At 33.8% G+C, this 72,089-nt stretch overlaps 2 protein-coding genes and 1 long non-coding RNA gene across 8 annotated transcripts; 1 reads left to right on the top strand and 2 right to left on the bottom strand.

Annotated features, from left to right (window-relative positions):
* Window positions 1-38,259: 38,259 nt before the first annotated feature.
* Window positions 38,260-44,661, bottom strand: LOC120069001 (mediator of RNA polymerase II transcription subunit 10b-like). 4 transcript variants are annotated; one of them, XM_039020652.1, is made up of 10 exons: window positions 44,505-44,661; window positions 43,615-43,881; window positions 43,440-43,520; window positions 43,220-43,322; window positions 43,021-43,110; window positions 41,175-41,272; window positions 40,340-40,599; window positions 40,205-40,253; window positions 39,932-40,122; window positions 38,260-39,148 (listed from the first exon to the last, which is right to left on the bottom strand). In XM_039020652.1, the coding sequence occupies exons 2-6, from the start codon at window positions 43,836-43,838 to the stop codon at window positions 41,201-41,203; spliced, it is 570 nt and encodes a 189-aa protein (XP_038876580.1). In that variant the 5' UTR covers window positions 43,839-43,881; window positions 44,505-44,661; the 3' UTR covers window positions 38,260-39,148; window positions 39,932-40,122; window positions 40,205-40,253; window positions 40,340-40,599; window positions 41,175-41,200. The 4 variants fall into 4 exon arrangements, with proteins under 4 accessions (XP_038876580.1, XP_038876579.1, XP_038876578.1 ...); XM_039020651.1 differs by having other exon boundaries at window positions 39,932-40,253; XM_039020650.1 differs by having other exon boundaries at window positions 39,932-40,672.
* Window positions 44,662-56,724: 12,063 nt separating this feature from the next.
* LOC120069006 (methionine gamma-lyase-like) lies at window positions 56,725-61,653 on the bottom strand. Its single transcript, XM_039020660.1, has 2 exons — window positions 60,803-61,653; window positions 56,725-57,511 (listed from the first exon to the last, which is right to left on the bottom strand). The coding sequence occupies exons 1-2, from the start codon at window positions 61,572-61,574 to the stop codon at window positions 56,931-56,933; spliced, it is 1,353 nt and encodes a 450-aa protein (XP_038876588.1). The 5' UTR covers window positions 61,575-61,653; the 3' UTR covers window positions 56,725-56,930.
* A 3,225-nt stretch (window positions 61,654-64,878) lies between these two features.
* On the top strand, window positions 64,879-71,711 carry LOC120069016. 3 transcript variants are annotated; one of them, XR_005479421.1, is made up of 4 exons: window positions 64,879-65,369; window positions 66,904-67,179; window positions 67,846-68,213; window positions 71,102-71,711. It is a non-coding gene; the product is annotated as an uncharacterized LOC120069016 (long non-coding RNA). The 3 variants fall into 3 exon arrangements; XR_005479420.1 differs by lacking the exon at window positions 71,102-71,711 and adding an exon at window positions 68,627-69,421 and having other exon boundaries at window positions 67,082-67,179; XR_005479419.1 differs by lacking the exon at window positions 71,102-71,711 and adding an exon at window positions 68,627-69,421.
* Window positions 71,712-72,089: the final 378 nt, after the last annotated feature.

Here is a 72,089-nt window from a genome sequence, read left to right as displayed (position 1 = left end):
AATAATATATAATATACATAAATAATAAGATAATATAAAATAAATAACTTACTTAAAATTAAAGAAAATAAAGAAATTTATGAAATTATGAAATTTTCTCTAATTTCTTTCCAAAAAGTTGGGATTTTTCACCAATCTTCACCACCTTTCAAAATCCACAAAATGGCCACTATTTATAGGAGAATTCACAAGTAGGAGGTGGAATTAGTGGACACTAAGGGGCCGTTTGGCAAGCAAGTTTGGAATCTTAAACCTGAGAATGTTAAGCCTGGGAATTTAGGTAGCCTGAGTTTAATAAAACTGTGTTTGGAATGCAATTTTTGGAAGTCTGAGTTTAAGAAGTTTGTGTTTGGAGTCCAGGCTTAAAGAAGCCTGGGAATGAAGTGCAGATTTATAAATATTTAGTTTGTGAAATATTTTTTTTTATATTTAATCACTTGTTAAATTTTAGATTAGTTTAAATTTTGTCATCTTAATTATTTTAATATATTTAAGTTTAAAATAAACTAAAAATTTTAGAAAAATAATTTTTTTAAAAAAAAATTGAAATAGAGTTTTTGACTAAAATTATAATTTTATTTAATCTATTATTTTAATAATTTGATATTTTAATCTTACTAGATTTTGAAATAAAATTTCATAGACTTTTGTCACTTTATCTAATTTGAAAATTATCAACTTTTTTTTACCATAATACGTTGACTTAAAATTGAAATAAAATAGTATTTTAATATTAAATTCAATGATTGAAAAACTATATTTTTTTTTTCTTGTCAAATTACATTTGAGGAATAAAAGATTATAAATTTCGAGTTTTAGTTTTTTTATTTGGTCTCTAAGTTGTTTTAAACCTTTTAAATCTTTATTTTTAGAAAATGATTGTCTTCGAGTTAGTTAAATTGACCAACAAAAAAAATTAAAATGTTATTAAATTAAATTAGAACTTCCAAACATATATAGTTCTACACATATAATCTAAATAAATATAACTATACAATTGCAGTTTATTGGCGCGTTTGGAATGACTTGGAAAAAAAAATATATTTTAACAATTCATTTTTAATTAAACACTTTTGATAAAAACTCATTAAAATGTGTATTGCAATTCTTTCTTAAAAATATTTTTATAGACAAATTTGTCTAGTTTGTTATATACTAAGAGTATTTTTATTGATGTTTTTCAAGATTAGTTGGTGGCAGTCTCCAGAGATGGCAATCAGAGGGTGGCTAACAAAGTTGTTGGCCAGAATTTTACCAGTGTGGAGGGAAGGGGGGTTGCCAGAGGTTGGTCGATGGTGGTCAGAGTTGGCTAGTGGTGGCTGGAGGTTGGCCGACGTATTTCCTAAATTAAATTAGAAAAAAAAAAAAAAAAGTAACTCATGGGTTTGAATAGTGGGAAAAGGATGTAGGAAGCCAAGGCTTCCGAAATCCATGCCTCAAACAAAGGTTGGGTTTAGGATGCCTAACCCATCCAATCTCAACCCTTGAATCAAACACCCCCCAAGGATGTGTACTCATAAGACATATGGACCATATGTTTAAAGACACAACGGGTAGTAGGAGAATGTCATTTGGTCTTTTAGGAAACCAAGTTTTGACACTAATAGACATCTATTATTATTATAGTATTTATAATACTCCACCTTAAATATCCATTATATATAAAATCTCACTAAAACCTTACTAGAAAAAAACTCAATGGAAAAAAATCCTAGTGAAGGAAAAAGAGTACACATTTCATATAATTTACTCTTTTAAAAGAATATATTTGCTCTCCCACATGAAAACATCACTTAAGATCTCTGAATCGCCGTATTCCAATGTTGTGCACCAATTTTTCAAAGGTTACGGTAGGTAATACTTTTGTAAATAAGCCTGTCAGGTTATCTTTTGAACAAATTTGTTGTAATGAAGGAATTCTATTTGACAAAGAACTTTCGAGCGGAAGCGGATCGTCCAAATCCCATTGTGATTGAACGCATACATTTACAGTCATACAAGAACAGATTATTCATAAATCTTAAATTACAGCATGCTTTGAAATAAAAATAAAGTTAAGAGATTATACCTTTTGAAAAACCGTTCTTCAAGTTAATCCTTCAATCATACCCATTCACGAATGCGTCGAACAAGCCACGAACTCTCATCGAACAGTAGCAAACAGCAACGAGTAAACTCGAACCAAAACAGCACACTACCACTTGGTGACCTTGGTATTCTCGGTGTGAGAATCCAAGAGTGGTGGATTCTGGCTAATTTTGGTTAGAAGGAAAGTTTGGAGTTTGGAGGAGGAAGACGTTTGAGGAATGGAACAAGGCTATCGTGTAGACGACCAAGTTTATCGCATAGACAAGTCTCTCGATCATGTAGGCCATGAGGCTATCGTATAGTTTCTCAAAGTCTACCGTCTAGTAAAACTCTACCGAGTAACCCTTTTTTGGAATAATGAAATCATATTTCATATATCCAATTTTTCCATAAAAACTAAATAACTTCTTACTAAGGGGCGGTTTGAGAGAAAAATGGTTAATTATCAAATAATTAATAATTAAAAATAAATGTGATAACTAATTTATCATATTATATTTATAACTTATAGTTTTAATATTGCATCATAAACAATATATAAACCATAGTTCTTTTTTTCTATTTCATGACATTTAATATAAAACATATTTATATTAAATTTAACAACTATGAATCTTATTCATAGAAAATATATTTGAATCATATTCAAATATTAGTTCCTCCAATCAAACAATAATGTATCAAATACATTATATCAATTATATCAATTATATCATATATAATTTAATTAATTTAATTATATCATATATAATCAAATTCCTTCTTATTAATTTGAACATTTCAAATTAACCCAAAAACTGATTCTCAACTTAAATCCATTGTGCTACCAAGGGGACCTTATGGACTTGTAGCTTGAAGCTCAAACGGTACGTGAATAACTGATTAAACTCTTTAATCACATTATCCACCATCCGTTAACTGCCGGACACTCCATTAAAGACCGACATCTGCATTCTTCGTATTACAGATATATTTATGTGTCCATTGGATATAACCAATCAACAGTAAGATGACCCTTAACAAATTGCTCATAAGAACTACTAGGCCAATTTACTGTTTTACCCCTATAGTTACATATAACTCCTTAAGTACCACTAATCCCTCTAAAGAACAATATATCATAGTCCCACTATGACTAAATCCCTCTCGGGCCAAGAGAGGGTGTGGCGTCACATTGTTCAAAACCCCAAATCAGCCCTTAAGGGAGCAATTTATCTACTTACCCTGCTGTGGGGAAGAAGTGAATTCCATCTTGTGTAGCTGAGTTCCCAACTCTCCAATCAGACGAATCCCCAAAATGGTAGGCTTGTTGAGTCGACGATCTAGTCACTCTCACCCATACAAATCAAAGGACCACCCTCATAGACAGGAGTTTACAACTCACTTAGGATTAAGGTCACGTTACCTATGGTCATCCTAGTAAAATATGAACAGCATTATATACCAAGACTAAACATTTCGTGGTCCAATCTTATATAAACTCCTTTGTATAGAATATCCCTATTCTCATGTCTAATACATGAATGATCAAGATCAGATCATTTGTAGTACTTTACAACATTTATAACACCTACAAAGCAGATCATACTCATAGTGTCACTAGGATAAGGTACCCAGCCTTATCCATATACTACAAACAATTTAGGTTATCACTTAAACATGATCCACTTGTATGTCTTCACATACATGTTTAAGTTACAATGATAACTATGGATCTTAGTTTATTGGTTTGTGGTTAATGCAACTAAAATATCATATATTTCATAGACAGAAGTGAATAAAATACCATATATTATTAATCACAAAAATGTTTGTTCATACAGGTGTTTACAAACTACAGAACTTTACAAGATTTAGGGTATCAACCCTAATAATCTCCCACTTGTCTTAAAGCTAGTGGGGTGTACAAGATAATCAAATTACAAGTACACAAAACAATAAACTAGGACATAATATGCCCAGTACAAGATCTCCCACTTGCCCTAGTCCAGTCGTAGTCTGTCCCATAGACCCATACTCAGCAGGTGACCCTTGAATAATCATTAGTAAAAGTGATTAAATATTCATAGCCTCCTTTGGCTCGCACATTCATCGAACCACAAAGGTCTGAATGCACTAGTTCTAGAAGCTATTTGGCTCTATAATCTTTTCCAATAAAAAGCCTTTTAGTCATTTTGCCTTCAAGGCATGACTCGTACACAGATAAAGAATTTTCTTCTAACTCGTTTAGAAGTCCACTCTTCATCAATCTCTCAATCCTATTGAGATTAATGTGCCCTAAATGTAGGTGCCAAAGTTGAGCGTTTTCTTTTGGTGATATTTTAAGTCGTTTATGTTAAGTTACGACAGTTTTAAACATCTCTATGTTATAGAGGGCATTTGTAGCTAACGACTTTAACACATACAAATTATTTTCCAGTTGAGCTAAACATCTATCAACACCATTTTTTGAAATAAACCCTTTATTGACTGAAAAATTGAGTTGATAATTACATTCAAGCAAAGACTTTACAGAAATTACGTTTCTCTTTAACTCTAGAACTACATATACATCATTCAGAATGATAAACCTATTCTGTAAAGTTAACCAGAGACCTCCCACTACTATAGTTGAGACGATGTGCTCAATTCCAACTTACATCGTCATCTCACTAGCACTAAGCTGCCACAAGGAACTACCCTTGAAATGAAGAACAAACATGGTTAGTGGCCCAGAGTCAATAATCAGGCAGAATCATCATTCTTCACTAAATAAGTTTCCAAAACTAGTAAATCGTATTTACCTTGTTTGGCCTTCTTCTTCTCAGCCAAATATCTTGGGTAGTTCCACTTCCAGTGCCCGTCCTAGTTGTAATGAAAACTAGTTGCCTACCCCTTGGAGCAGCAAGTTGTGGGTTAGCAGGCGCCTTCCCTTTACCACCCTTCTTCTTCTTTCACTTTCTGGTGCTAGAAGTAGAAGGTGCAAACTTAATTCTAGAGGTCGAACCTTTATGGAACCTTTTGGAAGATGAGGCAACATTTCTGGCAATCTTGAGGAGACCATTTATATGGTGAAACCCGAAGGATTCATAGCCCAAGGTCAAGAGCAAATGGTTTGCAAACTAAATCGGTCCATTTATGGACTAAAACAGGCATTTCGATCTTGGAACATACGGTTTGATACTGCGATCAAGTCATATGGCTTCGACCAAAACGTTGATGAACCTTGTGTCTACAAGAAGATCATCAACGCTTCAGTAGTCTTCTTAGTGTTGTATGTAGAAGATATCCTACTCATTGGGAATGATGTAGGTCTACTGAGTGCAGTTAAGAATTGGCTAGTGACCCAATTCCAAATGAAATATTTGGGAGAGGCTTAGTTTGTTTTAGGTATATAGATCTTTCGGGATCATTAGAACAAAGTGCTAGCACTGTCTCAGGCATAGTACATTGACAAGATGTTGCTCAAGTACTCGATACAGGACTCCAAGAGGAATCTACTGTCGTTCAGGCATGAAGTCACTTTGTCTAAGGAAATGTGTCCTAAGACACCTAAAGAGGTTGAGGATATGCGACGGGTCCCATATGCGTATGTCGTTAGCAGTTTGATGTACGCGATGCCCTATACTCGTCCAGACATCTGCTACACTATGGGCATAGTCAGTAGGTATCAGTCTAACCCAGGTCAGGGTCACTGGATCGCAGTGAAGAACATCCTCAAGTATCTTCGGAGAACGAGGGATTACATACTCGTGTATGGTTCGAGGGATTTGATCCTTACAGGATACATGGATTCTGACTTTTAGACTGATAAGGACTCTTGCAAGTCCACATCAGGGTCAGTCTCTACTCTTAACGGAGGAGTTGTTGTGTGGTGAAGCACTAAGCAGGGGTGCATCGTCGACTCCACTATGGAGGCGGAGTACGTAACGACTTACGAAGCTGCTAAGGAGGCCATCTGGCTCAGGAAGTTCTTGACAGACCTAGAAGTTGTTCCAGATATGTTTAGACCCATTACCCTCTATTGTGATAATAGTGGAGCAGTGGCAAACTCAAGGGAGCCAAGGAGTCACCGGCGCGGCAAACACATAGAGCGGAAGTATCGTCTGATCCACGAAATAGTGCATCGAGGGGACGTAATCGTCACACAAATCGCTTTGGAGCACAATGTTGCTGACCCGTTTAGAAGGCCCTCACGGCTATAATGTTTGAGGGTCACCTACGAAGCATGGGTCTACAGCCCGCGGCTGGACTAGGGTAAGTGGGAGATTTCTTGTACTGGGTTTTTATGCCCTAGTTTATTGTTTTGTACTAAGTTTTTGTACATTCCACTTTGTTTTAGGACAAGTAGAAGATTGTTGGGGTTGATGCCCTAAAGTCTTGTGTCCTGTAGTTTGTAAACAGTATGTACGAACACTTGTGTTGTTAATATATGATATTTACTTCACATCTTGTATTTTGCTCGATTAATTTTTTTATTTGCTTTACCACAAACCAATAAACATAAAATCCCTGGTTATCTGTATGTGACTCAAGCATGTATATGATGACATACAAATGGATCATGTCTTGAGTGATAATCAAAATGGTCTGTAGTAAATGGAAATAGGAGGGAAACCTTATCATGGTAACGCTACGGACGTGGCCCGCTTTGTGGAATAGTCACAAATGTTGTGACTTGTCACAGATGCTCTGATCCTAATCATTCGTGTTGCGGACATGCGAGCAGGGGCGTCCTATACAACGAGTTTGTATAAGACCTGACCACAAAGTGTTAACATCTCGTTATATAACACCGTTCATGATAGAGACTTCACTTCACTACGATGACCATAGGTAACAGGACCTCAATCCTGAGTGAGTTGGGAACTCCTACCATTGAGGGTGGTACTTTGATTTGTATGGGTGCAAGTATTCAGGTCGCCGATTCAAACCTACCATTTTGGGGATTCGTCCAATTTGGGAGCTGGGAACTCAGCTACACAAAATGGAATTCACTCCTTCCCCGTTATAGGGGTAAGTAGATAGATGGTTCCCTTAAGGGTTGATTCCGAGGCTTGAACGATGTGGTGCCACATACCTTCTCTTGGCCTGAGAGGTGTTCACACATAGTTGGACTATATTGTATTGTTCATTAGAAGAATCAGTGGTACTTAAGGAGTGAGATGTAACTATAGGGGTAAAATGGTAAATTGGCCTAGCTGAACTTATGAGTATCTGTGAAGGATCAACGTACTCATGATTGGTTATATTCAATAGACACAGAAATATATATGTGGTAAGAAGAGTTCAGCTGTTAGTCTTTAGTGGAATCACTGACAGTTAACGAATGGTGGATCTCGTGGCTAAAGAGTTTAGTCAGCTATTCACGTACCATTGGAGTTTTGAGCCACAAGTTCATTAGGTCCCCTGGGTAGCTTGGATAAAGTCGAGAACCAGTGTTTGGGTTAATTTGAAATGTTTAAATTGATAAGAGGAAGTTCAATTATATATGATATAATTGGCTAAATGTATAAGATACATTATTTTGGAGGAAATTAGATATAATATGATTTATATCAAGTAGAGGAGAAAATACTATAGTAGATATGTGATATCAAACTATAGGAAATATAATTTGATTATATTTATTAATTAATTAATTGATTAATTATATGATAATTAACCAATTCTTCCACGTTCGGACGTGGGTAGTGGGCAGCGTTGGTTATGGTAACCGGCAGGATAAAAAATGAAAAGAGTTTTCATTTTTCGGAGGGTGAATTCATTATTTTCGACCACCCAAAAAGAAGTCGTGAAACGATCGCCCAAAAGTCTATACGATAGTAGCTCTTCCGTCTAAACGACCGTTTACCTCACGACTTCTCTAAATGATCGTATACGTTTTTACTAAACGATCGTTCAGTCTTTCCTACACGATCGTGTAACTCTTCTATACGATAAGCACTTTTGTTATACGATAGCGTTGTATTATCTCCCACTTGCTTATCGTATACACGACTCGTTGTCCTCCGTCCTCTACCAAACTCACCAAAGCCCACTCTTTGGGTTTTCACTCCGAGGACACCCGGGGTTCATTAGTGGTGGTATCTCCCTGTCGCAGTGTTCGTGTTCGTATTGATCGTGTTGTTGCAGCCGACATACCCGCCGGGTGATAGTAGATCTGTTGAAGGGATCTACTACTTTGGGTTCAGAATTTCAAAGAGAGTCTTCAACTAGTATGAACCCTTTCTCTGTTATTTATTGTGTTCTGAGCATGCCGATAATTAGATTTATGTGCATAACTATTAGTGTTGAATGTATATCTTTTGTGTTTCGGTCATTGTGAAATCGGAGCGATCTGAACACGCGCATGGAACTCTCGGTATGAGATCCTTCAACTTTCTGGTAACGACTCAAGAATAATGTTAGCCTGACTGACTTCATCGATGCTCGACTTGTTTATCTCAGTCGCGTTAAAGTGGACCATCATATTGAGAACATGTTCCCAAACAGATATTCCCTCCTTCATGCATGAATTAAAGATGTACTTTAGAGCGTCGTGTCTGAACTGCGCAGATGGTTGTCCAAAAATTCCTCTCAGCTACTCCATGATCTCGCGTGCAATGATTATGGGCTCATGCTTCTTGGCCAAAACGCCGTTAAGGTTGGCCAAGATATACACTCGGGCTTTTTCGTTTGCCCGTGTTCAACGCTCATACACATATCAAACGTTTCAAGCGGCGGTAGGAGGTGGAATAAGCGGACACTCCTTCGTAGGGACGAACCTCAGGTTATCGATGATTAGTATCATGTTAATTGTGTTTTTCCAACTAGCATAATTCTCGCCAGTCAGTTTATCGGCGACAAGTAAAGATAGAGTAGCAATAGCCATATTAAAATTACTGAAAAATGAACAAAATTAATAAGTCTACTTGCATTAAACTACTTTTAAAACCAATCAAGTTTTAGCAAAATAGTTCTAGTGTACCCTAAATGACGTCTATTTTGTAATGATGCTCCAGTGAGTTAGGACAAAAGTCACTATAGGGTGATCAAGTACCCTTTCACTGGAATGAGACAATCTCAACCATTAGACAGAAACAACTCTTTATAACTGAATCTAATAGTCACCATTGTTCGGTCCAGAATTTGTTAACATCCTTAACAATTTTGTGTAAGTGTAACCTCTCATTTTAGGCCCTAGAGTCTGCCCTAATGAGCCAACCTTAGGGAAAACCTGATTAGGACAAGAGAGTAAAGCAACTCTATCCATTTTTGGAGATCAGATAAAGAGTTGTGCAAAATTGCCATCCTTTAGGTGGACACTCCCAGGGTGCCACGAGACGATGCATGAAAACTTTATCCAACCTAATGAGAGAGATCGAGGGATATGTTATCACACGTCCCACTCCCACATACTATGAACATTATCTCTATTCACCTTGTTATTGACCTACCTAAATGTCACCCGTAGGAGGACACTCTAGATGTGCCTCGAGGTCGAGGATAGATCTCACGGTGTGAACTTTTAGGGATAAACGTGTAGAAGTCAAGTGAAGTATCATATACCCCAATTACCACCCACTAAATGTTCTACCTAGGGTTCATTGACTTAGAAAATTCAGCTACTGATTTTAACTAAGTGGTTTGTTTAATTTGCTCAAAAATAACACTTGCTTTTGATGATTAAACAAGTTTGATTCTTTCTTATTAAACACTTTAACAGACTTTCATCAAATTTGCATGCATGTAATAAATCTATCTAATTCACTTTTCTAAGTAGGTTTCCAAGTAGAGGTGCGACATTTTCATCGACTTAAGTACCCCAACCTAGCCAGAACAGCCTTAGCAGGTCCCTTATAGATACATTTGTTACATATTTAATATTTTATTAGTCAATTTAATCCTATTAAATCGAATTCATGGATTAAACTTAGATTTCTAATCTCATTAGAAATGTGATAGGTCTATCTCAATCAAATTTTAAAACATTTTTTTAAAAGATGATTAAAGCCTAAGGTGTGCATGCAACTCTTTATTATTGATTTTAATTCTAATTTCATTAATTATAACTCTTATAAAAAAATGAAACAATTAAAACCATTCCACATTGCTAGCTAGACATGCATAAGGTATTTATAACTTTTATAAATAAATTTAAGGTGTCTTGCTTCATGCAATGTTCATTCATCACTAATATATAACTTTTATATAATAAAGTAATGAACTAAACATACATTCCATGCCAGCATACAACCTTATATTATAACATTTATAATATAAATGATACATGGATATGCTTTAATGCATGTATATATTATATGATGCATGAGCATACTTTAATTAATTTAATCATGCATACTAATATATTATCTCTTATAATATAAAATGATGCACGAAAAAATGCAAACCTTATGGTGGGTTTTAAAACTATATGACATACATTATGGCTTCTAATATAGACATACATCGCATGCACATTTAATAAAAGTTGATGGACTGAGATAGCTTATCTCAAAACCGAAAAAGAAATTCTAAACTATTAAAAAAGTTCGAGTCAACCGGTTCGAACAGATGAATCGGGTCTTGAACCTCCCACCTTGAAGTCTTATCATTTGATCGTGTAGCAAATCCTTTGATCGTCGAGCAACGAGTGTCGAGTGTAAACGATCGGGTAGCTTAGTTAAATATCTAATCCTTCGATCGTACTCGTTCACGAATGCATTGAACAAGCCACGAACACTCCTCGAACAGCAACGAGTAAACTCGAACCAAAATAGGACACTACCACTTGGCGACCTTCGTATTCTCGATGTGAGAATAAAAAAGTGATGGACTCTGGCTAATTTTGGTTAGAGGGGAAGTTTGGAGTTTGGAGGAGGAAGACGATCAAGGAAGGGAACAAGGTTGTCGTGTAAACGACCAAGTCTATCGCATAGACAAGTCTCTTGGTCATGTAGGCGATGAAGCTATCGTATAGTCTCTCAAAGTCTATCGTCTATTAAAACTCTATCGAGTAACCCTTTTTTTTTTTTTGGAATAATGAAATCATATTTCATATATCCAAGTTTTCCATAAAAACTAAAAAAACTTCCCACTAAGGGATGGTTTGAGAAAAGAATGGTTAATTATCAAATTAATAATTATAAATAAATATGATAACTAACTTATCATATTATATTTATAACCTACAGTTTTAATATTGCATCATATATAATATATAAATCATAGTTCTTTTTCTCTATTTTATGACATTTAATATAAATCATATTTATATTAAATTTAACAACTATGAATCTTATTCATAGAAAATATATTTGAATCATATTCAAATATTAGTTCCTCTAATCAAACAATAATGTATCAAATATATTATATCAATTATATCATATAAATAAGGTACCCAGCCTTATTTGTATACTACAAATCATTTTGGCTATTTACTGAACTTGATCCACTCTTATGTCTCCATATAAAGTTCATATATTCAAATAATATGCATGGATCTTTAGTTTATTGGATTTAGTCTTTATAAGTGCAATTCACATATTCAATAACAGTTTTATTGAATAAACGTCAATAATATCTTTATTGATAATAAAATATGTTTAACATTACAAACTGCGAGTTTTAAGACATACAACCCAACAAATTTCACCTTCACCCATCCATCAAATAACTCCCACTCTACAGTGATGCATTTGAATTCCTCATTCCAGCTGAATCCACTACAAGTTGGTCTTCTTATTTCTGCAATCACTTGGTTAAGTTTTTTCAGAGATTTGACTCGACAATCTATAGTCGGTGATCCTTGGATATTACAGTCGAGCAAATTCTCAGCCATCAAACATTGTAGTTGTACCAAGTATCAAAGTCAAAATGTCTCATTGTCTGATCTCCATCCATCAGATGCGACCAACGTCACCAAGCACTCGACCAGTTTCGCTTCTTCCTCTTTAGTCCATGTATGCTTCGGGGCCTTTGAGGAACTTGACATTCTAGTGTATACACGTACACATTTTAATACAATTAGACAATAAACAAAAATATGAAACGTAATTAATGGATAAAGTGACGTACAAAATATAGTAAACATAATGTGAGAGTTCCGAATGAAGTTATTTCACAACACGAAAAATAAAATAAGTATTCTAATAAATTAAAAAAGCATAAAGGCACTACACGCTATGCAACTCCGATTCAGTAAACATCTGTTGCGCCAATTCATCCCTCTATTGGGTCCATTAATTTGAACTCTCAATATAAACTGATATCACCCCCCCTCCCCCCAGTTATAGCAAATCTTAAATCCAACTCATTCAAATCTTCGACCAGTTCACTATTAGTCATCTCCCTATTGATAAGATTGTGCAGAAGGCAACACGCCATGATGATTCGACATTGGATTTGCACTGGATAGTATAATTTTCCTCATAAGATTGCCCATCTATCCTTCAACTGAAGGAACCATTAAAGGTCCTTGAGCAGAACACAGGAACAGACCCAAACCCAAAATTTACAGAATCATATTTTTACAGTAATCATACAGAATTATGAATCTAATTAAAAACAACATGCTTGGAAGAAAATGGGAAAAAACCTTTGGAAACCCATACCTTTGAAGATAATTCTTCAATGGAATCCCTCGAACCGACGAATACCACCACGATGGAAACTCAGTATTCTCTAGGTGAGAATCTAGGAGGAGTGTGTGCTCTGTCTATTTTGGAAGAGAGAGAATTTTAGAAGCAAGAGAGGAGGAGGAAGATTCAGATCTTTTCTCTGTCTCTGTATTTTTTATTAAAGAGAGAAGAAACTTCCAAAAAAAAGTTCCCACTAACACGTAGTAGTTGAGAGAGAATAGGGGAGGAAAGTTATTTCCCTCCCATCAAATTTTTTAAAAATTAAAATTAATTAATTTTAATTTATATAAACCATATATATATATCTATAATATATATATATAACCATATGTTATATCATATATAACATACAACTTATAGTTTAGTATTGCATCATATACAATATAACCTATAGTTTTAATTCTCTCATCAATGCATTTAATATAAATCTCATTTATATTAAATTATATGAATTAAATTCACATAATTAATATTCCAATTATATTCAAATATTCATTTCCTCTCGAGTAAATTTTATATTATGATGTATCATATACATTATAGTAATTATATCATATATAATTAAAACTAAATTAATTACATCATATATATTTAATTCCCTTAATTAATTTGAACAATTCAAATTAATCCAAAAACTTATTCTTTTTAATTTTCGTTGAGCTACCGAGGGACCTCATGAACTTGTAGCTTGAAGCTCCAACAGTATGTGAACAATTAATTAAACTTCTTTAATTAATTACTCACCATCCGTTAACTGTCAGGCACACCACTGAATACCACCAGCTGCACTTTTCATACTACAGATATATTTTTGTGTCCATTGGATATAACCAGTTAACAGTACGATGACCCTTCACAAAATGTTCGTAAGTACAGCTAGGCAAAACTTATTGTTTTTTTCCCTGTAGTTATATCTAACTCCTTAAGTACCACCGATCCCTCTAATGAACAACAAATCATAGTCCAACTATGACCAAACCCCTCTCGGGCCAGGAAAAGGTGTGACGCCATATTGTTCAAACCCCGAAATCAGCTCTAAGGGAGCAATTTATCTACTTACCCCGACGTTGAGGAACGAGTGAATTCCTTCTTATGTAGTTGTGTTCTCAACTCTTCAATTAGACAAATTCCCAAAATGGTAACTTATTAAGTCTCTATCTGGCCATTCTCACCCATACAAATAAAAGGACTGCCTTCATAGGTAGAAATTCACAACTCACTCAGAATTCAGATCATGTTACCAATGGTCATCTTGGTGAAATGTAAGTCTCTATTATGAACGATATTATATAATCAGACTAAATATTTCGTGGCCCAGTCTTATAAAAACTCTTTTGTAGAATATTCTCGCTCACAGGTCTCCACATGAGTGATCAAGATCAAATCATTTGTAGTACTTTACAATGATTGTAACATCTAAGAAGTGGGTCATAATCGTAGTGTCACTAGGATAAGGTATCGAGCCTTATCCATTTACTACAGACCATTTAAGTTATCACTTAAACATGATTCACCCATACATGTTTAAGCTACAAAATAATCTTAGATCTTAGTTTATTAGTTTATGGTTAATGCAACTAAAATTGAAATAAAACATCGTATATTTTATTAAATAAATAAGAAGTTTGTACACTATAATTACAAACTATAGAACCCTACGAGATTTAAAGCATCGACCCCAACAATCTCCCACTTAACCTAAAGTCAGTGAGGTGTACGATATAAAAGTAAAAACTAATATATAGAGTACACAAACAATAAACTAGGACATAATACGCTTAGTACAGATCTCCCACTTACTCTAGTCTAAACGTGGTCTATCCCATAAACCCATACTCTGCAGGTGACCCTCAAATATTTTAGTAGTGAGGACCTTTGTAAATGGATCAACAATGTTGTGCTCTAAAGCTATCTGCGTGACGATCACGTCCCCTCAATGCATAATCTCTCATATGAAATGATACTTTTACTCTATGCGCTTCCCGCACTTGTGAATTATTGGCTCTCGGGATTAGCCATAGCACTACTATTACCACAATAAAGTGTGATGCGCTTTCACATGTCTGGAACGATTTTCAGTTCAGTCAAGAATTTCCTAAGCCAAACAGCTTCCTTCACAGCTTCACAAGCCGCTACATACTCAACTTCCATGGTGGAGTCAACAATATACCNCTACATACTCAACTTCCATGGTGGAGTCAACAATATACCTTTGCTTGGTGCTCCTCCAGACTACTGCCCCTCCGTTAAGAGTGAACACTGATCCTGATTTGGATTTCCTAGAATTCTTATTAGTCTGGAAATCAGAGTCCGTGTATCCTATAAGGATCAGATCCTTAGAACAATACACGAACAAGTAGTCCTTCATTCTCCATAGATACTTGAGGATATTCTTAATGGTGGTTTAGTGATCAAATTCAGGATTAGACTGATATCTACTGACTATCCCCACCATATAGCAGATGTCAAGTCTAGTAATAAACATCGTATACATTAGGCTGCCAACAGTCGATGCATAGGAGATTTGTCTCATTTCTTCAACCTCTCGAGGTGTCATGGGACACTGTTCCTTAGACAATATAACTCCATGCCTGAAAGGTAGTAAGCCTCTCTTGGAATTCTGCATCGAATACTTGACAAGCATTTTGTCAATGTACGATGTTTGTGATGGAGCTAGCGTTTTGTTCTTTCGATCTCTAAAGATTTGAATTCTTAGAAAAAACTGAGTCTCTCCCAAATCTTTCATTTGGAATTGGGTCACTAGCTAGTTCTTAACTTCAGTCAATAGACCTACATCATTCCCAATGAGTAGGATATCGTCTACATACAACACTAGGAAAGCTAATGAACTATGGATGATTTTCTTGTATACGGAAGGCCATTCTGATCAAAGCCATAAGATTTGATCGCAATGTCAAACCTTATGTTCCAAGATCGAGAAGCATGTTTTAGTCCATAAATGGACCGATTAAGCCTGCAAAGTTTTTGCTCTTGACCTAGGATTATGAATCCATTGGGCTGCTCCGTATAAATAGTCTTCTCAAGATTTTCATTCAAAAAGGCAGTCTTAACGTCCATTTTCCAAATCTTATAGTCATCATATAAGGAAATGGACAAGAGGATCTGGATAGACTTTAGCATATCAACAGGTGAGAAAGTCTCCTCATAGTCGACTCCCTTAACTTGGGTATAACCCTTTGCACTACTCTAGCCTTGAAAGTTTGCACCTTTCCATCAGCACCTAATTTTCTCTTGTAGATCCATTTGCAACCTATAGGTTTAACCCCATCAGGTTGATCTATAAGATCCCAAACCGAATTAAAGTACATCGACTCCATTTCGAGATCCATAACTTTGATCCACTCATGTTTGTCAACATCCTTCATTGCCTTCTTGTAAGACAATGGATCCTCAACATCTTCATTAGCTACCATAGCTAAGATTTCCACTACACTAATATAACGAACAGACGAGTTTGCGAACCCTCCCATTGCATCGACGCTCCTTTAACCCTTGAGGTGAATTTACCAACTAGATGATCCAACTTCAACAACTCTTGTTGAGGTATCAAGTTCTTCAACAACTCTTGCTGAAGGTTCAGTAGATTCCTTGCGAAGTTCATTCAACACAATCTTACTACGGAACTTGTGCTCCTTTATGTATTTTCCCTTATGTAGACTTGTCCACATAAACACTTTATTTTTCTTAGGATTGAAGAAGTAACCACCTCTTGTTCCTTTGTTGTAGTCTACAAATAGGCAAAGTTTTGAATGAGGTTCTAGTTTATTGGGATATACCTCAATTACATGTGCTGGGAAACCCCAGATTCTGAAATGATGTAAATTAGCTTTACGACTATTCCATAACTTCAAAGGTTTTTTTGTAACATTCTTGGATGGAACACAGTTCAAAATATATACTGCAGTCTGTACTACAAAATCTCACAACGAATCAGGTAAGGAATCGTAACTCATCATATACCGAACCACATCCAATAGGGTTTGATTTCTCCTTTCTGATACACCATTTTGCTAAGGTGTACTAGGTGCTAAGAGTTGGAATACAATTCCATGCTCTATCAAATAGTTCTGGAATGTAAGATCCAAAAACTCTCCACCTCGATCAGATCGAAATGTCTTAATTATCTATTTAATTCATTTCAATTTCGGCCTTCAATTCTTTGAACTTTTCAGATCGAAATGTCTTAATTATCTATTTAATTCATTTCAATTTCGGCCTTCAATTCTTTGAACTTTTCAAAGTATTCGGATTTATGTTGTATCAAATAAACATACTCATAACTTGAATAATCATCAGTAAAGATGGTGAAATATTCAAACTCTCATCTTGCTTTTACATTCACCGAATCACAGAGGTTTGAATGTACAAGCTCTAAGGGTTCTTTTGTCGTGTGACCTTTTCCAGTAAAAGATCTTTTAGTCATTTTGTCTTCAAGGCATGACTCACACACCAGTAAAGAATTTTCTTCTAACTCGCTTAGAAGTCCATTCTTCACCAACCTCTCAATCCTATTGAGATTGATGTGTCCTAATCTCAAGTGTCAAAGTTGGGTATTTTCTTTAGGAGAAATTCTAAGTCTTTTATTTTGGTTACCGTAGTTTTAAACATTTCAGTGTTATAAAGGGCTTCAGTTACTAATGGTCTTAGCACATAAAGATTGTTCTCCAACTTAGCAGAACATATACCCACACCATTCTTTGAAATAAATACTTTATTTACATAGAAGCTAACATAATAAGAATGTTCTAATAAACACTTTACAGAAATTAAGTTCATCTTTAAACCAAGAACAACAAATACATTTTCAAGTAAAATATATTTATTCTATAAAGTCAGTTGGAGTCCTCCCACTGCCACAGTTGAGACGACGTGTCCATTTCCAACCCATATTGTCATCTCTCCAGCTACAAGTTACCACAAGGAACTAATTCCCTGAAATGAAGAACAAATGTGCTTGGTGGCGTCCAAATCAATTATCCAGGTCGAATCAGCATTCTCCAGTAAACAGTTTTCTAAAACAAGCAAATCACATTTACCTTGTTTGACCTTCTTCTTTTCCATCAAGTATTTGGAACAGTTCCTCTTCCAATGTCCCTTCCGGTTGCAATGGAAATCACTTTGCAACGTTGGCTTTCTTGCTCTTTTGGGCAGCAGCTGGTGGGTTAGCTTTCCCCTTTCCACCTTTCTTCTTCTTCCACTTTTTGGTGCTAGAAGAAAAAGACACAAACTTTGTCCCAGAGGTCAAACCTCTATGAAACTTCTTAGAGCATGAAGCAACATTTGCTTCACCTTTCTATTCCTTGGTTTTCATCAAGGACTGAAAAGTCTGTAGCTCATTGAGCAAGGTGGTCAAGTTGTAATCAATCCTATTCATAACAGCATTGCTACATAACTATAGAAACTTTTCGGTAAGATTCCAGAATGAAGCTAACCTAGCTGGCTTTATCTATGATGAACAATTCATCTCCGCCACGTTGAAGAAGACCATCATGTTGAACATGATCTCGAACAGATGCCCTTCTTGCATATGGGCATTGAAGATGTGTTTGAGAGCGTCATGCCTAAGCTGTACGGATAGTTTTCAGAACATTCCCCTCAGATACTCCATGATCTCATGGGTCGTGAGTATGGGCTCATGCTTCTTGGCCAAGATTTTGGAAAAACTTGCTAGGATATACAATCGGGCTTTTTCATTTCTCGTATCCATTGCTCATATGTTTCTCAAACATTAAGTAGCATTTGGAGTTGGAATGGGAGGACAGTCCTCCATTAAGACAAAATGGAGGTCATCGATGATTAGGATTATGTTGATAGTATTTTTCGAAGACATGTAATTTTCGCCCATTAATTTATTAGTGGTGAGTAAATTAAGAGTTGCGAAAGTCATTATGAATAAGTTTGTTGAAACCATACAAATTATTTATATTAGTCTATTTGCATTAAATTACTTAGAAAGAACCAATCATTTTAGCAAATTAATCTAATGTACCCTAAGTGACATCTATTTTGCAATGATGTTTCAGTGACGTAAGACAAAAGCCACCGTAGGGCGATCAGGTGCCCTTTCATTAGAATGAGACAATCAGGCTCCATAAGTTTTAGGACAAGTGGGATATTATTATGATTGGTGTCCTAAATCTCTTTGTAATCTCGTAGTTTGTAAATTTTGTATAAACATATTGTTGTTAATAAAATAAGTGTTATTTTATAAGCATATATTCAATCCAATGAACTAAGATCCTAGGTTATTTTATGTAATTTAAACAAGTATGTAGAGACATACAAGTGGATTTTGTTTAAATAATAACCTAAACGGTCTGTAGTAGATGGATGAGGGTGGGTACCTTATCCTTGTGACATTATAGATATGGCTTGCTTTATAAGTATTACAAGTGTTGTAAAGTGCTACAAATGATCTAATCTTGATCATTCATGTAGAGATATGTGAGCGGAGGTATCCTATACAAAGAGTTTGTATAAGACTGGACCATGAAATGATTAGTCTCTTTATATAACGTCGTTCATAATAGAGACTTACATTTCACTAGGATGACCTGAATCCTGAGTGAGTTGTGAACTCCTGCTCATGAAGGCGGTCCTTTGATTTGTATGGGTGAGAGTGGCCAGATTACTAACTTAATAAGCCTATCATTTTGAGGATTCGTCTGACTGGGGAGTTGGGAACACAGCTATATGAGACGAAATTCATTCCATCCTTGATGCAGGGGCAAGTAGATAAATTGCTCCCTTAAGGGCTGATTCTGGGGCTTGAACATAATGACCACACCCTCTCCTGGCCCGAGAGGGACTTGATCATAGTTGAACTATGAATTATTGTTCATTAGAGGGATCAGTGGTACTTAAAGAGTTAGATATAACTACATGGGCAAAACGGTAATCTTGGCTCAACTGTACTTACGAGCAATTTGTGAAGGGTCATCGCACTGTTGATTGGTTGTATCCAATGGACACAGAAATTTATCTATAGTGCGAAGAGTGCAGTTGTTGGTCTTTAGTGGAATGACTGGTAGTTAACGAATGTTGGGTAATTTAATTAAAAAGTTTAATTAATTATCCAAGTATCGTTGGAGCTTCAATCTACAGGTCCATAAGGTTCTCTCTGTAGCTCAACAGGAATTTAATTGAGAATTATTTTTGGATTAATTTGAAGTGTTTAAATTAAATGATGGAATTAATTATATATGATATAATTAATTAAATTAATTATATATGATATAATTAATTAAATTAATTATATATGTGATATAATTAATATAATTTATTTGATACATTATAATATAAGGTAATATGAGAAATTTGAATATGATTCAAATACTAATTATATGAGTGAGATTCATATAATTAAATTTAATATAAATATGATTAATATTAAACCCCATAAATAAGTTGAGAGGAATTAAATATTTGAATATGATTCAAATATTTTATATGAATGAGATTCATATAAGTGAATTTAATATAAATGTGATTTATATTAAATATCATGTATTATTGAGAGAAAATAAAATCTATAGATTATGTTGTATTCGTTGCAATATAAAACTAATAGACTATATATATGTTTATATATATATATATATATATATAATAATATTATTAGTATTTTTTTTATTTTTTTTATTGATATAACATATAATATATATATATATATAATAAAATAGTTATTATATGTATTTTTTTAATTATTAATTTAATTTAAATTAATAAAAGGGAGGGAGTTACTCCCTCCCCCATCTCAGTCAATTATGTGGGTTGTGGAAGAATGAATTAATTAGAAAAAACTCGGCTACTGATTCGTGAGTTTTTAATTTACCCAAAAACAACATTTGCTTTGGATAGTTAAAGAATCTTATATTAAGGTTTATTAAACACTTTAATAAACGTTACCCAATAATTGCATGCTTGTAATAAATCTATCTAATTCACCTTTCTAGGTAAGTTCCCAAGTAGAGGTGTTACGTTTCTGTCAACTTAAATACCCAGCATAGACAGAACAAGCCTTACAATGTTAATCTTTTAATTATAACCAATTTAATCCTATTAAATCGATTAAAAGATTAAACTAAATTTCTAATCTCATTAGAAAGTGATCTTAGGCCTATATGATTCATATTTTAAAACTATTTTAAAAAATGAATTTTGACCTAAGGTTTGCATGCAATTTCGATTTATTGATTTTAATTTCTATTTTTTTTTTATATAACTATTACAAGCAAAAGAAATAAATTAAAATCATACATTGCAGGTAAAGCATACTTAGGTAAATTTATAACAATTATAAATTATCCTAAAGTGGTAACATGATGCAATTTCATCTCATTACTAACATACATAACAATTATATACTAAAGTAATGAAATTATAGATAACATACTTCAAACATACATTCATACTATACATTATAACTCTTATAATACTATATATTATAACTCTTATACTATATGATACATGAGCATGCTATAAAACTAAATCATGCAAATATATATAACATAACACTTATAATATAAATGATGTATAAAATCAAATGCATAACCTATAGTGGATTTAATACGATATGACATACATTATGGCATATAATCAAAAACTATAAATCATACATCATATGCATAATTTAAAAGCAATTAATGGACCGAGATTGGACACCTAAAAGAAATAAAACTAACTATTACAACATAATAGCCATCCGGTTCGAAACAAGTGAACCGGGTCTTGAACCGCTCGAACTAGACCACAAACCGGTCTAGAGGAACTTAAATAAATCGAACTGGAGAACCCAAAAACTGAATCAAACCAGCAAACCTCGAACCGCATGCGAACCGGAACTGGACTGCACATCTTCTCCATCTCAGAACGTCACAACATCGTGCCCTAGTGCCGCAATGCTACAGAGAAGATCATCATCCGCAGCATTGACACTACAGTACAGTCACCCACTGTACTGCTTCAACTCCTTCAAAACACCATCGAAATTTGCCTCAATTTCTCCATAAATTGATCGGGAACAACATGAACGACTCCACAACATAAAAATATAGACTCGATAACGATTTAATGCCCCGAAACAGGGCCCTTACAAAACAATTTTGTAAAAGAAAAGCAATTAAATCTAAATGCCCAATCCTGAAACATCCATTATTGCAAACAGCATTCACAGACAACCATCACATGAAATATATAATACGTTCCATCCCACTATTAAGCTATAAAATCATTTTGAAATTTTGGAAAAAAAAAATCTTAGGCCAAAAAACCTTCTCTGATACTAATTGAAGGAACTATTGAAGGTCCTTGAGCGGAATACAGGATCGGACCCAAACCCAAAACTTACAGAATCATAATTTTACAGCAATCATACATCGTTCTTCAATGGAATCCCTCAAATCGATGATACCACCACGATGGAAACCTCAGTATTCTTTGAGTGAGAATCCAAGAGGAATGTTTGCTCTGTCTATTTTGGAAGAGATGGAATTTTAGAAGCAAGAGAGGAGGAGGAAGATTCAGATCTTTTCTCTGTCTCTATGTTTTTTACTAAAGGGAGAAGAAACCCTCAAAAAAAAAACTCTCCACTAACACGTAATAATTGTGAGAGAATAGGGGAGGGAAGTTATTTCCTTCCCATCAATTTGTGTGTGTGTGTAACCATATGTTATATCATATATAACATACAACCTACAGTTTATATTGCATTATATACAATATCACTTATAGTTTTAATTCTCTCATCAATGCATTTAATATAAATTTATTAAATTATATGAATCAAATTCACATAATTAATATTCGAATCATATTCAAATATTCATTTCCTCTCGAGTAAACTTTATATTATAATGTATCAAATACATTATAATAATTATATCATATATAATTAATTCCCTCAATTAATTTGAACAATTCTCTCATCAATGCATTTAATATAAATTTATTAAATTATATGAATCAAATTCACATAATTAATATTTGAATCATATTCAAATATTCATTTCCTCTCGAGTAAACTTTATATTATAATGTATCAAATACATTATAATAATTATATCATATATAATTAAAATTAAATTAATTATACCATATATAATTAATTCTCTCGATTAATTTGAACAATTTAAATTAATCCAGATTCTCATTAATTCCCGTTGAGCTACCGAGGGGACCCCATGGACCTATAGCTTGAAGCTCCAACGATATGTGAACAATTAATTAAACTCCTTTAATTAATTACTCATCATCCGTTAACTGTCGAACACTCCACTAAAGACCGAGAGTTGCACTCTTCGCACTACAAATATATTTCTATATCCATTAGATATAACCAGTCAATAGTAAGATGACCCTTCACAAAATGCTCGTAAGTACAGTTGGGTCAAAATTACCGTTTTACCCCTATAGTTATATCTAACTCCTTAAGTATCACTAATTCTTCTAATGAACAATAAATCATAGTCCAACTATGACCAAATCTCTCTCGAGCCAGGAGAGGGTGTGGCATCATATTGTTCAAACCATGGAATCAGCCCTTAAGGAAACAATTTATATACTTACTCAACGTTGGGGTACGAGTGAATTCTTTATTGTGTAGCTATGTTCCCAGCTTCCCAATCAGACGAATTCCCAAAATGGTAGGCTTATTGAGTCGTCGATCTGGCCACTCTCAGCCATACAAATCAGAGGACCGCCTTCATATGCAAAAGTTCACAACTCACTCAGGATTTAGATCATGTTACCAATGGTCATCTTGGTGAAATGTAAGTCTCTATTATGAATGGCGTTATATAATGAGACAAAATATTTCGTGGTTCGGTTTTATACAAACTCCTTTATATAGAATATCCTCGCATATATCTCTCCACATGAATGATTAGGATCTGATCATTTGTAGTACTTTATAACGATTGTAACATCTACAAAGCGAGCCATACTCGTAGTGCCACCAGGATAAGGTATCCAGCCTTATCCATCTACTACAAACCATTTAGGTTATCACTTAAACATGATCCACCCGTATGTCTCTACGTACATGTTTAAGCTATAAGATAACCTTGTATCTTAATTTATTGATTTTTGGTTAATGCAACTGAAATTGAAATAAAACATCGTATATTTTATTAAATAAATAAGATGTTTTTACATTACAATTACAAACTGTAGGACCCTACAAGATTTATGGCATCAACCCCAACACCAACAACCTGAATTTTCTCTCGATAATATTCCGTGCAGAAGAATATTTCATGTTAAAGAATTCTCGTGGAGTTGTTAATGCATTACATCCTCCACTCCACTCTGAAAGATGATATCTTTCGCCTTTATATGGAGCCAAAAAACCCTCTGCATTTGGATACCGGCATCACATCAATAATAATACCCTGTTAAATATCCAATCGTTTCAAACCTTATATTAGAAATACAATGAGTAGGGAGAGATAGTATGTGTAGCTAGTTACCCTTCGGAACCTTTAGTCCATTAGGTCGTGTTATTGCATCTTTGAGAACTCGAGAATCAGCTACAGATCCTTCCCTCCCTGATAAAATGAATAAAAAGTCGCCATTTGTATCACACACGCTAAGTACATTTGTTGCAATTTCACCCTTCCTCGTCCTATACCTTAGGCGCAAACCATTTAGGTTATCACTTAAACATGATCCACTCATATGTCTCTATGTACATGTTTAAGCTATAAGATAACCTTGGATCTTAGTTTATTGGTTTGTGGTTAATGCAACTGAAATTGAAATAAACATTATATATTTTATTAAATAAATAAGATGTTTGTACATTACAATTACAAACTATAGAACCCTACGAGATTTATGGCATCAACCTCGACACCCAACAACCCAAAATTTCTCTCGATAACATTCCATGCAAAAGAATGCTTCATGTTAAGGAATTCTCGTAGAGTTGTTAATGCATTACCTCCTCCACACCACTCTGAAAGATGATATCTTTCGCCTTTATACGGAGCAAAAAAACCCTCTGCATTTAGGTACCCAGCATCACATAGATAATAATACAATGTTGAACGTCCAATTGTTTCAAATCTTATATTAGAAATATAATGAGTAGGGAGAGATAGTATGTGTAGCTAGTTACCCTTCGGAACCTTCAATCCATTAGGTCGTGATATTGCATCTTTGAAAACTCAAGAATCAGTTACGGATCCTTCCCACCCTGATAAGATGAATACAAAGTTGCCATTTGTATCGCTACAATGAGTACATTTGTTGCAATTTCACCATTCCTCGTTCTATACCTTGGGCCATCAGTTGCACTGACATCTACCTTAATGTACGTGCCATCTAACGCAGTCAGACAATTCTACGTTGGAACAAAATAAGAAATATTCATGTGCATATGTTCACCTAACAAATAAACCACGTTGAACTAATGTTAGTGTAGTTGAACTATACCTCAAACCAGTTTCATCGCTGATCTGTACACGAGTTTGTGACCGACAAAGGTTTTTTTAACAACACGTCGTGTAATCATAATACCGCTAATAAAATAGCGTTGAAATGTCTAGAAACAGTCTCACCAGATCGTACAAATTCTTTTTGAACTATTCGATTCTTAATATCGTGGGCTAAAATCTGTAAGAACATGGAAACCATCTCCTCTACATCTATAACTTCAGTTCCGACTAATCCGTCAGTTGTCTTAAGTAAATGACACAATATAGCAAAACATCTACTATTCATTCTTGTACTTTGACGACAACATAAGTCGGACTCATGAATGAGTTGAAAGCATATTAATTGTCTAATACGATGTCTACTGTCGTGTGATGTGTTTTCTATTCTCCTATGGTCATTCAGTAATAACTCTAGTGTTAAAAGTAACTGACATTGTGAAGTTGTGAACTCTTTTACTATCATAACTAGTTCTATTGGGTCCATTATGTACTAAAAAAATTGGAACTGGCCTTGAAAGAAAAATGTTAGATCATAAAATAATTACAATATCGATTTTTTATGTTATTTTTTTACGTTATTTAAAAAAAATACTATCGATTGATACTATACTTTTTTTAAAACAAATCCAGAAAATTGACTTTTTTCATGTTATTCTAGAAGCGAATTATTTATTTATTTTTTTCTTTTTTTGATCCACTGTTAATTAGGATTCTTTTCTTAAAAAACTATTTTTTTTTATCTTCTTTCTTTCATCTTATTCTACAACTATTTTAGGTACAGGTATTTTAATCTGTTAGGTCCTTTGTTATGTACAAACTATTTTAATTAATCCAAATTTTCAAACAACTTTAGTACAATGGTTGAATTCTTAGTCAAATTTCAAAAATAAAACCATTTTTTGAAAGCTCCTTAATTCTCAAATTTTGCCTTAGTTTTTTGAATTCTTGTAGATTTTAAATTATACGGAAGTTCTGACTTCTTGTTGTCCAATTATCCATTGATTTATAAATTTGGGTGGTTTTGATTTGAATTTGAAACTTATTTTAATCAAGATGGGCAAAATTACTCCTCAAAAATGGCGAAATAGAGTCGAGCAAGATGTAATAATAAAGATTTTAACTAATGTTATTCATATGAAAAAACCGATTAATTGATTACAAAAAACAAAATTCTTTTGAAACACGCTACTCATTACCGAATAAAAAAGATAATATAAAAAATGTGTATATAAAAATCTACAATTCTAGGATTTCAATCAACTATTTTGTTAGATACGACTATTTTAGTTAATCCAAAATTTCAAACTTTAGTAAAATGGTTGAATTCTTAGTCAAATTCCAAAAATAAAAACCATTTTTTGAAAGCTAATGTTTTTAGTTCTCAAATTTTGCCTTGATTTTTTAATCAGTGGTGAAAGGTAGATAATAAAGAAAGAAATTTGGAAGTGAAAGTAGTGTCCACATGCTTAATTTTCAAAAACATTATTTTCTTTAAAAAAAAACTTTCTTTATTATAGTCAATCATCCAAACATAGCAACAAGTATAAAGTAATATTATTCATCCAAACATATTCATCCGAGCAGCTATAATTCTTCCAAACAGCTATAAATACGAAACAAACATATATTACTTTTTTTTTTTTTGAAAGGTATTGTAATTTAGGTGTGGGGTGGGGGAATCAAACCCCAAACCATGAGGTTGATAGTATGAACACTATGCTAGTTGAGCTACGCTCTTGTTGGCTACATATATTACAATTTCCATCATATAAACAGCTATAATTAAGAATCTATGAATATTCATCCAAATTATTATAGATTCATGTTAACGAACCTCATGCAATGCTCGAGTATGCTAATAGTCCACCCTGACAAGAGTACACAAAAAGTAATGATTAACAACAAATAAAAGTAAGATAAAGAAAAATGTGTAACCTAAACCCCGAAAAAGATTACATAAACCATAATAAAGACAGATAGTTATCACCTTAGCAAGAGAAAGTTGGTAAATAGTGTTTGATTCGGTTGATTCGTAATAAGACCAACCCTAAAACAAGTTACAATAAAGAACATTAGTACTATACTTAAGAAGTTATAACAAGGAGGCACTTGTCAATGCCCATGATTAAAAAAAAAAAAATAGATAAAGAGGGAGAAGACATACCATTTGCATTTATGAAATAGATGGAATGTGTTTATCCTTATACTTAAAGGCAAGTGAGAGCATAATTATAAAGTGCAAAAAAAATGAATGGAATAGGGTCCAGCCTCAAAGTTATGAAATTCATTCATTGAAACTTGAATTTCAGATAATATCATGAATAATGATAAATGATAAATCAACAATGTAGATAGAACGACCAACAATTGATTTTAAATCAAGGACAAATAATGGTAAATTATTTCATTCAGGGAAGAAGAATTGAAAATTAGATACGAACAATAGAGACAATAGAATCCAAAAAGATGCAAAGTTCATGGAAATACAAAATAATAAAAAAAAAATGTTGGAGATAAGAGAAATGAAATACCAATTGCATTAAGCAAATAGATGGAATGAGTTTTGTCTAAGTTGAAGTGAAGTGATACACATATATAGTTGTATGAACTGATGGCCCATGAATTTTTTATGTGAGATGCACATATAAATAAAAGTCAATGATTTTGACAAAAAACCTACCCAATAAACAGTAACTAACAACCACTGTCAATAAGTATACAATAAACCATTTGAAAAAAAAAAAATGCAATGATGAATACAATAAACAGAACCTAACAACCACTGTCAATCAATATACAATAAATCATCCTAAAAACAAGGGATGCGCTAATGAAGAATATAACATATAGACAACAAAGTGAAAATAACCTAATCAAAATTACCATATTTCATCAAATTCATTAAATATCCTAATCAAAATTACCAAATCCATCAAATACCCTATAAAATCAACCCAAGAATACCTGGCAGCTCAAATGCATGTTTCTCCATTTTTTTTTATAATTTAGAAATTGGACAAATAATTAACAAATAGAGACGGTAATAGCAAAATAATGAACATGAAACGAAATTCAAAGCATAATTTCGAAGCAAAATAATTCAAAGTAAAACAATGAACGTGAAACGAAATAATGGACAACAGTGGACAAACACAGAGCATGATTTACAAAATGTTGAGCTCAAATTGGGAAAAAAAAAACCTCATCATCGGCTGAGAAAAGAAAAAAGAAGATTACCTTCGACTTCCCCCTTACCAAGCTCCAAATCTTGTCCTTCACACCTTACCACTCTCCAAACAATAACCTCCACCCCCACCAAGGCACAATCGTCCCTCAACCAAACAAATTAGGGTTTATTTTGACAGAGTGAGAAGATCGAATAAAGCAGAAAAGGGAATCAAAGGTTTGGAGCAACAAGAGAGATCATTTGAAGCAGCAAGAGGAGGAAACACGATCTATAGATCTGTGAAGGGTCTAGAGAAAAACATGCAAGAAGAAAACCACCATAAACGTAAATCTATAGATCTGTTAGGGGTTAGATCTATAGATCTAAGGATCAATATCTGGTTTCGACGGTGATGGAACTGACGAAGATAAAGAAACGCGAAACCAGATATGAAAATAGTACCGAACCTAGATCTGAAGCCATAGAAGTAAAGAGAGAAGGAAGAACGAAACCAGATTCGTGCATAGTATTCGATCGGACAAGAAATGAGACAGAAATGACGAGGGAGAAGAAAGAAGATGTTGCAAATGGTTAAACGGCATTAATCGTGGGGTTGGGAACAATTTTCCTAAGGTTGTAATCTAAGGATAAATTGAAGCTCCAACTAAAAATAGTTAAAGCCCTAAACATGGAATAGACTATTATAGTCACTCCACCTTACTTCACTCTTGGGCTCAAACAGCCACTAAGAATGTATACTCATAACACATATGGTCTATATGTTCAAAGACACATGAAGTAGTAGGAGAATATCATTTGTTATTATAAGACATCAAGCTTTGGCACTAATGGGTATCTGTTATTATTATAATATTTATAATAAGATCCATAGTTATATATGATTGTCCAAATTCCCAACGACAAACCTTTATGTTGACTATATTGTTTTATTGTTACTTTTGAACATTGAAACTTGTTCGAAAAAAGATTCTTTAAATTAATTTTTTTTAAATATTCTTTTTTTTTTTTTTTTGCTAAGATAAATTATGAAAACTGATGTGACAGCTAGTGTTCAAAAATTAATGTGCATAATTGATATGATTTATTAGGTAAGTTAAAATAATTATTCTCTAAACTATTTGTTGGGGTTGATGCCCTAAAGTCTCGAGTTCTGTAGTTTGTAAACAGTTTGTACGAACGCTTGTGTTATTAATATATGATATTTACTTCACATCTTGTTTTTTGCTCAGTTGCTTGTTTTATTTGCTTAACCACAAACTAATAAACATAAAATCCCTAGTTATCTATATGTGACTCAAGCATATATATAGTGACATACAAGTGGATAATGTCTTGAGTGATAACCAAAATGGTCTGTAGTATATGGATATAGGAGGGAAACCTTATCCTGGTAACGCTATAGATGCGGCCCACTTTATGAAATGATCACAAGTGTTGTGACTTGTCACAAATGGTCTGATCCTGATCATTTGTGTTGGGGACATGCGAGTGGGGGCGTTCTATACAAAGAGTTGTATAAGACCTGACCACGAAGTGTTAACGTCTCGTTATATAACATCGTTCATGACAAAGACTTCACTTCACTAGGATGACCGTAGGTAACATGACCTCAATCCTGAGTGAGTTAGGAACTACTGCCATTGAGGGCAGTTCTTTGATTTGTATAGGTGCGAGTGGCCAGGTCGCCGATTCAAACCTACCATTTTTTAGGATTTGTCTAATTTGGGAGCTAGGAACTCAGTTACACAAGATGGAATTCACTCCTTCCCCGAGGCAAGGGTAAGTAGATAGATAGCTCCTTTAAAGGCTGATTCTAGGACTTGAACGATATGGCGTCACACACCTTCTCTTGGCCCAAGAGGTGTTCATACATAGTTGGACTATGTTGTATTGTTCATTAAAGGAATCAATGGTACTTAAGGAGTGAGATGTAACTACAGGGGGAAAACGGTAATTTGGCCCAGCTGTACTTATAAGCATTTCTGAAGGGTCATCGTACTCATGATTGGTTATATCCAATGGACATAGAAATATATTTATGGTAAGAAGAGTTCGGTTGTTGGCCCTTAGTAGAATGTCTGACCGTTAACGGATGGTGGATCTCGTGGCTAAAGAGTTTAGTCAGCTATTCACGGACCGTGGGACCTTCGAGCCACAGGTCCATTAGGTCCCGCTCTGGATAAAATCGAGAGAACAGTGTTTGGGTTAATTTGAAATATTCAAATTGACAAGAGGAAGTTTGATTATAATGATATAATTGGATTGGTTAATTATATATGATATAATTGGCTAAATGTATGAGATACATTATTTTGAAGGAAATTAGATATAAATATGATTTATATAAAGTAAGAGAGAAATACTATAGTACATATGTGTGATATCAAACATAGGGTAAAAATATAATATTGATTATATTTATTATTAATTAATTGGTTAATTATATGATAATTAAGCCAATTTTTCACGTTCGGACGTGCGTTAGTGGGCAACGTCGGTTATTGTAACCGATGAATTAAAATGAAAATTGTTTTCATTTTGAATTAGTCGTCCAGAAAATGATAGACGCGCGCATTGGTAAATCGTTAACGATCGCTTAAGTAAATCGAAAGCCTATACGATAGTCGCTTTGCGCCTAAACAATTGTCCACCTCGCGTCTAAACGATCGCACACTAGTTTCCTACACGATCGAATGCTTCCCTAAACGATCGTATTGTGTACCAAGTTTGCTAAACGATCATATACCATTTCCTAGACGTCGTTTAGTATAACCTACACGATCATGTTGTTTCTCCTAGACGATAAGCATCGTGCTATACGATAGCGTCTTTTTTCCCTCCCACTTTCTTATCACCTACACGATCTGTTCTTTCTCCTTCTTCTACCCAAATTCACCAAAGACCACGCTTTTGGGTTCTCACTCCGAGAATACCTGGGACTCTTTTCTGGTGGTATCATCCCCACGGCGTTCGTGTTCGTGCGTTGTTCGGGATTGGTTGATCGGGTAGGAGATTTCCGCTGCATTGAGTTCCGAAGTTTAAAGAACGTCTTCAACTGGTATGGAAACTCTCTCCCTCGTTAATTTCTTGTTCAAAGCATGTCTTTAATTGACTATTAGTTTGCATAACTGAGTGTTTGAATGTATAATATTATTTCGGTCACGGTGAGATCGGAGCGATCTGAACATACTCATAGAACTCTTTGGTAAGAGATCCTCACTATTAAGTTTGTGTCAAATAAGTCACTGAATTTTAAAAAAGTTTTTAATAAATTCTTAAAACTTTCATTTGTATTTAATACGTTTTTTAATTTTAAAAAATTGTTAAATAAGTCCTTACAACTTTCTACAACTTTTAATTTTGTATCTAATAGGGGTGGTCATTCAAACAGCAAAAACCGAACCGAACCGAAAACTCAGTGAAACCGAAAAAATTCAGTTCGGTTCGGTTTCACTTTCAAAAATCAAATTTGAAACCGAACCGAAACCGTTTTTAACTAATATATATATATATTCATATATTAAAAAAAAAAAGAGTAAAAACGAATTTAAAACCGAACCGCATTTAATTTAAAGAACAAAACTGAATTTAAAACCAAACCGAACCGAACCATTTTTAATTAAAAAAAGAATATAATATGGATTTTTTAAAAATGCCAAAATCAAATTTGAAACCGAACCGAACCACATATATGCGGTTTGATTTCGGTTTCGGTTTGAATCAATAAATCGGTTCGGTTCGGTTTGACAACCAAACCGAATCGAACCGTTTCCACCCCTAGTATCTAATAAATCATTGGACTTTCAATTTTGTGTCTGATAGGATTTTGACCAGTTTAATAATTTTTAGAACTGACAAATCTATTGGACACAATGTTGAAAATTCTAAAAACCTACTAAACATAAAATTGAAAGCTCAGGACTTGACATTTCTAAAGTTCAAGGACTTATTAAATATGAAATTAAAAAAAAAATCAAGACCTATTAGATACGAACATTTAAAAAGTCATAGACCTATTAAACACAAACATAAAAATTTGAGGGGCTTTTGTATAATCCTTGAGAGTAAAGAATCATCACCACTTTACATATCAATTGCTAGCGACGAATGAATCTTTAAAGTTAAAGAGTAAAATTTGAAACTGAATCATAATAAAGGCACCCATCCTTGTGTTTCCTCTCTAAGAGCGTTAGGGTAGCCTAAATTTTTAAGGTAAATTGGGATAAATTTAAATTAATATTGGTTAAAGATCTATTTGGATTGACTAGAAAGAAAAAAATTCAAAAAGGTCATTCTTATTTAAACACTTGTGATAAAAAAAAAAATATTTAAAATACACTTCAAAAACTGTTTTGAGTAGTTCCTAAATATTTTTTTTTTTTCCAAAATAACTTATTTTCAAAGTTGAACCAAAAGGCAGACTTTATGATGAAATTTGTTGAAGAATAAGGTGATAAAAAAAGAGAAGAATCATGAACAAAGGGTTGGGTTTGGATCTCCTAAAAATAAAGAACACGCACGTTACAAATCTTGAAGTTGTTTAAAGAAGATTGGGCTTCTTGACGCTGAACTATGGCCTCGCTAGTTTTGGAGCAAAAGACACAACACGTAGGAGAGGTTTTGGGTCGGGTCTCGCTGGTCTTGGGGAAAAATACTCGAAACTTCCCCAATTTGTTTCGAGTCAGGTCATGAAATCGTTGGCTAGATCATGTTTGCTTTCTTCTTTTTCTTCTTTAAAAATTTTAGATGATTGCAGTCATCTCAAATTTTGGACACAATGAAACATGTCCTGCTTTCTAAAAAAGTTCTGTTTACTTTTTACTTGTGTTATCATCTGCAAAAGTTACCAAAAAGACCTTATTGTGCATGCATGCTTGGCTCTCACTACTATGAAGCAAAAAGCAAGTACGAGAGCAAAGGAAAATAGAGTGAGGAGTAAACATTCAACCAAGAACCGAGAAGAGCAAATGAGAGCTAGCAAGAACAAGAGAATATAAATAAGCTCAAAAACCTAAACTCAATCCTTTGTGAGAGAAAATAAATGATGGAAGACCTAAACTCAAAGGAGAAAGCGAGATTCTAATCCGTGTACAAAATGATTAGTAATTTCACTTTGATATGACGTAAACAAAAGATTAAAAAAAAAAAAAAAAAAACCTCAAGTACTAAAGGGTAGTGCATGTTTCATTTTTGGCCCAAATTTTAGATCATCCATACAACTCTTTGAAAACTACACATTTTCTCCAACTGCACCAAGGGTTCCAAATAGCATCACTTTCAACTTTTAATGTACATTATGCATGTTCTCTATATTTTATTGTCCGACAAAGCTAAAAGGGCATTGTTTTTTCTCTCCGTGGGAAAAGGAAATTCTCGTCAAAGTTGGAGCACAAGCAACTCCTACATACACTATAGAAGAGATGAATGGTAATTATTGAAAAATAAGGAAAAGAAAAATAAATACCAAATTTACGTGAAAAAACCCTAGGTCAGGGAGAAAATCACGATAGGAGAATTTTATTAATTTTTGTCACATTTACAAAACACCCTAGACTCGAATATAAATAGATTTGGTAGAAACCTAAAAATAGTAGGAACATGTAAAAAAACTAAAAAGCCCTTAGGGCAACTACTCCTTATTTTAACACTCCCCCTCAAGTTGAGGGCATAAATATCAATAAGACCCAACTTGCTAACACAAATGTCGAAGCTCTTTCTTAGTAACCCTTTGGTGAGAACATCAACAACTTGTTGACTCAAAGGAAGGTAGGGAATGCAAATGTTGTCACTGTCCAGCTTCTCTTTAATAAAGTGTTTGTCAATTTCTGCATGTTTGGTTCTATCATGTTGCATAGGATTGTTGATAATAATAATAGCTGCCTTATTATCACAATAAAGTTTCATGGGACCATGACTGTCCTGGTGAAGATCATACAAAACTTTCTTCAATCATCTCTTCACATATTCCCGAACTCATAGCCCTGTTATTCTGCCTCAGCACTACTTCGAGCAACCAATCATTGTTTCTTACTTCGCCAAATAATAAGATTACCCCACACAAAGATACAGTATCCTGAAGTTGATTTTCTATCTGTAACGGATCCTGGCGAATCTAAGTCGATACAAGTTTCAATGCATCTATTGTCATGTTTTCTGAATATTAAGCCCTTTTCAGGAGTAGACTTCAAATACCTCAAAATCCTAGTAACGGCCTCCATATGTTTCTCATATGGAGCCTGCATGAGCTGACTGACCATGCTAACAGTATAGGATATGTCTAATCTAGTATGAGATAGGTAAAACAATTTCCCTACGAGACGCTAGTATCTCTCTTTATTTACTGGAACCCCTTCAACAAAATCTCCCAGTTTAGTATTGACTTCAACGGGAGTATCAACGAGTTTACACCCAGTCATCCCTGTTTCCCTTAACAGGTCCAGAGTATATTTCCGTTGAGAAATGGATATTCCATCCTTCAACCTTGCTACCTCCATACCAAGCAAATATCTCAAACTACCAAGGTCTTTGATCTCGAATTCACCTGTCATTCTTTGCTTTAATTTGTCAATTTCTATTATATCCTCTCTTGACAAAACTATATCATCAACGTATACTATCAGAACAACAATCTTCCCTGATTCGAATCTCTTCGTGAGTAGAGTATGATCAGAATGTCCCTGAACAAAACTTTGGGACTTAACAATGGTAGTGAATTTGTTGAATCACGCTCTTAGAGACTGCTTTAAGCCATATAAGGACTTCCTAAGTTTACAAACCCGATTGTTAAATTTTGCTTCAAACCTAGGAGGAGGGCTCATATAGACCTCTTCTTTTAACTCACCATTCAGGAAAGCATTCTTTACATCAAGTTGATGAAGGGTCCATTCTCTGTTAATTGCAACTGGGAGAAGGACCCGAATTGTGTTCAACTTTACTACTGGAGAGAGACTCTGAGTAATCAATCCCATATATCTGAGTGAACCATTTAGCAACCAGTCTGACCTTGTATATATCAAGAGTCCTGTCAGACTTATACTTGACAATATATATCAAGAGTCCTGTCAGACTTATACTTGACAATGAACATCCATTTGCATCCAACTATTTTGTGACCCTTGGGAAGAGTAACAAGATCCCATGTCTTTTTGTTTCGAGAGCTTTCATTTTTTTCCATGACAGCAGCTCTCCACTCGAGGACTTCCATGGTCACATGCACATTGGTTGGTATTGTTACAGTATCCAAATTGGTGGTGAAGGCTTTAAACCCAAACGACAAGTTACTGTAAGACAGAAAACTATGCATGGAATGTTTAGCACGATCTAGTCCCTTTCCGTAGGGCAATTGGTATATCAAGGGAGGCATTATAATCTCCTGTTTTTCCAGACTCCTCACTAATACAAGGGTAGTGATCATGCTTGCTTATTTGTGGCAAGACCTCACTCTCCTGAGTTTCTCCTGGTGACTCATTAAAACTTGTAGGTTTGTCCTTGTCAAGAGTAATCTCATTAATTCCACCCCTATCCGTTATATCACCTTCAACACACTCATTTTTACTTCCACGAGCATCATTAGAAACAGGGGACGCTTGAACCTAAGCAGGTACCAGTTCTGATTATTGAGCAGTTCTCAGTGCAGCAACAGGAGCCACTATTTCCTTTATAAGATCCTTCCTGTAGTATGTTATCCGGGGTACTTGTTTTATAGGAAGGACTGAATCAGACACAGGAGAGACAGGGTTTGTATCAGGAGTAGGCTCAAAGTTTATAGGAATAGAGTCGGTAGATGAGTTAGCCTCTTCGCTAGAGTTCTCCCCCTAAAGAGGACTAACGGGAAAAAAAGGGATGATCCTCTAGGAACGTAACATCCATAGTGACAAAATACTGCCTTGAGGATGAATGAAAACACTTATAGCCCCGCTCGTGAAAAGGATACCCCACAAAGACACACTTCTGAGCATGAGGAGTAAATTTTGTTTGGTGAGGGTCATGGCTATGAACAAAGGCAGTACACCCGAACACACGAAGAGGGATATCTGGAAAGAGACGCGTAGACATGAAAAATTCTTGAAAACACTCCAAAGGTGTTTGGAACTTAAGAACACAGGATGGCATACAATTGATGAAATGAGTTGCAGTGAGAACAGCGTCTCCCCAAAGGTACAAGGGAACGAATGCAGGAAACATGACAGATCAAGTAACTTTTACAAGGTGGCGATTTTTCCGTTCAGCTACTTCGTTTTGCTAAGGAGTATAGACACACGAGTTTTGATGGATAATTCCTTTTGAATTCAAAAACTCACGAAGAGTGTTATTAACAAACTCCCGCCCATTATCACTCTGAAGGATAGCAATTTTAGTATTGAACTGAGTTTCGACCATAGTATAGAACTGTTGGAAAACAGATGATACTTTTGACTTATCAACAAGAAGAAACACTCATGTAAGACGAATGTGGTCGTTAATAAAGGTGACAAATCATCACTTGCCAGATAAGGTAGTAATGTTCGATGGGTCCAAACATCATTATGAACCAAATGAAAAGGTTGGAAAGGTTTATAGGGTTGTAAGGAAAAGGTAACTTTAGGCGGTTTGGTACGTATACAGACATCACAAGACAAAGAGGAAATGTCTGCACTAGAAAATAAATAGGAAAATAAATATTTCATATATTAAAAGTTCGGATGACCAAGGCAAAAATGCCATAACAAATAGTCTTTTTTAGAAATTGAAAATGACAATAACAAACTAGTCCTAGACGAGCTACTAGAGGTAATATCTTCAAAAATGTAATAAAGACCCTTATCATGCCGGACAGTACCAATTGTCGTTCCCAAGCTCAAGTCCTGAAAAGAAACATCATCATGTGAGAAGATAACTCTACAGTTCAAATTCCTAGTTATTTTACTTATAGACAAAATATTATAAGAAACTGTAGGCACATGCAGAACAATTTGTAAAACCAACCCTAGAAAGGAGACAAACGACCCTTTCCAGCAACAAGAGCAAAGGACTCATCTCCAATCTGAATCCTCTCATTTCCAGCACACAGAGAGTACGAACGGAATCGATTAGATGAACCAGACAGATGATCGGTCACTCATGAATCCAGTATCCAAGAATCTTTTCCCTCAATAAAAAAATTAAAAGATTGAGTAATACCTGATTGAGCAACTGTACTGATTCCAATAGTACTGGGTCACTTGGGTTGGTCACTTAAGACTGAAAGGCATCATCCGTAGTTTCACTTACGAGGGCTCGGCCAAACTTTGATTTGTCATTTGAAGGCATGTTTGCCATTCAGATGTCGACCATATAATTTCCAGCACTAATCCTTCGTGTGTCATGGTTTCTTATAATGCTCGCAAATCAGAGGCGATTTGCCACTCTGCTTGTCATTCTCCAATCCGGATGATTTTACCCCAAAAGCAAGAGAGTCCACAGTTGTAACCACAAAACTGTTCATAGCACTTGACCTATCTTCCTCCAATCGAACTTCAGAGCAAACCTCCATAAGGGATAGTATCGACCTCTGTCCCAGTATTCTACGACGAACCGTATCAAATTTTGAATTCAACCCAGCACGGAAGTCATAGACATGATCAGTCTCCTCAATCTTCGAATACTGGACCCCGCGCCACAAGAACAATTCCAGGCAATTTTCCGACATAAATCCATCTCTTGCCATAATAAAGACAACTTATTGAAGAACAAGGACACGTCCATGGTCCCTTGTTTGCATTCATGGATTTGTTTTCGCAACGTATACAGTCGCGAGGCATTCTGTCTTTTTTAATACAGCTTCTGGACCGCAAAGCAAGGGCTTCTGATCTAAGGTTCCATACTGTTAATCAACATTGAGCGAGTAGGGAGACCTCTCCCTTTCAAACCCGTTCTTGAGGGTCCCCAAGGTTTAGTCTTGGTATTTCGCCAGTCAAATATATCCAAATTTATATCACCCCTCAAGAACCATTTTTACATATTGAGACCAAGAAAAATAATTCTGGCCATTTAGTTTCTCTACTGTGACTATTCCTACAGAATTCCCCACAGACCTAGATAAAATATTTACAGTAGGTAAATTAGGAAAGGTTGTTACCGGAGTTTCTGCGTATAAAGGAAAAGTTGAAGATAAATCTGGATTAAGGTTTGTCTGAGGGTTGGGTGTGGTCTCAAAAAGCGACCCAAGTGTTGCGATCTATTGTTGGAGGCTAGTAATCTGTTGTTGAATCCTAATCGAAGAAACACCCATTGGTCCTAAACCTCCATAGTCAATCAACCCATAGGTTGTAGAAGGTTGATGCCCGTTCAAACCTGAAGGATGATGTTGACCCATAGGTTCGGTGGCTTGGGTGTGAGGCTGTTCGATCGAAGGTTGCACGTGTCGCAGCAACTGAAGCCCTAGCTAAGCTGCAACTTGGAGGGCATTAAACTGGGTCGGAGCGGCACTGAAACTCGACATCGACTGGGTAAGCTGGTGGACGGGTCGGCCAGCCCTGAGTGACGCTCGAACGGCTCAACGTTGGGCATCAGCACAATCGACAATTGCTAAACTTGTGCGCCAGTGGTCTGGATCGACTGGGTCTAGACTTGTTGGGTCGTGAAGCTGGCAGAATGATCTCTGAATGGTGGCTGGAGCACGTGAGGCGCGGTTGGGCTTCCAATCGACTATTGTGGGCTAAGAATCGACCTGAGGTAACAATCAGCAGCAGCCTGGATCGTAGCAGTGTTCGTCTCTTTTACCATTGGTCCACCACCTGCTAGGGTTGATGACTGAATTTCTTCTATCAAGTCTAGGGTTTCATCCCCTTGCTCTGTTACCATATTGAAAAATAAAGGAAAGAAAAATAAAAACCAGGTTTACATAGAAAACCCTAGATTAGGGAGAAAAAACCACAATAGGAGAATTTTATTCATTTTTGTCACACTTACAAAACACCCCAGACTCATATATAAATAAATATGGCAGAAACCTAAAAATAGTAGGAACACGTAAAAAGACTAAAACGCCCTTAGGGCAACTACTCCTTATTTCAACAGTAACATTCCTAGGGGTTTAGAAATTCCAAACCAATAGTCTTTTTAACTAGAGTTTCTAAAAGAAAGTACTTCAAAGATGGTGATTTTTTGGAAAATGGCTGTTGGGAAACAATCTCTCCCTGATCCGGAGATTTTTTAGAAAGGCTATGGGTTGAAAGTGGGGAGTGGAAGACACATGATTGAGCAAGATTCTTGGATCAACAGAAAGCGAAACTGTAAGGCAAAATCCCTGTCAAAGGACAAAGATAGTTTTAAAGGAAAATGGGTTAGGTGTCTCTTTGGATGACAAAGGGTGTGGAAGGAAGCTTTGATCATGAAAAAAAATTCATCCAATAGGATTCCCAGGCCATTATCAACTTTTTTCATATTTTTCTGGTCTAATTGGACGGCACTCAGACAGACAGATTTGGAGAAATCAATTATAATCCTTTTGGAGTTTTTATGGAATCAAAGGAATCAGATCAAACTTAACAAAGGTACACCAGATTTCCCATTTATTCATACAACTATTCATAAATACATTGTTGATTGTCATGGAGATCAAAGGGTTTACTGACCAGATTACGCCAAGATTGGAGAGCCACCTGAGTCAAGGTTCTTGGTGCCCGCTGCTGCAAAGAAGCTGGAAGATGAACTCTGACACCTCTTAGAGCGAGCACAAACTTGCACAGGTGATGCGTGACTCCAGAGAATCTCCGGAGCTATCGAGGAAGGGCTAAACCCCCTATATAATATGGCTGCTCAAAACCTGGCACGGGCTGCCGTTAACACCATAGACATTTCTCCTTTGGAACAAAATATTTTTGGGTCTTTTGAGGAGGTTGTCGTACCTTGATTAATTGCGGTTTAATGCATTTCCATTTTTAAAATTCAAAGTGACTGAGATGAGGCAAGGAATTAGTATATGAATTTACAATACTTATTAACAGAAAAGTGAGAATCCAGTTCCGGAAAGATTCATTTACCAAGTAAAAAGTAAAATAAAACTTGAATCAGACTACCCCTGAATGGGGTTGATACTGCCTGTAAAATCCAAAGTTCAACGTTTGAGGACTGTATGATTCTTCTCCACCTTGACTGGCCCAATGATTATGAATACGAATATGATAGTTCCAATTAAATGTTTCATCTTGTGTGGCTTTGCAATCTTAATTCATTAGCCGTCATCAAATCCCACGTCTGCCGCACAGTCTTGAGTAGAGAAACCAAGATACAGCCTCCTCACCTATTTTGAGTGAGAAAATTCGATCTTCAGAAGTCTTTTCAACTTAATTGAGTATAAAATAAGAACGAATTCCCTGCCATAATAGAGATTCAGATATTCGACTTTAAAAAAGATGTGTAATGTCTAAATAAATTGGCTAAACTACAACTTAGGTTGGCAACCATATCAGATATCAAACTCGTGTTTTGAGTAAAAATCTAATTAAAGTCATATGATCATATGATTCACAATTTGACAAGCACTAAGACACATATATGCTCAAGAAACTTGAATTCGAAGTAATAATATGATGGATACAGATCAAGAGAAACCCAAAATATGGATGCAACCCTCTTTCACTTAATAAGTCTTCACATGACTAACCCCCAGAAAGGTTACAGACAGTAATAGAATAGAGGATGATGTTATTCTCTTTTGCACATATATATACGTATGTATGTATAAGGAAGAATTATGTTATTCCATAATCAATCCCTTGAATGAGATTAAAATCATGTGATATATGCTGGCCAACCAATATGATTATAAGCTGAAGACATGATAAAGAATGATGGTAAGCAAAGAACTTGAAAGACCTGATAATTATCGCAGAAGGCACTAGTTAAACCTCCATCTTAACCTTCATATCCCCATTTGGTAACATACTTTGTGCTTGCGCTATCCTTTTTGCTTCCTACATTTGTTACACAAGATTAAAATCTGAGCCCAATAACATTAAAAGTTAATGAACTAGGTACTTTCATGGCAATCTTGTTGATTAATAACGTGAAATAAACAAAAGAAAAATCAAAATCAAGAGTTTTCTCCATAGTATATCCTTATGCCTTTTATTTTTATAATTGATTCAAGTCAAAAGATCAACATAGATGCTTAAGAAAAGTAGAAGGTTCCGGCTTTCCAAACTCATACATTCATGGGTTGTCCAAAGAAGGGTTCTGCTAGGATTTGAAAGGAGACTGGCACAATACTATAAGATGATGATGATGAGTTTGTTGGTAAAGGTTGAAGGAAAGGAACAGCTGTCTCAAAAGGCTATTGCCCACATATTTTAATACAGCAATCCAGTTTTATCTTCCATTTTCTTCTCAGTCTCAAGATCAGGTTTCAACCAAATTGATACCCGAGCCATTTGATCTCAGGAAAAGATCTGCCAAATAGGAAAATATTGGCAGGATTTATGTGCTTCTTTTGCTCATACATTTTACCAATATTATCGGTTGGATCGATAGTGGAATGGGAGAAATCAAACAATTCAACTAGAAAGCACAATGAAAGGGCACAAACAGGAAAAGATGGGCGAAGATGAAAAGAGCTCTTATGGGCATGGGTTAAGTTACTCTTGCAGACATTTATCAAGAGAGCCAGCAATCCATGGTGAAAAATTGGAAGGTCAACTTACTTGAAGACAGGAAAGGATTCAGACACTTGGATCCTGCGGTCCCATCTAACAGAAGATATTTAAGCAATGATTGTAGACGAACCTCTTATCTCAAGCAAGATGGATGTAGTAAGTATAGATGGTCCTAAATACTATAGTACTTGATCCAAACCTTTAGAGAATAAGGTGCATTTCATGTTTCATAGTAGAGCAATATTAGAATTCTAGATTTGTAAATTAGTCATCAGATAGAGTTTAATAGAGATAGTTATAAATAGTGAGCAAGGAAAAATTTTGAATTCAACAATCACTTGGGAAATTTTTGCAGAGGAGAATTAATCCTCTTGAGAGGCTATTACTTGTGTATTCCACTGACATTGCAATAAAATTTTAGCTCCTACCAAATTGGTGTATCTAAGTCACAAGGAAACGACTCGTGCTCAAGAGGCCGGCAGTAGTAGCATCTATACAGAGACACTAATTGGAATGAGCAGAGCTGTGATCATTGATTACTATCATGGTTTCTAGACATACCATCAATCTTGCACCAAAGTGGAAGGATGGTTATAGAATTACAGGCAGGAAGTACTCCAAGTTCTTTACTTCACATAAGGTCATCAAAGAACTTTGTTCAACAAACTAGGATATAAAGTAGTTTAATCTGATTCTAAATACATAAAACCATTTCGTTCACAAAGGAAAATATTTCGAGGTAAAATTGGCTCGAGAGAGGTATATAAAAAACCAGATAGTTTTTAAGCAAGCAGAATTTAATCATCCTATGAATTACAGAACAAAAATGCTATTTGTTTCCTTTCATTTTTTGACAATAAAAGAAAACCAATAGAAACCTTAGAATGGAAAGTAGTTTTTAAGCAAGTAAATAAAAAATTGAGAGTATAGATAAAGTAAAAATTAATACATAAAAGTCAAGAAAATGTTTCTGATAAGTTGGAATATGAATATGCTTATATCCAATCATTCTGAGAAAATTATGAAGGTAGAGATAAAATTGAAAGAAATTGAAAGAAATTTCAACTCACGGCAGCAGAAGCAGCCCGAATTTCTCTGTAAGACTCAACTTCATCAGGAAATGTCTGTTCAAGTTCCTCCAAAAGATGCTTCCGTAAACCCTGAATGTAGTAAGCAGGACAACATTCAATAAAGATTTTCTTGAATTTATCGTAAAAAAGATACAAATAGATTTTTAACAGCCTGCCACATGGAGCCGTAAGGACTTACCTTAAAGGCATCAGTTTTGCCTTTCGTACTCTGATTTTTTGCAATGCAACTATTTAAGACATCCCTCGTGAATTCATCTGGGTTCTTCCCGTCATCGATCAAACTAATCAAAGGAAAAGTAAGAAGTGGGCCATGAAGAAATATTAGAGTTAAAAGAATTAAAATTAAAAATTAAAAAGCTTGCAAAGATAGAGATCAGAATAGGTGTACAAAGACTCACTTAAGAACCTCCATAGGGACCTGGATGGCGCATTTCTCAGATAATTTAACCATATTATCTAGCTCCAAGACTAAAGAATTACTACAAAATCAAGATACACACCAATGGTACAGAGTGAAATCAGGAGGTGAATAGAGAACGAACTAGATCTTAAATGAAGTAAAACTGGGCGTACAGGCGTTGTAAAAGAGGCAGCTGATAGGCAGCATTGAAGTTGGAAACGGTGAGGTTGAGCTGATGGAGGATACCCAAAGTTTTCTGTATGGAGTTGATTACTTGGTTCAAGTTTTGCTTTGAATCATCCACTGTAGTTGATGCTGACGTATCATTGATGACGGATCCATTGCCACTGCTTCCACCAGTCCCAGCAGCTGACGATGCATTCTGAGCTGAATCCATTATCTTCTTTCCACTTCCTAAACACCTTGGAGCTCAGAAATGCCTATTTTCCAACAATTCAATATCAAAAAGTTGTTAAGAACTTCATTATATAGCTACTATTTGGTTGTTGTTATCAATTTTAGTTTGTTAGATGAACTGGCTAATGCCCACTAGCTTCGTTAACTATGGCAAGTGACATACTCATACTCAGCAATTGCTAACTCTCCAAACTATCCCTAGCTCATTTCAATTTTCACAATATCACAAAATCAGCCTTTATATATATATCAAAGTTTTAGATTCACAATAGATATCCCAAATTGTACAGCGGCTGCAAACACGTTTATAACGAAATTACTCTCTTCGTCCAGTGAGAAAGTCCAAGTATGCGAACCCTAAATTGAAGGGACTCGATCTATTAGCTCCACAGCATCGTTGAGGAAGGAGAAAAACAAAACCCTACACCTGGTATGAAATCCCACAAATCCTAACAAGCTTAAACTAGAATATCCCAAAAGGAACGAAAAGAAAAATCAATCTTGTCGCTGTAAACCAAGGAAGAAGAAACGCTCCGACAAATTAGAATTACAAAATCATGGACCGAAGAACCATAATTCCCAGAAATCCAGCGGTCTAAAATCAAAAAATTGAGAATTAAAAGAACACAGAACTTGAATTTCTTACTTGTTGGAGGAAGATTGAGGAGAAAATCCAGCGGGGGACGAAGGCTGAATGTTAAACCGTGGAAGCTTGAAGCTTTGAATCCAAGATGGATGTGGTAAAGAGGTCTAATTGGGGATTTAATGCCAAATCTAATAATTTAAGTAGTAGGTAAGGACTTCAATAACTAATTTAATATGGCCTATTCAATATAATTTCACCAAATGTTACGTTTGATTGTCCCAAATAGCACTCAAAGTTTTTCACTTTCATAATCTTATACTAAAAATCATTTCGTTTCAAACTTTCAATTAAAAGATAAAATGACGTTTATACCTGCCCAAACGATTGAAATACAATTGCAAGTTTAATCACTTTTGAGATTTATGCTATGGTCTTTATTTGAAAATCATTTATATCTCGTTTGATAGCTATTTGATTATTTATTTTTCAAAATTTGATCTTAGAAAGGTTACTTCCACAGGTTTCTTTGTTTTGCTATTCACTTTTCACTAGGCCAAGTTTTAAAAATTGAATACAAAATAGTTAAGTTCCGTTTGGTAACAATTTGGTACTTGATTTTTTATTTTTCAAAATTAAGCTTATAAATGTCACATTCATCTTGTGGTTTCTATGGATTTTTTCCTTATGCGTAGGAGTGATTTTAAAATCAAAGCCAAATTTTAAAACTTAAAGTAATTTTCAAAAAATAATTTTTGTTTTTAGAAATTAGCTAAGAAATCAAATGCATACATATGAAATGTGGAAGTCATGAGTAAGAAATGGTTAGAAAATAAGCACAAAGTGGTTACCAAACGAGGTCTAAGAAAACAATGGCATGTTTTGAAAATTAAAAATAAAATAATTTTCAAAACTTGTGTTTTTAGAATTCAAAGTGAAAATCATAATTGAAAATTTGGGAGAAAACAAGCATAAATTTCAAAAACTAAAAACTAAAGACGAAATCGTTACTAAACTGGCCATGATTTTTGTTTTCTATTTTGAAAATTAAGTTTATAAACACTCTTTTACCTATTGATTTCTTTGTTTTGTTGTCTACCTTTTAGGAGTATTTTCAAGAAGCAAACGAAGTTTTGAAACCTAATCAACTTTGAAGTTTTGTTTTTGTGTTTTAGACTTTGGACAAAACTTTAAATAATTAATTAAGAAATATGAAAACTATGATAAAGAAAAGCATACATAATTTTTAAAAATCAAAATGGACCAAACTTTTAAAAATGGCTGATCATCTATAAACTTTCTATTTTGCTTTTAATAAGCCTATGATAAATTCAATTTTTTCAAATTTAATTAGCCTGTTAGATATAAATTGAAATTTTGTTAAGGTTGGTACGATATCTCCTAAAATATTATATTTCTTCAAATTCTTATTGATATTATGGTATATGAATTTAATCCTTTTCATTTAAACACTTTTAATAAAAATACCTATATGTTTGAAAACGGTTTCTCAAACATATTTTGATATACAAGTTTGTTTGATTTGCTATACATTAAAAGTATTTTCATTAATGTTAAACTACTAAAAATTACGATTATCAAATATTATGAATTAATAGTTTAAAATAATGAGTATCAAAATTGGTCATCTGGGGTGGTTGATGCTATAGTTGATCGTCGGTGCTGGTGGTCAGAGTTACCAATGGTGGTGTGTGATCGAGGTGGTCGAGTAGTAGTGGCTGTTAGTGTTGGCCGTTAAAGGTGGCTGCCAGTAGTGATGGTCGAAGTCACGAGGTGGTTATCGAAAGTAGTCATTTAGAGGTGCCTGCCAATGGAAGTTCATCAAAGATGGTTGCTAGAAGGTCGACCTGAGCAGGTTGCCAGTGGTGGTCGTTAGAGGTGGTTGACAAAGGGTGATGGTAGCCATGTCAACATAATGGAAGTGACATAGAGGACTAGGAAGAGCATTTCGATAATTTTAAGATTATACAAATTAGAGAAATATTAACCATTAAACATTCAAAAATCATTTTTGTAAAGTTGATTTCAAGTTTTTCTTGCAAGCCAACTTACTTTATAAATTTATTTTAAACTTATTTTAAGTGGTTGTCAAATACTCCATTTTTTTTTTTTCAAAATGGCTTATTTTCAAAATTAAATATTTGAAAAAATAAACCAAACACATCCTTCAATTACTTTAATGTTGGCCAAAATGAGTCGAGTTCAAACATACCTACGATAAAAAGAATAAAATAAAAACTAATATTACTTAATTTCATAAAATCCATACAAAACCTAAAATGGGATCCGAAGGATAATTTTCTATGTTTCTATTTTGTCATTTATTTGTATACGTTGTTTCTATTTTGTCTATTGGCCAACTCTAATTTGCTTCACTAAAAATGTTTTGGTTGCCAACGAGCACATTTTAGTCGTCGAGACATCTTTACCTGCCACATAAAATATCATAAGGTTTAAATGGTTATATTTCTTATAAAAAAAAATTGACATGATAATCCTTAATTAATATAATTAGTGTCAAAACGAACATAGTTCAATTGGCATTCGGATGTGTTAGTTAACTACGAGGGTTGTGATTGTAATACTAGAAATAATAATAATACAATTAGTAACAAAAACATAACTAATTGTTTAACTGCTAAGGTCAAGGATCGAGGTGATGGTCTGGAGGTTGTTACATGCTTTCTCTCATGTTCACCACGGACAAAATGAATTGGCTCACTTTGTTGCGCGTGGGCTTTGTAAAAAGGTATACATAATTAAATAGGCTTAATTACTAAAATGCCTCCAACTCTCTATTTCTTTAATGAATAGCTTCATGAGATGAAATATCTCACAAATATCTGACTCAAATATCTATATCGTGCTCCACGAATCATTTTGAAAAATAATAATAACGATAAAATAGCATAGAAAAGCATCATATATTTACATAAGAAGCGGAATACAGAAATGAAATACTGGAATCAGTAATTTTTTTAAATACATTATGAATTAAACCTTGTATATATACATAAAAAAAATGCATATGACAACATAGATTTATAACCACAATTATGCATTAAGACGCCCTCGGTTGTCGGGAGACAGGGTATCTCCCGACGTCGTAAAGCACCGTCGGGAGTTCTTTGGCCGTAATGGACCGTCGGGAGTTCCTTAGGACTCCCAACGAAAATAGGCATCGGAAGTTCATAAAGAACTCCCGACGGCCGTCGAGCGGCATCATGAGATGAGATCTGGTAAAAACCATATCCCCTTCTCCTTCATTTTCACCATTCTTCTCTATATTGAAACCCTAACCCGCCACCCCCCACCCCGCCCTCCCCCCTGATAACTTGTAGAAATACAAGTTATTTTTGCTTTTAAGTTAGAACAACTAAGATTTTTAATGATAATCTCTTCTCATTTTTAGTAGAAACGCATGGTTTATTCAAACATCAGCAAACTCATGCAAAAGAAGCTTTATTACTAAATATCGCGGCACTAATGCACTGTACAGGAAACGCATTAGACAAGTGTCGCAAGAAAAAACTCTAACGCATGGGTCATGCATCGGAGGGAGTTCAACGCATAGAAGATTCATTGCTCCAGGCTGATTGTGTCACATCACCACTTGCAAGTATGGGTACCTGCCGCAGGTGCGTCTGAAAAGCTTCCAAGCAGCATGCGGCATCTGAAAAGCTTCCAAGAGTCAGGCGGTCAACCAGGGCATGGACTTTAATGCTGACCAGGACATGGACTTTAACGTTGCCCATTCACCAAATGGACTTGACCAACGCCATATAAGAATAGATGAAGTCCCTCCGGAGTTAAGAGTTCGAAAATCATAAAGATCCTTACTCTCTGTAAATTGTAGTTATAGTCTTAATTCTGTAAAAGTTGTGTCGTGGTGTTGAGACGATCAAAAGGGTTGAGAACCACCACCGCCGCCAGTCTAGGAGTGGAGGACGCCACTCTTGAGAAAGACACTCCGTCCACTTCCTATACAAGTGATTATACACAATGAGATTGAGCCAGAGAACTACAAGAGATTGTATTCTTTGGCTTGACTCAATTTCCTTCTTATTTATTGCTTTCATTCCATTCAATTGAATATTGCTTTTGTAAAGACTCCTTGTTTCTTTATAAGATTCATATATTTGATCCCTCATACTTGCTATTGTTTATTTCTTGTTTATGTTGAATGCATTAATACTTTATGCACAACTTCATTCTAACGCTCAAGCCAACTTGACAACTTGGTAAAAGCATCCTTAACTTAGATTGTTCGAAAGAATAACTAAGCCGCATCAAGTAGACGCCTAGTATAGCTAGATATAGACTTATTGGTGTTTCCTGCATTTTATGTTAGACGCATGTATCCTAGAGATAGGCTTTGTATGTTATTCGCATTGAGAAATGTTGAATAAGGTCTAACGTATAAACAAACAGATAAGCAAATCATCTTATCTCATCCACATCACATCTTAGTTGTGTACATTCATCTTAGATCGACGTGTCCTCCTACCTCAAATTCCATTTTCGCATGACCCATCATATACCACTCAACTCTTTTGTATCTTCTTGCACAGGCATAGCAAGTTAGTGTAAATAATACATCTCTCATATTCATTTAGGAAAACCCCTACAATAGATACAACGCAAGGTCTGCGTTTGGTTAACTGAATCCCTGAGATCAACCCTGGACTTACCAGGATCCTAAATTAGATTTATACTTGGGTCTAGTTTAGGAAAACTTGAACGCCATTATTAGGAGTTGTGTACGTTCTGTGCATATAACTAACGCCCCAAGGCGTTACAATTACTTAAATGCATCAAAGCATAGACGCATCACTTATAATTAGAACTTATTTCTCCAATTTATTTTATACAATACACTCATAGAGCATCTCGCGATAGCAACGATAACATCCCCTCCCCCCCCCCCCCCCATTTTCCCTCTTCCCTACCGCTCTCCCTTCACGCCGCTGCCCCCCCTTCACGCCCGCCGTTTCTTTCTTCCCCGCCACTCCTCTTCACGCCCCGCACCGCGCCTGCCCTTCCCCCTTCGCGCTGCCGCCCACCGCCTTCTCCTCTTCCTTTGCACCGTCGTCCGCCACCGCCTTCCCCCTTCATTGCTTGCGAATTTGTTGTTTATTTTCAAGCTTTCAACAAGGTTCGTGCACATCCATTTCATTTATTTTCTCTTATTTTGTATATTAATTTAAGTCATTGTTTTTAATTTTTAGCATGTTGGTAATGTTGATAATTAATGTTGGTAATGTTTAATTTCTAGCATGTTGGTAATGTTGGAAATTAATGTTGGTAATGTTTAATTTCTAGCATGTTAGTAATGTTGGAAATTAATGTTGCTAATGTTTAATTTCTAGCATGTTGGTAATCTAATGTGAATTATGAATTGTGGATTGTGGAGGTTATTATGGATTGAGTTTTTTTTTTCTTTTAATTCTTAAGGTTATGGATTACTTAATTTACTATAGTAGATGTTACAATTTCTGCAATTTGGTGGGTTATTGTAAATTGTGGATTATGAATGTTACAATTTATGCAATTTGGCAGATTATGGATGTTGCAATTTACTTAATTTTGGACTAGTTTAGGGGCAAAAAAAAATCAATAACATTAGGGGCAAAAAAAAATCAAATCACCTATTACAAATTATTTAAAATTTTAAATTCTCCGAACAAACTTAGAATTGTTTATTAAATTAATCAAAATTCATGCTTAATAAAGATTTGTACTTTGTCCTCTAATCCAAATTATTGTTTTTTAAGGATGAATAAAAAATGGATTAAATTAAGGAATAAGTTATCAGTGGAGTATAGAGAAGGAGTATCCCAGTTTTTAGATATGGCGAAGTTTCATGTTAATAATTCCAAACGAATAAAATGTCCATGCAAGAATTGTATGAATTCAATTTGAGAAAAAATAGATAATGGAACGATATCTATTAACATATGGAATATCTCCCTCATACTGTGAATGGGTATATCATGGAGAGCCAGTAAACTTATCTAGAGGTTTTGAAAGTCATACAACTCATTCAATACATAATGTTGAAGTAGAAAGTATAGAGGGTAATGTTGTCGAAGAAAATGAGATGTTGAATCTTATAAACGATTTACAAGTTCCAATTGAAAACGAAGATGCAAATGAAGAAAAGATTGAGAATGAAATGTCCTCTAATGGTCAAGAAAGAGATACCACGAACTTATTCGAGGATTTAATGATCGAAGCACGTAATGAATTATACCCTGGTTGTTCGCAATTTTCGTCCTTGAACTTTTTAATGAAGTTGATGCATATCAAAGCTCTCAACGGCTGGAGTAACAAATCGTTTGACATGTTGCTGGAATTGTTAAAAGCAACGTTTCCAACTAGCACCCCTATACCTACTTCCTTTTATAAAGTCAAACGCGTGATTTAGGCCTAGGTTATGAGTCTATTCATGCGTGCAAATATGATTGTGTATTGTATTGGAAAGAGTTTGCAGGTTTGCAACAATGCCCCATTTGTGGTGAGTCTCAGTAAAAAGTTAATGATGGCAAGGGTAAAAAAATATCACATATGGTATTGAGTCATTTTCTATTGATACTGAGATTAAAACGATTGTTTTCATCAAAAGAAGGCGCTTCTGACATGAGATGACATAAAGATAAGTGAGTTGAAATGAAGGATGTATTGCGACATCCAGCTGATGCAGAGGGGTGGAAACATTTTGATCGTGAATTTTTTCATTTCTCTTTAGATCCCCGAAATGTTCATTTGGGATTAGCTTCAGATGGGTTCAATCCGTTTGGAAATTCCTTATATTATCACTTCTTATAGTATGTAGCCTGTGGTGATAATTCCTTATAATTTACCCCCTTGGAAATGCATGAAGGAAACAAACTTCTTCATGTCTTTGCTTATACATGGTCCAAAATCTCCTGTAAAGGAAATTGATGTTTACTTGCAGCCGTTGATTGAAGAGTTGAAAGAGTTATGGACAATAGGTGTGTAAACTTATGATTCTGTTACTGGTGAGTTTTTTCAACTATATGCTACTTTATTATGGACGATTAATGACTTCCTTACATACGGTGACCTATCTGGGTGGAGTACAAAAGGTTATCAAACATGTCTAATATGCAAAGAAGATAATTCGTCCTTCGGGATAAGAGGAAACATATCATTTATGGGACATCGACGTCGAAATAGGCAACATGATGGAAAAGTTGAATGTAGACCTCCTCCAGTTGTAATGAATGGAGAAGATATCTTACAAAAAATAAATACGTTAAACTTTTTTGTACTTAGCAAACATCCATCGAAGCAAGATAAAAAAAAAAAAAAACGAATTCTAAACTGGACTAAGAAAAGTATTTTTTTTTTCCAACTTTCATATTGGTCCAGACTATTGTTACGACATAAATTGGATGTAATGCATATTGAAAAAAACATATGCGACAATTTGGTGGGCACATTGTTAAATATTGAAGGAAAGATAAAGAATACAACGAACACTCGATTAGACTTACAAGATTTGAAGATAAGAAAGAACTTACATTTGATACAGGTCGATAACAGATTTGTAAACCACACGCAGCATACATATTAACTAATGGTGAACGAATTTTGTTTTGTAAGTATTTGAAATCAGTGAAATTTCCTGATGGAAAAATCACTGATGTGTGAATGACAAAGATGGAAAAATATCGGGGCTAAAAACACACGAATGTCATATGTTGCTTCACAGACTACTCCCTATTGGTATTCGAGCATACCTACCGAAAAATGTATCCACTGCTATTGTTGAATTGTATACATTCTTTCGCGACTTATGTGCAAAGACAATATATGTAAGTGATTTGAACAGACTACAAGCAGATATCATAGTCATACTTTGTAAGTTGGAGAAAATATTCCCGCCTGCCTTCTTCGATGTAATGGTACACCTTTCAGTTCATCTATCATATGAAGGAAAAGTGATGGATCCAGTTAGTTATAGTTGGATGTATCCTATTGAAAAAAGTTTACGAACATTAAAATAATTTGTACGAAATAAAGCACGTCTCGAGGGGTCTATAGCGGAAGCATATGCAATGAATGAATCATGGAATTTCTGCTCGCGATATCTAAGTGGGATTGAAACGAGATTCAATAGAGATGAACGAAATGATGATAACATTCCCGATCATGAGATATTTGGTAAAAAAAATTAATTATTTAGGCAGAGGGTACGACCATTAGAAGCGTGAACTTTACGAACGCTATCAGCGAAAGAAAAGTGTATTGCACATTGGTACATTCTCAACAATTGTAAAGAAATAATAGACTATCGCAAGTACGTTTCAAACTTTATAAATTTCTAAGTTCTAGGTTAAATCCTTTGATATAACTTTCAAATGATCAATTTCGTGAAGCTCAAAGCGCCTCTGACTTATATATAAGACATCAACATAAATTTCCCGATTGGTTCAAATCTCAGGTATATATAATATTGAAAGTTGAGAAATGATTCATTTTTCGTAGTCATTTTTAATGTATAATTAATTATCAGGTTCTACAACAGCGCGAGAGAGAGAAGATATCTCTGATGATTTCTTTTCACTTGCAATGGGACCTTCGTTTGAGGTACGCTCTTACAATGGATGCATTGTTAATGGGGTACAATTTCACACTGTAGAGCGTGATAATCGTCGAGCTACACAAAATAGTGGAGTCCTAATGACCGGAGAGATCAATGGGAACAGAAGTGTGAATAACAATTTCTACGATGTTGTAGACGAAGTATTAGATTTCCAATATACGAACAGAAGACGTGTTTTTTTGTTGAAGTGTAGATGGTTTGACACGGATAACAACAAAAATAATAGGACATATGTGGATTTAGGATACAAATCGATCAATACATCACACTTTTGGTATGTCGATGAGCCTTTCATCTTTGTTATCTAAGCATAACAAGTCTTTTACATTGATGACATCAAATATGGTAGCAATTGGAAAGTTGTTCAAGTAGTCCAAAATAAGCGAATATGGGATGTACTAGAAGTGAATGATGTTGAAAATGCACAACTAGATTTACTAGAAATTGTTGGTGGAGTCTGAATCGATGAAACCATTAAGGAGGTTACTTTATGCAGAGTTGATGTTGATCCTATAGTTGTGGAAAGACCAATTATTGGACATGGCGATGATGACTTCATAAATGATGATGATGAAGAACAATTATCTCCCAATGATGAAGTGTTTCAGATTAAAATAATTTAGGGCGTGTATCATTTACTGCATTTACTATTATAGAATATTTGTTATTTACTTTTTTGTTAAAATATAGGAATTGTCGGAGACGAATAGGAAGAATAGAGAGAAATTACCGTTCAACCACATAGGCAGATTAGAGTCATTCCTGCACATTCAGGCAGAATTGCAGGTAAAGGAAGGTCGAGAAATAGGACGTGTTGACCTATCTATAGAAACATGCTCTAAAGGTGGCAAGTTCGTGAACGAGGTAGCTGAAAGTGCATATGTAACATTTTTTGTTTTACTATCGTGTTGTTTTTCATTTATAACTTCAGTCACTCGTACTTACACATTTAACTAATATATCTAGAATCAAATGTTAGAAATACAATCCAACCCCACTCTAGAAGGTTCTCAACCACAAACAGGGGATGAAATCTGTGAGACGGTTTTGGGTAGACGCTCCGAAAATTCAAAAGGCCTAGGGTGGGGCCCTAAACCTAAGTCAAGAAGGGCTAGCAGCTCATCGAGTTCGTCATCTACTTAAGGAATGTAGAGGGGGATGAAGGAATTGAGAGCCAATTTCGAACAGTCTCAGTCAAAGATTAAGGAACTTGAAGACGTTCAGAAACAAATGAAAGAGGATCATGCAAGACAAATGGAAGAAATGAAAAAAATGATTGAAGACATGACATGATCATAAAGAAGAGGGCCATTGAATTAGGTACGATTACTACATTATTTAGTTGTCTAATATGTTGCTATCTTGCAGTTATGGTAGCAAAGTAGTTATGTCTTAAGTAGCTTTATGATAAAGAATTGTTGGCTATCCTGCAATTATGGTAGCCAAACAACTGGATTTTGATGTGTTTTTTGTCGTTTTGTCGTTTTTGTGTGTTTTTGTGTGTTTTTGTGTGTTTTTTTTTTTTATGTTCGGGAGGTTTCATGTTTGTCGTAGGGGGAGGGTAGAGTTTGATTATACTCGTTTTATCGTTGAACTTGGAGTTTTTATGTATTTATGGATGTCTATGAAGTTCTAATGTGTTGTGGGGGGTGGGTTGAGATTGGTTTAAATTGTTTTGGGGAGAAAGTTTGAGTTTTATGTGTTCGTTCTTGTTTATGAAGTTTGAATATGTTGTGGGGGTGCGTAGAGTTCGGTTGTAATCGTTTTGGAGTTGAATTTGTAGTTTTTTGTGTATTTTTTTATGTTCGGGAGGTTTCAAGTTTGTCGTGGGGGTGGGTAGAGTTTGATTATACTCGTTTTGTCATTGAACTTGGAGTTTTTGTGTGTTTATGAATGTTTATGAAGTTCTAATGTGTTGTGGGAGTGGGTTGAGATTGATTTAGATTGTTTTGGGAAGAAAGTTTGAGTTTTATGTGTGTTCGTTCTTGTTTATGAAGTTTGAATATGTTGCAAGGGTGCGTAGAGTTCGGTTGTAATCGTTTTGGAGTTGAATTTATAGGTTTTTGTGTATTTTTTGATATTCGGAGGTTTCATGTTTGTCGTGGGGGGTGGATAAAGTTTGATTATACTCGATTTGTCGTTGAACTTGGAGTTTTTGTATGTTTATGAATGTTTATGAAGTTCTAATGTGTTGTGGGGTGGGTTGAGATTGGTTTAGATTGTTTTGGGGAGAAAGTTTGAGTTTTATGTGTGTTCGTTCTTGTTTATGAAATTTATGAAGTTTGGTTGGACGATTATGAAGTTCTAATGTGGTCTTGTTTATTTATGAAGTTTGGTTGGACGAACATTTGAATGTTTTTGTTTTATTGTAGGATGCTATTCAGATATGAGGTTGGATGATTGTTCAAGATGTTTTGTTCCAGACGTTGTTTTATTTGGTATCAACTTTGTTTATCGTAGGATATTGTCATTTTTCATTTATGTGTTATAGTATGGATTTCGTTTTCTTTGTTTTATAAATTATATGAATCTGTTTAATTTGGTTAATTATGTTTTACAGGTTATTCAGATCAAATTTTAAAAAATTACAAATTATAAATTAAAAATATTTAAAAGACAATTTTCAACTAATGAAGGAACTCCCCATGCATATTTTACTGCGTCAAGAGTTTCTATAACTCCCGACAAATAAAACAAACCGTCGGGAGTTCCTGACGCATGAAACAAGGCATCGGGAGTTGTCGAAGAACTATGTATAAGGTGCGTCGGCTAGTGTCCTATAAACTGGTCGATGCCGTATTATGCTGTCGACAGTTTTAGGACTCCCGACGCCTTTGTTTCATGCATCAGGAGTTCCTCTCCCGACGGAGATTTCCCAACCAAACTCCTGACGATCTATTATTAGTCAAGAGAGGCTCTCCTGACGCATTTTCCACCCTTTCCCAATGAATTGTGACTTCGGGAGAAGTTCAATTTCTTATAGTGATATATATATATCAAAATAAAAGCTCCTAAAATCAAGGGAATAATATTATTACAAGTCTTACATGGATGGAATAAAATGAATTTAATAAATATCACTTTAAAAAGTCAAAAATTGGATTGATGAGAATAATAGGAAACAAAATAATACTAAATTTTCAAAAACTAAAAATAAAAAAGTTAATTTTGTCTAAAATTATAGGTAAAAACTCTTAATGAAATAATTCAAATTTTTAGGACATGTTTATGACATATAAGATGCAGAGAGGATTTTTCGCATAAAAGTCTTTTAAAAAAATAAATTATTAAGTAAGTAGACACAAATTATAAATTTTAAAGATTAAACTACCCAAAACATGATTCAATTAGTAAAACATGATTCAATCAATATAATAGTAAAATTTCTATTATATTGATACTTGATAGTACCGATGGTTATTGTTTCTCGTGGCTTCATTTCACAACTTTTCCTAGCATACATCTCACTATTTTTCTTAGTAAATCTCTTTTTATTTCATGCTCATAATTATCTTCTCTCTTACATCTAATACTTTCAATCATACCCAACATGCATATAATCAACCAAGTTAATTGTTCAACCAAAATGCATAAATACCATTGTCTAATTGATGTGTTAAATAACATGTATTTATTCTTTAATTTCAAAACATCATACTCATAAGCAATAAGCAACTATACATATTATGGGTGAAAGTCGATTCGATTTTATCGATTTTAGAGTAGACACCAAGAATCAAACCAAATCGATCAGTTTTATAAAGAAGAGGTCCAAACCGATGTCCCATAAAGAACAAAACAGATCTGAACCAGTAATTAAGGTTCCAAATTTGTGATTAATTGTTGGACAATGGAAGCCCCATGTCTTGCAATTTGGCAAGAGCCTTCTCAAATTGGCTCCATTTTTGGTCCAATGTGCCCATATATCCAATAGACATTCTTACAAGGCCTGGTGAGATTCCAGCCAATTCCTTTTCCTCTCCACTCATTTCACTGCTTGTGCTGCTGCCTGAGCATGACATTAGGGTTTCATAGTACCCTAAACTGACAGCCATGAACCCAAATTGGGTGGTGTTTTGGAGTACATTCATGAGCTTGTTTGCTCTTTCCTCGGTCCCCATGTCTATACACAACATTCCCCCGAACCCGTATTCTGGGTTCGCGAGGCTCTTCATTAGTTGGTGTTGTGGGTGGTCTTCTAGTCCCGGGTATATCACCTTTAGCCCTGCCGCCTTCATTCGCTCTGCAAACACCAACGCTCTTCTGCAATGTTCCTTCATTCTCAAGCTCAAGTGAGGGATTCTCTCCGACAGCTCGAACGCCACCTTTGCGTTCATAGTCGGCCCCAGAAGCATCAAGCTCCCCTGTCGTAGGTCCATCATCGAGTTCACTAGCTTTGCAGGCCCGCACACCGCACCTACACACCCCCATCAAATCCAATTATTTTTATCTACCTCAACACCTAATATGTTAAGACTCTCATTCTTTCGACATTATCTCATGCTCTTATGCCATGGTTTCTTTTCTTTTATAAATTTTCCAAATATCAAAATAAAAATCAAAGCTTTTGAATTGCCTACGTTTATACCGAACGATGATCCGTCAATGTAAATATAGTTCAACTGACACATGAACTTGTATTATTAACCTCCATCAACATCTGCATTTTGATTCCCCATCTCATATATGAAAAATCGAATCTTTTAACTTTATGACATTTTTTTTTTTTTCTTTTAACCTTCATGCATAGCCAAGTCCTTAAAGCACTTCTACTTTTGCTAAACCTTTCATATATAGGAATATTTGTCACTTCATGTGATGTTATATTTAATTTCAAGGAAGGAAAAGAAAGAAAACATCCATATCCCATCCCATTCCCAACTAAAAGCACTTTTAGAAAAAGCATATGAAGACGACAAATTGAGTCACAAATAATTCACGAGAAGCCAACACCAAAAACCCATCATCTGTCATCACATGACATGGCCCCCATCCCCCCACCATTTTTTTTAAAAAAACTTTTTTTAAGAAAAAATATATGTATTATCCTTTGCCAACACGATAAAAAATAGAAAAGAAATTTATGGATTCTAAATTCTAGAATTTTTCTTCTCTCTAGTCAAATAAATTTAAAATTTTAAACTGACACTAGAAACTAATTTTAAATTGGTTGTATTAGAATTTAGATAGGGTGATAATTAGCTGCACCTTAAGCAAATCTCATGCATTCTATTTTTTTTAGATAGTAAAAATTAAAAAAATTAAAAATTATCAAATGACAATCTGGATTACATCATACACTCAATTTTTTTTCTATTAAATAATATATTTTAGTTCTTAGTTAATATATATTTTTTTTCATTTAATCTCTATTCTTTTTAAAAGTTTCCCTTAAGGCATATTCAAGTGTAACTATTTGGTTTTAAAAAATTGTTGTTTTCTCACAACACATAAATCATGATTTTCATTTTTCTAAGTTAATATTAGAATTTTTAACCAAAACTCCAAAATTAAAAATAAATTTTAAAATTTTCTTTTAAAAAAATCAGAACGTAGCTAAAACTTTGAAAGCATTCTTAAAAGTAGAAAACAAAATAAACAAATCATATGGATCAAAATAGAGTTCATAAGTTTATTTTTCAAAAAGCAAAAAGCAAAAACTAATAGTTGTCAGACCGTTGACTTCTTATTAAAAAAATATCTATATCAATTAAACTATGCTCAAATTGATACCGATAGATATTACTATATAATGACAAATTGCTCGACTATTAATGCAATATGATGTTACTTTCCACCTTTCCAATAGTCACGGAACAAAACTAGACAAACTAGTACACTCTTCTAGCCATATATCATAGAGCACTAAAAGAATATTTCCAATTTTTTAAGTAAATAGCATATACTCTTTAATTTACCTTAATCCCTACATTTAAAAGAAGTCAACAATCCATTTATGTGAAAGTTTCGATCTAAATCTACACAATTATTAGTTATAATTGAAATAGCTCTCAAAAGTTTAGGGATGTTAAGAGATGTTAGAATTTTTAGCAAAATTCTAAAATCAAAAATAGATTTTGTTTTTTATTTTCTATTTTTAAAAATTAAATTCCCAAAAAAAAAATAATAATAAAAATAATTGTTTAAAAAAAAATGGCACCGACATTCTTAATATAACGAGAGATTTGTTAACCATTTTTTTCAAATGTCTAAAATTCAAATATTTAGATAAGTATAAAAAAAACATGCATAAATTTTAAAAAACCAAATGGATAAACAAGAAAATAAGGGTATATCGTTTTCTCTCTACATATATTTCTATATTCCATTCTATTAATAAGTCAAATACTCACGTTTTAATAACTATTTGATTTTCATTCTTATTTCTGTCTATAAATTAAGTTCGTCGGATGTTTAAATTTTTAGTTAAATAAAAACAATATAAATTTTAAAAAAATATATGGAAAAAAATCATTAACGAGGAAAGAGAGATATATCAGTAGGATTATTCTCAAAATTGAGATACACTTTATTTTTTTTTAAATTCTACTTCCAATTTTAGTCGATATATTTTATTTAAATCTTAAATTTAGTTCAAGGATTAGTTTATGGTTGATCTTGAAATAAAAATATATTATCTTAAATTTCATTTTTTATTGTTTACTTTTTAGAATTGTTTTGAAAATTCAAATAATAATTTTAAAACTAGGTTGTTCTTGAAATTTGGTTCAGAATTCAAATCTTTATTTCTATATACATACATAAAAATCATGGTATGAAAATATGAAAAAACAATCACAATTTCCTAAACAAAAAGTAAAAAAGTAAATAATTATTGCAAGCCGAAAGGTCTATATAATATGGTATTAGTTAAGGCTGTTCAAATGATTCGACAAACTAAACAACCCAACCCAAATTATAAAAGTTAGGTTGGGTTAGCTTTAATTTTAGATTGGATTGAGTTGAATTCTTATATTTTTATGATATTTGTATGAAATTTGTAATAGATTTCTTGGATTTTGATATTTAACCTTTGATTTTTAGTTATCAGTATGTGTTGTACACAAATTTAATTATTTTAAATTAATAAAAAATGTAAAAAAAAATGAGAAAAATAAATAAATAACTTGAAAACAACCCGAGTTGGATTGGAGACCCTATTCGGATTGCCAATCTGATTAAACGAATTTCGAGTTGGTCTAAAACATCCCACCAACCAAATTCATATACGTCCCTACATTAATAGTGAAAGTTTAAAATAAAAATAAAAAATCCTAAAACTAAATTAGTATTAAAACATTTTTCTCAAGAAAAAAAAGAGTAGTAAAACATAGGTTAAAAATCATTTACTCACTAAACTTCCAAAGTAACCACTCAATCAAGTCTACTTTGGTTTATAAGCATTTAAGTCATATATTTTAGTTGGTAACAAATTTAGTTTATGACTAATAAAAGTATAGCTCAATTGGCATAATGATTATACTATTAATCTCGAGGTATGAGATTCATTCTTCGACCCCACACTTTAATTACAATATTTTTTTAAAAAAAAAAACAAAAAACAAATTTGGCCCTATAGAAAATTGGTAAAAAATGAATACGAACATGTATCCAAATATTTGTGAAACCTAATTGGTTGTCGTCGAGGTGGCTATCAAGGTCATAAAATTTAAAACACATACTTGCAAAAAAAAAAAAAGGAAAATACCTGCAATGATGTCAGCACCACCGCTTATGAACTTAGAAATACTGTGAACGACAACGTCAGCACCGAGCCTCGCCGGCGACAGAACCATAGGCGCAAAAGTATTATCCACCACCACCGTCAGCCCATTTTCATGTCCAATCCGACACAATTCCGGTATGTCCGCCACCGCCAACGTCGGATTCGAAACCGCTTCAAAATAAAGCACTTTCGTTTTCCCTTCCACTATTTCCTTCTCCACTTCCTTCAAATCCCCTATGTCCACAAACGACGTCGTTATGTTCGATGTCCTCGGTAAAAAGTGGGTCAACAAAGCGTGGGTCCCACCGTACAATGTTCTACTCGCCACCACGTGGTCCCCACTCGCTAGGAGTTGGAGGAGAACGGAGGCGATGGCTGACATTCCACTGGCGGTGCAGTACGCGGCGGCGGTGCCTTCTAAGGCCGCCATCTGACGGCTGAGATTCAACACCGTTGGATTGAAATGACGGCTGTAGATGAAGAAATCGCGGTCAGGACCTAACTCTCCGGAGAACATCCGCCGCATCGTTTCCGGTTCCATGACGGTGAATGTAGCGGAGGCTTCAATTGACATGTTTACCCCTCCGTGTTCGCCGAATTCGTGACGCGTGTTGGCAATCGCGGCCGCTGGATCCTCGAGGAGAGATGAAATCATGGCCGTTGATTTCTTTGAATCGATTTTCATTATATCGTCCGATTCGTCGGGGGCCGATCTTTTTGTGCCGCAGAAATTATGGTTCTTCAATTGAGCCATGGAATGAGAGGAACAAAAAATTGGATTTTTTTTTTTTAAATAATAACTTCTTTTTTTTAAAAAAAATATTGTGGGATAATAACTGAAGAAGGGGGAGTTTATATAGAGACAAAATTGGGGGTGGGGGGTAAAATTGGAATATAGTGAATGTGGTCGTGTTTCAAGGTCTGTGGGATTTTTTGGAAAACTTAAAATTAAACACGTAACTGAACTGCATGTTGGAATGTCTGAGTGTTTGACTGTTTTGAATGGGAAATTAAAGCCAATTTAAAGTTCCGTTCAAAATAAATAAATAAAAATAATGTTTGATTTTTTTAAAAAAGGGCCAATTTAAAGTTGTTTTTTTTTTTGGAAAAAATTATATCTTAAAAAAATCTAAAATTAATTATTTTCATCATTGAACTTTTGTGATTGTATCAATTTACACCTTGCGTTACATTTCATTTAGAAAAATCTCATGTAGAAATTATAATCATATTAACAAAACATCTAAATATTCATAAAAGAATCTATTTAGACTCTTAGAATTTTTTTTTAGAATCATCTATGAATTTACTCTAATTATCAATTTTATAAGACTGATATTTGAAAAAGTCTACATGTATTTGAAAATTAATATAGGAATGATTTTTAAAGGTAATTGTCATGAAAAATTTAAATTGATTGACTGAATTTAATTGTATCAAATTATAAATTTTACACGTTGAATGAAATTTGGACAGAGGTAATCCATGAAAGTTTTAAATTGTGATACAATTATTATTGCCTTCCAAGTTTAGGAGAATAAATCCTTTTTTTTTTTTTGGTGAGGGTGCGTTTTGAAATGTGGTGTTTAATTCAATTGTAACGTAGTTGTGTGTGGGTTGGAGCAATTGGAAACTGCCAGCAAATTTATTTTAGGATTTGATTTTTGAAATCAGCAAAAAAAATTTAAAAATCCTATATTACTTTTGGATTTTCGATTTTTCTTTAATATCATATATATTTTTAATATATTAACTAGAAAACATCAAGATTTTATGTTATTATCTTTTTTGGATTAGATTTTTAGTTTTTTTTCTTTAAATTTTAGTTTGTTGGTGTATCATTTAATTATCTTATCATATGTTTTTATCGATATAATCAAATTAAAAATTCAGATTTGAAAAAATAAAAAAAAAAATGGCCAAATACGTATGCACCAACAGTCATTGCTCATATGGTGTATTATAGACATTTAAATTCTTAAAGTTGAATCAAATCCCTTCCATCTCAAAATATATATATATAAATGAGTTTGTTAGTTTATTGGTTAAAATACAAAATCTTATTTAAATTTTTACTGATTAAATTTTAGTGACCGTTGTAAATATAGGCATTAGATTCAAAGTATTAGCATATATAACATAATGTAAAAAAAAATTATAATCTTAAGAGTGCGTTTGAAAAACATTTTCAAGTGATTAATTCAAAAAATAAGTTATTTTGGAAGAAATTGAAGTGTTTAACAACCACTTAAAATAACTTTTCAAATGTATTTTAATTAGTTTTATGAATAAAAATGAGTTTTTTTTTTTTAAAAAAAAAAAAAAAAACTCATTTTTAAGTCAATCCAAATAGACTCCAAATCAATCAATTCAAATTCCAACCTTCCATATTATAATGAGATTAAACTACAAGTTTAGATCTAAACTTTGAAATTTATTTTTGTTTTATCCTTAAACTTTTAAAAGTGTCTAATAAACCGCTAAAACTTTGATTTTGTATTTAGTAAGTCATTAATTTCTTGTCTGATAGATTTAAAAAAAATGATCTAGTTGATTAAAATTTAAACTTTATATCTAAGAAAACTTTTAAATTTTTTAATTTGTATCATGTTCATGAATTTAACTAACTCAAAATTTCATAAACTAAATTTGTAGTTTTAAAAATTTAAGAGCCAATTAGATACAAAATTTTTAAGAAACTGTTTTATAATTATTTAATTTCGAAAATTAAAAAAAAAAATGTAGTTTTTAAAAACTTATTTTTTAAAAAAAAACTAACTAAAAATCATGATAAGAAATTTTAAAAAATAGATTTAGTTTTCAAAAATCAGTTGATTAAGCCTAAGTATTCTCTAAAATGATTTATGTGTTAGTTTGGTCATTGCAATGAAACGTACTTTTAACTGATAAGTTCTAAAAGAAAAACGGTCTAATTTATGAGTTGGAGCTTTTTATTTTTTATTTTTTGAAAGGAGTATTATTGTTTTTTTTTTTTTTTCTTTTAAGGAAAGTTTTTTATATTCATTACATGCAAGGTAATTTGAATTGTGATAACTACATTACCTTTTGTCAATGGTTAAATTAAAGTATTAATATTCTTCTCTCTCTCTCTTTTTGAAATAGTATTAATATTCTTTCTTAAGTTTAATATTTATTTTTTTAAAGAATAAACTTCCTTATGTTGGAATGTTTAAATAAAAATTTCTACCTTTATAGTGTTATATTCTTTAAAAGATATTTAAGAAAAAAATTATTATTTATTTCCAAAAACTTGCATGTGGTAAGGTATATTCATATTATTCATCCTAATCACTTTTTAATGTATTAAAATTTATCTTTAATAAACGTTTTTTTCTTGAAAAATCTTTAATAAATGTTACCATCTTTACTTTAAACCAATATTTTATAGATAGATGTCACAATTTTTACCTTTTGAAAAATTGTACCAAGGTATATATATTGTGTGTGTTTATTGAATTATAAAAGATATATATTTGTAAAAATTTATCACTTAAATAGGTTTGTGTTTGATATATTTGATAAGTTTGTGTCTGATATACTTTGACAATAAATAGTATATCATTGATACGTTTTATATCAACAATACAAAATAATAGAAAAATACTTGCATGCATTTCGAGCTGCCACGTCGCACCTATATTTGTGCAATCCACTCAATTATCCAATCATAAATTACCATCTCGTAAAATCTATTATTTAAAAAAGAAAGCACCCCAGGTCAAGAAATGAGGCTTAGCTCAGTTTTCGTGCTATGGATTGTGTTATATCTTGGAAGTTTATGTTCGCACTACTACAACTTTTAATTACTTGACATTTTTATGAAAAAATGTCAAGTAATATGTAATTTTTTTTTTTAAAAAAAAAGTAAAAAATAATGAAAGAAAATTGGAGGCTCATGAAATTTTTTAGATTTTTCATGCTAGCCTAAACTTGACACGTTTTTAAAACGTTAAAGATATCAAATACAAAAGTTATATAAAATCTTTTATAATTTGTTTCCCATTCTCTTTCATTTTTATTTTCCTGCTCTCATTTTTGTTTCCCTCCCTTGAAGTAAGAATAAAAATAAATAAATAAAAACTCAAAAGCCCTAAACCTCTCTTCCCCCTTCTCTTCTTCGTGGTTCAACCTGAGCATCTTCAACTTGGTGCTCTTTTGTCCCTTTTTTCCATTTGAGTTGCTCCCGAACGGCAGCATGGTGATCTTCGACTCCAACCACAATTCGTTTGGCAGAGCTTCAATATCCCATCGAATACACCCCTAGTCCGCCAATCACTCTGTCTCGGCGGTGCAATGAAGATAGGAAGCCGCGAATTGGAGTAATCAAATGTGAATGGACCTTACAGCTTCGTAGTGGAACGAAAAGCCCTAGATCTGTACTACAAAAGCCCTAACTCTCGAAAACCAATGTGCTACTTCGCATCCTCGAATCGGTTCGATCCGAAAAGTTATTCTCTCAATAATCACTCTCAACCTTAAGTAGATCCAGATCAAGGATTCACCGAGCAAGACGTGTATGGCGATGAAGGTAAGTTCCTGTGATCCTAAAAGCTTCCATTACTATAAACTTGAAGGTACGTTGTTTGGTCTTGTAAGTGTTGGGAATGTCTTAGAACTCTCGTAAATTTTATGTTAAACATTCTATTTATCAATAAAATATTATTGAGTGTTTTGTTCAATAAAGTAGTTGATTTTTTGCATTCTATTATGAAAATCCAATAAACATATTCATGACTATAGTATGAATACTTTAACTTTATATGTGGTGACATAAAAAGGATCAAGTTATGGTCTATAAGTATAGGGATGAAATTGAGTATCTCATCCTGGTAACACTATTGGATGCGACTCATTTTGTACATGTAATACAAATGATGTGATCCACAAATCATTCATGTAGAGACATGAGTGGAGGCATCCTATGCAATGAGTTTGCATTTAATTGGACCACGAAATAGTCACTTTTCTTTCTAACGACCGTTTACTGTTAGAACTGACTATTTCATATTTAAAGTAACCTAGGATAACTCGATCTTCTTAATCTTGAGCTAGCTATGAACTCCTGTTTATTCGGGATTATCCTTTGATCTGCATGGATGAGAGTAGTCCAAAAGTATTGCTCAATAAGCCTTCCATTTTGTGGATAAGACCAGATGGATAGTTGGGGACATAACTCTGCAAAATGAAATTCACTCCTACCCATTTTAGGGTTAGCAGATAGGTTGTTCTCTTAAGTGCTGATTCCAGGTCTTGAACAATCAGGGCTCCGCCTTCTCATGATAGAGAAGTACATGATTCATAAGTAGTATTATGAATCAAATTGTTCATTAGAGGGTCAGTGGGAACTTAAGGAACGAGATGTATTTACAGGCGTCTCACAGTAATTTTGACCCAGCTGTAATTACGAACAACCTGTAAAGGATCGACTTACTGATTATGGTTTATATGGACAGAAATATATCTACAGTGAGAAGAGTGCAACTATCGAGCTACAGTGGTGTGTCTTGATAGTTAACGAATAGTAATTAATTCAATTAAAGAGTTTTTAACGAATTAATTACAGATTATTGGAGCTCATGATCTGTAGGTCTATTAGGTCTATCTACTAGCTCATTAAATTGGAATAACAAATTGAGTATTGATGTATGAAATTAGGGTTATGAATTTGAAATGTTCAAATTCAATTTTAGGGTTTTCGATTGATTGTATGTGATACAATTATAAACGTTTATTTTAATTGAAATTTAACAAAATTGAAAAATAAATTAATATTTAAATTATGATTTAAATATAAATTAATTCATTGGTGATATTGATATTTTATTAATTTAATATTTAGGTATTAAATTAATATTATTTTAATTAAATAAGTTTAATTAAAAAAATAAATTAAAAAAATTAGTTTTATTTAATTAATTAATTTCGAATTAATTTTATAAAACTAATTTTTTTAAAAGAAAAATAATATAATAATGATTTTTTAATCATTTTTGGGAAAAATCCACTAACCATTATGTTGGATAATCACCAAATTCCATTTCTGTTTTGCAATGATCTTCAAGCTGGAGTTGTTCTTCATGCAACCCTGTACATTTCCATGAATTCTTCCTATATATAGAAGCTCCATGCATGAAGATCAATAAGGATGTTGAGATATACTTTCTCAATTGATAACCCAAAAACCCTACTCTTGTTCTTCATCATATCAACTTGTTTAAGTGTTTCCACCAAACGTTCCAGCTTGAGCATAGTAGAGAAGATCTGGATGGTAGTCCTTTCGTTGTTTCAAGCTCTTTCTTGGTGGAACTCAGTCGAATTTTTGAAGGATATCTTCAAAGGTAATAGGTGTTTCAAACCCTCTTTTGAATATCATATGTACAACATGCTTAAAACTCAAATTAAATGTAATTTAAGTACTTATTGATTCTGTAGTCTTCCGTTGCTTGATATATCATTCCTTCAGTAAGATTGTGTAATTCCTCTTCTGAATTCTTTAAAAACATTATGGGATATGAAAATAATTTAGTTTGATATGTAGATTGTGATGGTTCTTGTGAAATGTGTGATTCCCCAAATTTCTTTAAGAAGTGGTTTGGACAGTGCTTGCTGTTTCTTGGTTGCTTCTTGTACAGAGATGTTCATTTTAGGGAATTAGATTATTGAGATGTTCCTTAATTTGTCCACACTCTTTGCTTTTCGATTAACTATTTTGAGTCCAGTGTTTTTGTTCCTTGGAAAATTAGTTGATCATACATTTTAATATTGGGAAATGATAAAATAAAAAATGGATTAGAGTTTGTTTTTTGCCCTTAATTCTGAAGTTGGTTGAAAATGGCTAAATGCTTGTGGTTTAAATCTTTATGGAGTGGGAATGACAAATTTGTTAGGTCAAAACAATTAAAAATATTTTTTTTAATGGATCTTGACAGGTTAGATATAAGTTTTTTACACATTTTTCTCCTCTATATCAAAACTTTCTTCTCAGATCAACTTAACATGTGTAGAAATTCAGTGTGAACAAATGAAAGTAGATGAAGGGAAGGAGGAGGAAGAAGAACACTCACAATTATTGGTTTAGCATTTGAAGCCTACATTCACTATGAAGACAGCCTTAGGAGGATTTTATTCATATTCTTCGAAAGCATAAGCAATGGAGAATTACAAGATAAGACTTCATAATGCTATGTTCTTGGTCTCTCTTTTTCATATAAAAGTTGAATTCATATAACATTTAATGAAATTATACACATGCTTTTTCTATTTCATTTCTTTGTAACATAATTGAAGTTGATTGAGGAATTCAGAGAAAAGAATTCAATTATGGGATCAACTGATTTTTGTTCACCGTAGCTATCGTGGAGCAGAACTTCAGGTAATTTCTTAATGACTTTGGTGTAGGGGATAACTTTTTCCTGTGATGTTTATAACTTTTGTTCGATTGACATGTTTACTATTTCATATTTGATTATGTATTCCTAAATTCATCCACAAGAATGTTATGTCTTTAGAATTCTTTCACGTCTCTTTGAATACATATCTATATTTGAGAAGTGTAAAAAACATCATTGATGATATTGAGTTTACTTATGAAAGTGTGCAGACTATATGGAAGTCATCTAAACTAAATCATTTGTTGTAAACTTTATTTTGATAGATCTAGGATCGTGACCAATGTTCAAAGTTCAGATTAGCTTGTTTGTTTAGTTTCATAATCATTGTTTGAGTGATTCGATAGTTGATCAGTCAAGAGTAAAACATTGATCCTGATAATTTCAATGTTTACAGGTTTAGTCCCTTCAAATTTTGTCAAACACTTTCCAGCTCCCACTCAAATATGTTTGGTGAAGTTAGTGAAGAAAATCAAGTATGAGGATTTCCATGAGCAGCGGAAGGATCGTTCCAAATTCTATTCGAATTGAACATAAACAATTACAGTACAAACGGAAACTAACAGGTCATGCACAAAACGAAATTATAGCATGCTAACAAGAGTATCAAGGGATAGAGGATGCATACCTTTGAAGAAATATTCTTTAAAAATCCCTCGATCAATCTCCAAGCGTCCAAGAACATCAACTCTCGAACACAACGACCGAAACAACACGAACAATAACACAAACACAATGAACGGCCAACAGCTTCCTCGAACCCAATCGAACATAACGAACTAAGTGAGGACACCACTACAATAGTTACCTTGGTATTCTCGGTGTGAGAATCCAGAAGTTGTGGGCTCTGTATGAACTTGGCTTAAGGAAGAGACAAGAGGACAACAATCGAGTAGACGATCGAGCAAGTGGGAGATAAGATACTGTCTATTGTATAGACGATATGCTCAATCGTTTAATAAATGGTAGCCTATCGTATAGACTTGTCACTCGATCGTTTAGCTACGATCAGTTGAATGACTATCGTATAGTCAAAGGTGCGATCGTTTAGTCTCTGAAAGACTATCGCTTGATGAAACACTTTCACTTGATAGCTTATCCATGAGTTACTTTCCAAATGAAGTAACACTCCTAAATTTAGGAAAATATTTTTCCTTTTTATCTCACGATTACCATAAAACCACCAATAACCTCCCACTCAATCGGTTATTAAAGAAAAAGAAATCAATTATCATATAATTAATATATTATAAATAAATATGATAACCAACTTACCATATTATATTTATAACCTAGAGTTTTAATATTTCATCTCATGAAACATATAAACCATAGTTCTTTTTCTATTTTATGGTACTTAATGTAAATCATATTTACTTTAATCCTCCACTTGATGTATCTCATACATCACACCAATTATATCATATACAATTGAATTTCCTCTTGTTAATTTGAATACTTCAAATCAACCCCAAGAACTTATTCTCAACTTGAATTCATTGAGCTACCAAGGGGACCTTATGAACATGTAGCTTGAAGCTCCAACGGTACGTGAATAACTGACTAAACTCTTTAGTCACGGGATCCACCATCCGTTAACTGTCAAGTACTCCAATAAAGATCGACAGTTGCACTCTTCTCACTACAAATATATTTATGTGTCCATATTAACCAATCAACAGTACGATAACCATTCACAAATTGCTCGTAAGTACAGCTGGGTCAATTTACCGTTTTGCCCCTGTAGTTACATCTAACTTCTTAAGTACCACTAATTCCTCTAATGAAAAATAAGTCATAGTCCTACTATGACTGGGTTCTCTCTTCCAAAGAGAGGATGTGACCACTATGTTTAAGACCCATAATCAGCCCTTAAGGGAGCAATCTATCTACTTACCCCTGCTTCGGGGAAGGAGTGAATTCTGCCTTGTGTAACTGAGTTCCCATCTCCCCAATCAAACAAATCCCCAAAAAGGTAGGCTTGTTGAGTTGGCAATTTGGTCACTCTCACCCATAATAATCAAAGGATCGCCCTTAAAGGCAGGAGTTCTCAAAACACTTAGGATTAAGGTCATGTCACCCATGGTCATTTTAGTGAGATGTAAGTAAAGAGACGAATCATTTCGTGGTCCGATTTTATACAAACTCTTTGTATAGGATACCCCCGCTCACATGTCTCCACATGAATGGTCAGGAACAGGTCATTTGTAGTAATTCACAACACTTGTAAACCTCTACAAAGCAGGTCGTATCACTAGGATAAGGTGTCCCTCCTTTATTCTTATACTATAGACCTTTCATGTTATTACTTAAGGCATGATCCACTTATATATCTCATATACATGCTTAAGTTTACTTACAATAACCACGGATCTTTGTTTATTGTATATGAGTAAATGTAAATAAAATAACTCTTATTTTATTAATAACAATATGTATAATGTTTACAAACTACGAGACTCCGGGAGAATTAGGACATCAATCCCAACAGTTAGGTGAGTTCCAATATGTTTTCCACTTTTGCACATCAATATAAGTGTTGTAGCATAGGTCCTAACGTGTGGGAACCTTTTGTTTGCAAACTTCGATCATCAAATGCAAGAGCAGATTCTTATGTTAGTCTTCTGTCTGAGTAATTTTATCGTGTAACATGAAGGTAGAAGCAAGTAGGTTGAATTGAATCTTATTATAAGGTTTAGTTATCAAAGCCTTTTGTGATGTAGTATGGAACAATTCTCATGTGAACAATTCTTGTTAGTAGATGATTAGTTATAATGTTTGACAATCTTCCCTAGATTGCTTAGGTGTAGATTATCCAGAACTTGGTTTCTTTTGTAAAATCTATATCTTGCAGCTGTTCACTTTTTTTCAGGTGGAACTTTCATGCACATGCTTCTTCGAGCTGATGGTGATATTTTCCAATCCTTCCTTCATAATGTTCCATAATTATGGTCATTCTTACTATATTTGAATGGACTAGAAGTTGCTTATTGCTTCATCTTTTTCTTGTCAATGATATGCTAACTACCTTTGCTTGGGTGATTCATGAGTTCTTAAATTAAATGTCTTCACCTTAATTTGCTTATTGTCAATTCAAGTTGTTGTACATTTTATTGATTTTTGCCTTATATATGTTTATGTATTTTTCATATATATAGCCTAAGATAAAACAAGTATTAACTTCAATATTTGGCCTTTATATCGATTGATACAAGAGATTCGTACTCATAATTTGAGTTGGATAAGGTACAAGTTGAGCTAGCTGAATTTTTGGGTTCCTGCATGTGATGGCGACGACCTAAATTTTTTAGATTTGACAAAAAGTTTGATCATTTTTTTGAAGATGTACTTATGGAGATATGGGTGCTCATTTTCTTGAAGATATGAGTTAGGAGTATATGTTGACATTACTTTTTCATATGGGATTGACATATTTTGTTAGTATATGTGAAACGTAGATTGTAATGTTGGAAATATGTGTTGATCATATAGGGTACTTGATATAGATAGTTGTGTAATTTTTGGAATTGTTAGATATGTGTTTGATAATTCTTTTGGGATTTTAGTTTATATTAGGATTATACATTTTTTTTAAATTGTTCATATGGGGTTAATAGTCTTCTAACTTAGAAATTGTTCATATATGAACTTTGTTAACATGAGGTTGTGTATACGATAATATGTTGAAGATATATATATGAACTTTGTTAGGTTGATGGAAAAATTTGAGTTGATTGATGTTTAAATTGTTGTGTTTGTTTATTTTTTTAGTAAAGGATTATCCTTTTTAATGTGTCATTGTTGGACTTTAAAACAAGAGCAATTATAGGTAATTTCTAATAATATATATATATATATAT

The sequence above is a fragment of the Benincasa hispida genome, unplaced genomic scaffold (assembly GCF_009727055.1).
Source record: "Benincasa hispida cultivar B227 unplaced genomic scaffold, ASM972705v1 Contig179, whole genome shotgun sequence".
Taxonomy (NCBI): domain Eukaryota; kingdom Viridiplantae; phylum Streptophyta; class Magnoliopsida; order Cucurbitales; family Cucurbitaceae; genus Benincasa; species Benincasa hispida.
This window is presented reverse-complemented; position numbering and strand designations above follow the sequence as displayed.

Bases quoted from the DNA above. Each gene is read 5' to 3' on its own strand.
- LOC120069001 (XM_039020650.1), bottom strand. From the start codon at position 43,838: ATGGATTCAGCTCAGAATGCATCGTCAGCTGCTGGGACTGGTGGAAGC. The intron at 43,323-43,439 runs GTGAGTCTTTGT...TCCTTTGATTAG, and splicing joins GTCCCTATGGAGGTTCTTAA to TTTGATCGATGACGGGAAGA. The intron at 41,273-43,020 runs GTGAGTTGAAAT...TAACAAATGTAG, and splicing joins TTCGGGCTGCTTCTGCTGCC to GAAGCAAAAAGGATAGCGCA.
- LOC120069006 (XM_039020660.1), bottom strand. From the start codon at position 61,574: ATGGCTCAATTGAAGAACCATAATTTCTGCGGCACAAAAAGATCGGCC. The intron at 57,512-60,802 runs GTATTTTCCTTT...GGGGGTGTGTAG, and splicing joins TGGTGCTGACATCATTGCAG to GTGCGGTGTGCGGGCCTGCA.